Source organism: Perognathus longimembris, chromosome 22 (genome assembly GCF_023159225.1).
Source record: "Perognathus longimembris pacificus isolate PPM17 chromosome 22, ASM2315922v1, whole genome shotgun sequence".
NCBI classification, from domain to species: Eukaryota; Metazoa; Chordata; class Mammalia; order Rodentia; family Heteromyidae; genus Perognathus; species Perognathus longimembris.
In genome coordinates, this window is record NC_063182.1 from 28,542,017 (window position 1) to 28,614,105 (window position 72,089).

Here is a 72,089-nt window from a genome sequence, read left to right on the forward strand (position 1 = left end):
AAAAGATCTCAGAAATATAAAAATATCTCAAAAGAAAAGGATGGGAATCCATACACTTCTCCCATCAGCCTTCCCTTGTCCCTTCACCTTTCCATTCCCCTCCACTCTTCCCTTCTCCTTCAACGTGTACTTTCTCCCTCATCCCTTACCTTTTCTCTCACCTTATCCTGCATCTCTTACCTTCATCCTCCACTCTGTTGTTCTCCTCGCACCCTTCCTTTCCTCTGTGTGTGTGTGTCTACAGGCCAGTAGAGGCAGGAGCCAAGAGTGGCAGCTCTGAGCAAGCAGCCTCCAGTGAAGGCCTCCAAAGAACCCCATATCCTTAGCAGCCAGATCTATGTTCAGAGACACTCTACTGTACTTCCCTTCTCTAAATAATTTTTTAAAGGATGGGGAAACATCACATACCTAAAACATTTTTCCATTGTCAAATTGATGTACAGAGAGGTTACAGTTTCATAGGTTAGGCCTTGGGTACATTTCTTGTGCAGTTTGTTACCTCCTCCCTCGAGTCCCCCTTCTCCCACCCTCTTTCCCTCTCCCCCATGAGGTGTTCAGTTGGTTTACACCAAATGGTAAGTATTGCTTTTGTAGTCGGTTGTCTTTTTATCCTTTGTCTCTCGATTTTGATATTCCCTTTCACTTCCCTAGTTCTAATATCAGGATATACATTATCCAGTGTATTCAGATGAGATACAGTGATAGTGGGAGTACAAACACAGGAAGGGAATACAAGAGGATCATCAACAATAGAAGCTACGGTTTCACATGGCATATTGAAAGTAATTACAACAGTGATCTAACAGTTCTTTGAACATTGAAATGAACATTGAGTTCATTTCACTTAGCATCATCTTAGGCATTCATAGGGGCATAGCTATTAGGCTGTTGTGATCCATTGTTGTGACTAGCCTAAACCTGGGCTAATTATTGCCTATGAGGGAGACCATAGAGTCCATGTTTCTTTGGGTCTGGCTCACTTCATTTAGTATAACTTTTTCCAAATCCTTCCATTTCCTTACTAATGGGGCAATGTCATTCTTTCTGATAGAGGCATAAAATTCCATTGTGTACCACATTTTCCTGATCCATTCATCTACTGAGGGGCATCTGGGTTGGTTCCAGATTCTAGCTATGACAAATTGTGCTGCAATGAACATTGTTGTGCTGGTGGCTTTAGTGTGTTCTTGTTTGTGGTCTTTTGGGTAGATGCCCAAAAGTGGGGCTGCTGGGTCATAGGGGAGCTCTAAGCCTTCTGAGGAATCTCCATACTGCTTGCCAAAGTGGCTGAACCAGTTTACATTCCCACCAACAATGAAGTAGGGCTCCCTTTTGGCCACATCCCCTACAACATTTATTTTTGTTAGTTTTCTAGATAAAGGACATTCTTACTGGGGTGAGGTGGAATCTCAATGTTGTTTTGATTTGCATTTCTTTTATGGCCAGTTATGTAGAGCACTTTTTCATGTGCCTCTTGGCCATTCTCATTTCCTCAGCAGAGAAGTTTCTTTGTAAGTCTTTAGCCCACTTGTTGAGGGGGCTGTTGGTTCTTTGAGGATTTGTTTTGGTGGAATTTAATTTTTTTTAGTTCTGCATATATTTTAGATGTGAAGCCTTTGCCCATTGTATGGCCAGTAAATATCTTTTCCCAATCTGTGGGCTTTCTGTTTATCTTGTGAGCTCTGTCCTTTGCCCTGCAGAAGATCTGCAGTTTGGTGCAGTCCCATTTGTCCAACCTTTCTTTGACTTGTAGCTTTTCTGGGTCTTTATTAAGGAAGTTTCATCCTGTGCCAAGGAGCCCAAGTGTTTCTCCTACTCTTTCTTGTAGTGTTTTCAGGGTATCTGTTTTTATTTCGAGGTCTTTGATCCGTTTGGAATTTATTTTGGTGCAGGGTGATATATAAGGATCTAGTTTAGTTTGCTGCAGGTGTTGAACCAATTTTTCCAGCACCATTTGTTAAAGAGGCTATCTTTTTTCCATCTTATTTTTTTTTGCTCCTTTATCAAAAATTAAGTAGGCATAGTTTGCAGGTTCATTTCTGGGTCTTCAGTTCTGTTCCATTGGTCCTCAGGCCTGTTCCTGTGCCAATACCAAGCTGTTTTCATTACTATAGCTTTATAATACAGCTTGAAGTTTCATACCTAAATCTTGTAACAATAAAAATGTCTGAAAATAAAAGACAACATAATGAAAATGCAAATTAAAATACTGAAATAATAGAAGGGAAATATTTGATAAAATGTCTTCAAAGAAGACATTTCCAATTATGAGTAAGATTCCAAAGAGAAATCAACAAGGGTAATTGGAAGCTATACAAGTGGCCAGTATTTTGTCTTCTAACTATATACTCTTTATTTCAGTGTGTCTTATGTCCTTTGACATTTTCCCTTGATAATAGAGGATCCTGAAAAACTAATGTAGAAAGAAAAGCTTCTCCTTTTTGCATTCACACGTTTACTTCATTTCCATTGCCAATAGTAATAGTTTGACAAAAGTAACATCACATGGTTAGCTTAAACATTTGCAGCTAGGGCCATCTCTGAATGATAAACAATCTCTCTGCCTGATTACAGTCAACTAAGGTTAGAAATTTCATTGTGTAGCTTTATTTTGCTCTATCCTCCTTCATTCACTTGAAAAATTTCCAGTTTCATACATTTCTTAACTAAATAATACTGCATTTTGTATATTTGCCACATTTTCTTTATTCATTCATCAAGTTACAGGGAATCTAGGCTACATCCATATCTTGGCTATTGTGCCTAGATCCATAGTAAATAAAGGCATTTAAGTGTCTCAACCATACCCGAACTTACACTCCTTTCAACAGAAACCCAAAAGTAATATCACTAGCTCATATCGTGGTTGATTTTGAATGTTTGAGAAATACCCCATACTGTTTTTCATAGTAGTTGCACTACTTTCCTCTACCACCAGAAATACATAAAGGATGATTTGTCTCACTACATCCTCATGAGCATTTGCTGCCATTGTGTTCTCAATGATGGAAAGTCTGACCATAGTGAGATAGAAAATCAGTGTTGATTTGATTTGCCTTTCCTTTATGGCCAGGTGTGTTGAACATGTTTCATTGATCTTTGCAAACAACTTACAAAATTGGTTATTCTGTTCATTTGCCAATCTATTAATTGGATGGCTGAATCTTCTGATGTTTTGTTTTTGCACATCCTGTATATTTTGATTATTAATTACAACTGGCAAAAACTTACCTACATTCTGTAGGTTTTCTCTTCAGTCTACTACTTCTCTTACTGGGAAGAAGCTGTGTAAATTAATGTAATACCATTTGTCAATTCTTACATTTGTTTGCTGACCTCTTGGGAGTTTTTCATTCAAGAATTTACTTCTTATGCCAAAATAATTGAGATTTTTCTATAAGTTTTCAAGCAGGATTTACTTATTTATTTAAATCACTGTAATTCTCAAGTATAAGCCGAATGGTTTTAAAAATTTTCAAGTTTTGAGATTAATCTTTTCTGAAAGTCATTGCATATTTTGCTTTAATTCATTTAATATTCTTTTGTATGAATACAGTAAAATTTATTTTTCCATGCTTGGCCATAAGGTTGCTTCTAGATTTCATTATTAAGAATACGCATGTATGATTTTCTTGTTTGTTTGAAGAGTTGAAGTCGGGGCCTTGCACCTCATAGCCACGCACTGCACTAATTGAGCCATGCCTTCAAATCTTTCATTCTGTACTTGTTTTTATCATTTGTTTGTTTATTTTTCTGTATGGTCCTACTTTGCCTGCTTTGCCCTTGAATTCTGAAGCCTGGGGTCACAGTGCCATGGGAGGCATAGCTGCGATAACTGTTATGTGCCAGCACATTGAAAGCACACCAACCTTTGGCACAAAAAAAATCTTAATTTCCTGGGAAATGTATCCAGGATCCCATATCGCCTAGGCAAGCATTCTACCATTTGAACCATGCCATGCTTCAGCAAACGTTACAATTTCTACATGACGTTCTGTGGATATGTATTTATTTCTTTTGATATTGTTGCTCATTGAAGATAAATGTTTCTTCAATGGAAAGATTTTACTAAAAGAAGAAAAGGGCAAGTTATGTTCTAAGAGAAAATACTGAAAATGTAAGAAAACAGTTCCATGAGAATGAATGCATTGATATTGAGTCTAAAACCAAATCCTCCAATTCCTGCAGGCTGACTACTAATAAGTCAGCTTCTTACTCTTTACTCCCAGTTTTCAGTAAAGTGAAATGCAATTATTTCTGTTCTGGACAAGGCAGGGCATGGAGATGGGAGTTGTTAGAGTGTGAGGGGAACACCAATTAGAAGGCCAGGTGGGAGGACCTGGGGCTCAATAGTAATTCCCCAGTCTTTTATGCCTTAAAAAGTGTATTGTGTCAAGTCTGCTCTAGAGTTTTGTCTCCTTCATATCTTATAAACAATTTTAATGTGCACTGTATATTACACATACTAATATATTTGATTTCTCCTTTATAACTAGTTTTAAACATTAAACCAGTGAATAAAAGCTCATGTTTCATCATTTCTGTATACTTCAGGTGATGAGAAATTTTCTCCATAGGCAATTAAATTTAATCAAAGAATGATATAAACTTTTATTCTACAATCGCACTAAGAAAACCACTAGAAATACATTTTTACTTTCAGTAAATGTATCTGACTTTCCCAGTGACCTGCAATAAATATTCAATCCTGGTGTTTTTTGTGTACATTGTAGGGCTTGAACTCAGGGCCTGAGCATTGTCCCTGAGTTTTTCAGCTCAAGGCTTGAGCTCTATTATTTTGAGCCACAGCTCTACTTCCAGTTTCCTTGTGAATAATTAGAGATAAGAGTCTCACAGATTTTTCTGTCTAGGCTGTCTCCATCTGTGATCCTCGTATTTTAGCTTTCTGAGTAGCTGGATTACAGATGTTAGCCATGGGCACCAGGCAATAAATATTCAATGCTTACTACAATTTTCTTTTCAGTGCTGGGCCCAAACAAGTACCTTGAGTTCAGGCCATTATGTAAAAGTAATTTGCATATGTCAAGCAGATTTACAAATGTCTGCAAACTGAAGCTGTTCAGATATGTCACTTCAAAGCAGAAATTCTATACATTTCTTTAAAGACAGAAGCAGTTCTTCTTTCAAAACTACTCTTTAGTAATACGGTGCTACTGGAAATGATGCGTCATCTCTAATTTGCAAGAGGATTTTTCATATCATTTTGATGTACAAAATAAAATTAGTAGTCTTCACATATACAGGTATTTTGATTCTGTAAATTAAATTCAAGCTGAAATTAATCTTATAAACATTCAACATACCTTTCTTTTATAATATATATTATTTTATTATCAAACTGAATTATAAAGAGGTTACAGTTTCATGGATACATTTCTTGTACTGTTTGTTACCTCGTCCCTAATTCCCCCCTCCCTCTTTCCCTTGCCCCTCCCCCCCATGAGTTGTTCAGTTCATTTTCACCAAACGGTTTGTAAGTATTGCTTTTGTAGTTGTTTGTCTTTTTTTACCCTGTGTCTCTCGATTTTGGTATTCCCTTCCAATTTCCAGGTTCTAATACCAGTATACCTGGTTTCCCATATACTCAGATAAGATACAGAGATAGTGTAGGTACAACCACAGGAAGGTGATACAGGAATATCATCAATAATAGAGGCTACAGTTACATATGGCAGGTTGAAAGTATTTACAACTGTGATATAACAATCATTTCCATAACAGGGAGTGCATTTCACTTAGCATTATCTTATGTGTTCATAAGGGTATAGCTATTGGGCTCCTGTGATCCTCTGCTATGACTTGCCTAAACCTGTGCTAATTATCCCTATATGGGAGACCATAGAGTCCATGTGTCTTTGGGTCTGGCTCACTTCACTTGGTATAATTTTTCCAAGTCCTTCCATTTCCTTACGAATGGGCCAATGTCATTCTTTCTGATGGAGGCATAGGATTCCATTGTGTATATGTACCACATTTTCCTGATCCATTCGTCTATTGAGGGGCATCTGGGTTGGTTCCAGATTCTAGCTATGACAAATTGTGCTGCGATTAACATTGTTGTGCTGGTGGCTTTACTGTGATTTTGTTTGTGGTCTTTTGGATAGATACCCAAAAATGGGGCTGCTGTGTCATAGGAGCTATGTTTAGCCTTCTGAGGAATCTCCATACCGCTTGCCAGAGTGGCTGAACCAGTTTACATTCTCACCAACAATGAAGTAGGGTTCCCTTTGGCTATATCCCCTACAACAGTTATTATTGTTAGTTTTCTTGATATATGACATTCTTACTGGGGTGAGATGGAATCTCAATGTTGTTTTGATTTGCATTTCTTTTATGGCCAGTGATGTAGAGCACTTTTTCATATGTCTCTTGGCCATTCTCATTTCCTCATCACAGAAGTCTCTTTGTAAGTCTTTAGCCCACTTGATGAGGGGGCTATTGGTTCTTTGTGGTTTTGTTTTGGATGAAGGTAATTTTTTTAGTTCTGCATATATTTTAGATATGAGGCCTTTGTCTGTTATATGGCCGGTAAAGATCTTCTCCCAAACTGTGGGCTTTCTGCTTAACTTACGAGCTATGTCCATTGCCCTACAGAAGCTCTGCAGTTTGATGCAGTCCCATTTGTCCACCCTTTCTTTGATTTGTAGCTTTTCTGGGTCTTTGTTGAGGAAGTTCTGTCCAGTGCCAAGGAGCCCAAGTGTTTCTCCTACTCTGTCTTTTGTGTTTTCAGGGTGTCTGTTTTGATTTCGAGATCTTTGATCCATTTGGAATTGATTTTGGTGCAGGGTGATATATAAGGATCTAATTTTTGTTTGTTGCATCTGTTGAACCAGTTTTGTCAGCACCATTTGTTAAAGAGGCTATCTTTCTTCCAGACTATGGTTTTAGCTCCTTTATCAAAGATTAAGTAGGCATAGTCCTGTGGGCTCATTTCTGGTTCTTTAATTCTGTTCCATTGGTCTTCAGGCCTGTTCTGGTGCAAATACCAAGCTGTTTTTATTACTATAGCTTTATAATACAGCTTGAAGTTGGGTATTGTAATTCCTCCAGCACTGTTCTTTCTGCTTAGGATTGATTTTGCTATTCTAGGTCTTTTATTGTTCCATACAAATTTCTGAATTGCTTCCTGTATTTCATTAAAAAATGGTGTTGGGATATTAATGGGTATTGCATTGAATTTGTAGATAGCCTTTGGCAATATTGCCATTTTGATTATATTAATCCTCCCAATCCAGGAGCATGGGAGGTTTTTCCATTTCCTTAGTTCTGACTTAAATTCGTTTTTCAAGCTCTTAAAGTTCTCATTGCAGAGGTCTTTCACTTCTTTGGTTAAGGTTATTCCTAGGTATTTTATGTTTTGGGGAGCTATTGCAAAAGGAGTTGCTTTCCTGATTTTAGCCTCAGTCTTCGGGTCATTAGCATAGAGAAAGGCCATTGATTTTGAGGGCTTATTTGATATCCTGCAACTTTGCCAAAGTTTTGGATCAGCTCTATTAGTTATGGGGTAGAGTCTATGGAGTTCTTTAGGTACAGGATCATGTCATCTGCAAAGAGAGAAAGTTTAACTTCATCTTTTCCTATTTGGATCCCCTTTATATTTTCTTCTTGCCTAATTGCTCTGGCTAGGAATTCTAGTACAATGTTGAAGAGCAGGGGAGAGAGTGGACATCCCTGCCTTGTTCCTGATTTTAAAGGGAATGGCTTTAATTTTTCACCATTTAGAGTTATGCTTGCTGTTGGTTTGTCATAAACTGCCTTGATTATATTCAGGAATATTCCCTAAAATCCCAGTTTTTCCAGGGCTATTAGCATAAATGGGTGCTGGATTTTATCATATGCTTTCTCCGCATCGAGTGATATAACCATGTGGTTCTTTACCTTGCTCCAGTTGATGTCATGGATTACATTAGTTGACTTGCATATATTGACACAACTTTGCATCTCTGTGATGAATCCACTTTGATCGTGATGTATGATTTTTTTTGATAACCTGTTGAAGTCGATTAGCCAGAATTTTGTTGAGAATTTTTGAGTCAATATTCATCAGGGAAATCGGTCTATAGTCCTCTTTCCGTGATGAGTCCCTGCCTGGTTTGGGGATGAGGGTTACAGTGGCTTCATAGAATGTGTCTGGTAGTGAATGTTCTCTTTCAATTTCATTGAAGTGTTTGAGAAATATTGGTGTGAGTTCTGTTTTGAAGGTCTTGTAGAATTCTGCTGTGAATCCGTCTGGACCTGGGCTTTTCTTGGCTGGGAGATCACTTATTGCCTTTTCTTTTTCAATACTGGATATGGGTCTGTTTAGAAGGTTTAAGTCTTCATGGTTGACTTTGGGGATACGAATTTTTTCTAGAAAACATCCATTTCTTCCAAGTTGTCGAATTTGTTGGCATAAAGGTTTGCAAAATAGTCCCTTATTATGGTCTGAATTTTCGTTGTTACTGTGGTGATTTTACCTGTTTCATCTCTTATCTTATTTATTTGAGCGTGCTGCCTTCGTTTTTTGGTCAGGTTTGCTGGGGGTCTGTCTATCTTGCTTATTTTTCTCAAAGTACCAACTCTTTGTTTTGTTGATTCTTTTGATGGATTTTTTGCCTCTAATTGATTTAATTCTGATTTGATTTTAATTATTTGCTCCATTTATTGACTTGGGGTTTGGCTTGTTGTTCTCTTTCAAGGAAATTAAGGTGCTTCCTTAAATTATTGAGTTGCTGTTTCTCCAGTTTGTTGGTGTATGTGCTCAGAGATATAAATTTTCCTCTGAGTACTGCCTTTGCTGTGTCCCAAAGGAGCTGGTACTATGTGTCCTCATCTTTGATGAATTTCATAAACATTTGAATTTCCAATTTAATTTCTTCAATGACCCACTCATGGTTTAGCAGTGTGTTGTTCAGTCTCCATGAATTGTAGGATTTTCTGTGGTGGCTGTTTGAGTTGAGCTCTAATTTTATTCCATTGTCGTCTGAGAGAATGCAGGAAATGGTTTTGATACTTCTGAATTTGTATAGATTTTCTTTGTGCCCTAAGATGTGATCTATTTTGGAGAATGTTCCATGTGCTGCGGAGAAGAATGTGTATTCTGTTGTTGCAGGGTGGAATATTCTGTAGATGTCGATTAAGTCTAGTTGGTCTATGCAATTGTTTAGTTCTGTGGTTTCTTTGTTCAGTTTTTGGCGTGTTGATCTGTCTAGAGGTGATAGTGGAGTGTTAAAGTCCCCAACTATCAATGTGTTTGAGTCTATGAGTGGTTTTAGAGACAGTTGTGTTTGTTTGATGAAGTTGGGTGCTCCTGTATTTGGTGTGTAGATATTTAGGATAGTTTATCTTCCTGTAGGAGAGATTCCTTTATTAGTATGTAGTAACCTTCTTTGTCTCTTCTTACCTTTTTTAATTTGAAGTCAATTTTGTCTGATACTAGGATTGCAACTCTGGCCTGCTAATGGGGGCCATTTGCTTGATAGATTTGATTCCAGCCTTTCACTTTTAGAAGATGTTTACGTTTGCTGGATAGGTGTGTCTCTTGGAGGCAGCAGAAAGATAGATCTTGATTTTTGATTCAACTTATGAGCCTATGTCGTTTGATTGGAGAATTAAGCAATAATTATAAGACAATATGCTGTAATCCAACTGTACATCTCAGGATAGGGTGGAGAGGGAATGAGTGGGGGAGGGGAATAAAATAAAGGAGGAGGTAAAAAAGTTTGATAAGAAATGTACCCACTGCCTTACAAATGTAACTGTAACCCCTCTGTACATTACCTTGACAAGAAAAAAGGAAAGAAAATGTAACTAGGTAAAACATAATAACCTATATCTTTTCACTGGATGCTTTGAAGATTTCTGATTTGGAATCAGATAATATATAACTCTGCAAATGAGTCTGTTAGGCCAAAAATATGTTCTTCCTTGTATTTATCTTGCATTCTGCTCTTTGGCTATAAAATGGTAAGTCAAAGGTTATCTTCTGGGGTTGGGAATATGGCCTAGTGGTAGAGTGCTTGCCTCACATACATGAAGCCCTGAGTTTGATTCCTCAGCACCACATATACAGAAAAGGCCAGAGGTGGTGCTGTGGCTAAAGTTGTAGAGTGCTAACCTTGAGCAAAAAATAAGGCCAAGACGGTGCTCAGGTTTTGAGTTTATGCCCCAGGACTGGGGGAAAAAAAGTTATCTTCTATGTCTTCAAAAATGTTCTATTATATCTAAAATATATGCAGAATTAAAAAATTACCTTCCTCCAAAACAAAACTGCTAAGAACCAATAGCCCCTTCATCAAGTGGGCTAAAGGCTTAAAAAGTGACTTCTCTGATGAGGAAATGAGAATGGCCAAGAGACATATGAAAAAGTGCTCTACATCACTGGCCATAAAAGAAATACAAATCAAAACAACATTGAGATTCCACCTCAGCCCAGTAAGAATGTACTATATCAAGAACACTAACAACAACTATTGTTGGAGGGAATGTGGCCAAAATGGAACTCTACTTCATTGCTGGTGGGAATGTAAACTGGTTCAGCCACTCTGGCAAGCAGTATGGAGATTCCTCAGAAGGCTAAACATAAAGCTCCCCTATGACCCAGCAGCGCCACTTTTGGACATCTACCCAAAAGACCACAAACAAGAACACACTAAAGCCACCACCAGCACAACAATGTTCATCACAGCACAATTTGGCAAAGTTAAAATATGGAACCAGCCCAGATGTCCCTTAGAGGATGAATGGATCAGGGAAATGTGGTACATATACACAATGGAATTTTATGCCTCTATCAGAACGAATGACATTGCCCCATTCGTAAGGAAATGGAAGAACTTGGAAAAAAGTATACTAAGTGAAGTGATCCAGACCCAAAGAAACATGGACTCTATGGTTTCCCTCATAGGGAATAATTAGCACAGGTTTAGGCTAGTCACAACAGAGGATCACAAGAGCCTAATAGCTATGCCCTTATGAATGCATAAAATAATGAACTCCATGTTATGGAAATGAGTGTCAGATCTCTGTTGTAATTACTTTCAACATGCCATGTGAAACCGTAGCTTCTATTGTTGATGATCCTCTTGTATCCCCTTCCTGTGGTGTACCCACAGTATCACTGTATCTTATGTGTGTACATTGGAAACTGTATATACTGGTATTAGAACTAGGAAAGTGAAAGGGGATAGCAAAATCGAGAGACAAAGGATAAAAAGACAAACGATTACAAAAACAATACTTGCAAAACTGGTGTAAACCAACTGAAAAACTCATGGGCAGAAGGGGAAAGGGGGGGCTGGGGATATAGCCTAGTGGCAAGAGTGCCTGCCTCGGATACACGAGGCCCTAGGTTCAATTCCCCAGCACCACATATACAGAAAACGGCCAGAAGCGGCGCTGTGGCTCAAGTGGCAGAGTGCTAGCCTTGAGCGGGGAAGAAGCCAGGGACAGTGCTCAGGCCCTGAGTCCAAGGCCCAGGACTGGCCAAAAAAAAAAAAAAAAAAGAAGGGGAAAGGGGGAGGGGGGAGGGGGGAATGAGGGAGGAGGTAACCAACAGTCCAAGAAATGTACCCAAGTCTTAACGTATGAAACTCTAACCTCTCTGTATATCGCTGTGACAATAAATAAGAAAAAAATTAAGAAAGTGAAAAGAAAAAAAATTTTCTATTATCCCATTATACTCTAATGAATTTGGTGCTGAAATAAAAATGCCGTTAACTAGGGTACAATCATTCTATACTTTAAGTAGTAGAATCTTTATATTTCTCTGTTCTTTGAGTAATATAGTTCCTGTAAATTTGTTTTGCAAATGTCCTACTTCCAGTAAATTGATGAAAGTCAATCTGTCTCCTCTAAGGACCCATGATTATACTGCCCAGTACTCTGTCTCTGACTCTTGGTTCTCTTGCTACTGTCTTCAGGCACTGGGATTGCAGGTAAACTTGCCTGGCCACGTATTTTTTCTCTGAATGTTCTGATCCACAGATCCCTCCCATCCAAATGCACAACCCTCTGATCTTAGCCTCCTTAGCAGACTGGGATATCCTGACAGAACTCCAGATCTCCGCCCTGTATCTGGCAAGTTGGTCTTCAGGTGTCCAGGGTAAATTTGGGGTTCCTTTATACATATAAGATCTGTAGCCAATATTGATGGTCATTTTCATTTTATACATTTTATTGTTATTATAAAAGTGATGTACAGAGGTCATTTTCTTTTATAGGCAATTTTATCCTGATTCCACCCATATGTCTACTCATTTATGCTATGCATACTCCCATATCATTTTTTTTCTCTTGCCCTTTAGTTCTCTGTTCTGTGGTCCAATTCTGTTACAACATGTTTTTGATGTGCTTTCCAAGCTTCCTGAATTTGTGATCACTTCATAATCTTTTTTCTAGAATATTGAACTGTTTCCGATTGAATTTCAGTCATTGAATGTGGAAGTGTTCTTCCTCAAAATTTTGATTCACCAGGTGTATTTATAAATGATCATTGGTTGAGCCTTGTCATGAATAGGAAAGCAAGATTTTGGTCTCTGAGAATACTTACTAAGCTTTGTCCTAAAATACACTGACATTTAAAAAATGTCAATCAATAGCAAGTTTTCTTTCTTTCCATACTAATATAAACATAATTTTGTTGATGTCTCAACTTAAATAATAATTTCCAGATATCTAAACATGTAAGCATTTGTGTGACATACCTCTTAACAAGCAGGTCCATGTCATTAGCTAGAGCTTTTGGATAAGTCATTGTTTCACTGGCTGAAAGAGAATCATCCCTACTCACAAATGCCTTCTCCTTATGCCTACTCCTCATCACTTTTTACTTTCTAGCTCTAGACAGGAAGATTTGACCTTAGCCTGGAGAAAGAATACCGTGAGCTCTATATTCCGCTGACTAGGAAAGGATGCGATCTAAAACTGTAATACAGCATGGGCAAGTTCAGGTTCAGCCTGACCAATGCTACTTAGGTAAGAGATATGTAAGGAAACTATGTTTACTATGTCTCTGCTGATTTTTTTTAAATGATAAGTGACTTTTTATTTGCACTTGTGATTCCTTGATACAAATTGCTACCAACAAATATGCAAAGATATGTCAGATTAAGCATTTGATCAAAAGCACTTTGATTTAAGCATAAAACAGATTCAAATGGTACAAGCTCGTATTTTTTAAATTTATTTTATTTTTTAGTTATTGGTTATCTAGTATTATCCTAGCAAAACAATAAGATAATAAGCTACAATCGTAGCTTGGAAACATTTAATTAGGAGAACGCTGTAAGAGCAATTCACAATCTACTTCTGCTGGTAGACTGCCAGAATTCAATATGCAGTACTATTGTGTTGAATTGTGTTTAATCACATGGGCTTTAGCCTTGTGAATCAGCTCGTATCTTGATTTTCTGTTCATAAATCAGTTGGCACAAAATATTAACACTAATAGAAAAATTCAGAAATCATCAATTCCAGTGTTTGAAGATGTATGTGCCTTTTTTTCTCAACCTATATTTAAAATAGATGCATGTGCTCAAAGTTGACCTTTCCATATTGCAGAATCCAGACACACTATTTTCTCCACTTTTTGATGGATCTGAATACATCTTCATGTCATAATGCTTTAGAAATTGTATTTTATAAAGAACACACACATGCAAATATATATCTTCATATCATATATATCTCACATATCTTTTAAAATATGTCATATATCTTCATATGTAATTTTTATACAAATCTTATATATATACACAACATACAGAAGAGCCTGTCCAGTCTTGCAACAGCGCGCAAGTGCAGTCAGCAGGCTGACGTCTGACGTGTCCGAGCGTCTGACGTCACCGCGTGCGCCCCACCTCCACACAGTAGCAACCGAAGGCGTCCGTAGCAGCAGTGGCTGCTGAGATGTACGAACTTCCGGTTCCCCCAGCAGCTGCCTGCCCAGCCGCCGCTGCCGTCGCCGCTGCCGCCGGCCGTCGGGGGCCGGAGGCCCGCAGCCGCCTGTGCTTCCCCCGGCGCACCCATGCCACCCCTGGGAGCCAGGGCGTGCGGCCCGGAGGCTCCGGCGTGCTGAGAGGGCAGTCCGCGGACGATGAGGGCCCCGCGCGGCGGCCGCGGTCTCGGCTGTCTCCGGGCCTCGGTGCTGCTGCTCCTGCTGCCGGCGCTGAGCGGGCCCCGGGCGCTGCTGTGGCCGGCGGCCGACGCCGCGCCGGGCCCCGGGCCTCCGGACCCTGCTCCTCCTCGGACCCTGCCGCCCCTGTCTCCGGGCCCCACCGCCGCTCCACCCCCGGGCCGTGCCCCGGCGGAAGCCACCGGAGAGCCTCGGGGCTCGGTGGGTAGCAATGGCAGCAGCCCCGGGGCGGGGCCTGAACCGGCGGACGGTGGGGGAGGCCAGGCGGGGGAAGGCTCGGTGGGAAGCGGCCCGGCGGTGAGCCCCAACCCCGGCGACAAACCCATGACCCAGCGGGCCCTGACCGTGTTGATGGTGGTGAGCGGCGCGGTGCTGGTGTACTTCGTGGTCAGGACAGTCAGGTGAGACCTCGCCTCGTCGTGCACCCCACGGCCTGACCTGGGCTGGTGGCCTGTGACCTCCTTAGCCTGGTGGGCTCCCGTGACCAGCTTCATCCTCCAGCCTCGGAGGCCCTTACCCACGGGGCGCGGGGACTTTAACTGCTTTAATCGTATGTTACTTAGGGCAGTGTAAACTTAACAAGTTGTTCCTGTGTAAGTCATCATCCCCGCCTGAGGCCTGCTGAGCTTTTCCGGAAGGATACTTCCCCCTCAAAGTGGAAATCATCTCATATTTCGTTGAAGTTTGATAGCACCATCTTGCCACACTTCTCCCTTGGTATAATCGTGTGTGTGCAAGTGTGCAACTGACTTGGCAAGTTTTTGCCCATTTGGAATACAGATATTTTAAGGACGGGATTTACAATTTTCTTAGTGTTTAAATTATCTTTAAAAGTTGTACAAAGGATTTAACATTTAGCAAAGCAGTTTATAAATGCAGCCCTAACGTTTTTGTTGTTCAGTAATACTGGCGCAGAAGGGCCTTTTGTAGATCTTTTAGTTTTATAAAATTTAGAATTCAATCAATACTGGCGCAGAAGGGCCTTTTGTAGATCTTTTAGTTTTATAAAATTTAGAATTCAATCTCTTTCTTGCTGGCAGTGTTTCTTGGTGGTGTTAGTCTGCAACTCAGTAATCAGGATGCACCTAACTAGTAGAGGACTATCTCTCTGAGGAGTTGACATGTCGAACCAAGACCTCATCAGAAGGACCAGCTGAATGGAGAGTTCAGAAAAAACTTATCTTGCTGTTTCCTCCTTCATAAAATAAGAATTGGAGGTTTCCGGGGCTGTACTGGTTTACTCATCATAACTACGTATTTTTCCTGTAATTACCTTCTCTACAGTTAATAGGTACTTTATTATTTTTTTAAGATTTTTAAAAATTATCTTTAAGTAGTTATACAAGGAGTTGCTATTCAACAAAGCACTTTATGAACACAGTGCATCTTGATCAATGTCATCACTCCTTTTAACATTCTCCCCTATCCTTCCTACCTCAACTCTTCAGGTTTAATAGGTGTTTTAATTTCATTGCTTAAAGCAAAGTTTTCCTTTTGAAATATTTTGGAATGGGAAACCAACATCACTTGGCTTAAGTGTGTGATTAAAAAGCACAGTGTACACTTGTATTTTTTGTGAATGTGGTCCAGAAAACTTTGAGGATTTGGTATCCCTGAAACATTCCTCAAAATAGTACAATTCCATGACATTTCAGCTTTCACATTGAAACTAACAAGGAAACTAACAAGGAAAATACATCTTCTCAAGTTTGAGTGTAGTAGCAAAAAAACCCAAAAAACATAATCGCTGTTTTTTAAATTACTCCTTCTTTCTCCAAGTTTATAGGTATATGAAGCTGAGTTTTCTTCCTGTCCTTCAACCAAATTAAAAAAAAAGCATCGTCATGGTTGAATGTAGCCCTTTTCCATTGTATTCTATGTATTAGTTGAGGCCAAGTATTAAACAAATTTAGCAAACACCTAAATGAGTGCCATTTTCATAAATTTCCTCATTTTTATTAAAGCTTACTAATGTGTTATTATTTTAAATCAATCAGAATTTGAAACTTTTCTTAAATTAAGTTGATAAATTTATTAAATATATTAATTTGATGTATATAACTCATATACATAAAAGTTTTTTGGGAGCCCTGGATAATTTTTAAGAATGTAAAAGAGTCCCTGGTAACAGTAATATTACTGAGCTAGATATTATTCATTAATCCAAGCCCATTTTCTGTTGCATTGGAAATTAGAATATGTTCTAAACATGTTAAAGGCCAAATTGTCACCAAAGTGAAATGCTCTTCTTTATTTTATTATTTTTGGTGATACTGAGGTTTGAACTCAGGGTCTTTTGTTTGTTAGGCTTTTGCTTTACTGCTTGTGTCACACCTCCAACTCTACTTTTTGCTAATTATTTTGGTGATGAAGTCTAGGAAATTCTTTTGCTGGGATGACTTGTAACTATGTTCTTCAGATCTCAGCCTCCTGAATAATTAGGGTTGCAGTCATGGACCACCTGTACCCTTCCGACACTTTCTTCTTGATATTCAGAAAGATAAGTTGAGACAGAATATTTTTCTCATTGTATAAGTAGTGCTGTCGTTTTAATTCTTATGAAGAGCCAGAATAATGTTATATTTCATAAACATAATTTTTGGATAGGAATACTATTTTCTTGATATGCCTCTTGTTTTCCATTTTGGTTTGGTTTGATTTATAATATTATATAAAAATATGTCATGCCATTGATTATTCCGCCAACTGCGCTGCAAGTCTTGGGAGAAGTCAGCCTTTTCAAGAAGATTCTGTTGTATGACTCAGTATCGTGTATGAGAACTGCCAAAATCGCAGCTATGAGTAATACAAACTATTCTTTAGCCAGGATCTAGCACGTTCATGCAGTCCAAGTTCTACATTTAGTTGGCTACCTAATGTCCAAATCTCGTTTGATGCTGAAAATATCTGGGCAACTTTCAGAATCCATACTTTCTGCTGTCAGATTGTGCTCATGTTCATTTGGTGGATGCTTATTTTGGCCTCCACTTCCAAAATAATGTGTGATGTGGAACACTAGTAGTTTGTCGCAAAGGGGGAGGAATGGGTAAATCTATTATTTCCCTAACTGATAAGAGTGGCATTAAGAATATTTTACTTGTAAAATTGTATCAAACTCCATGACACTTCCAAATTGGTTTGTTAATCTAATTCAGTTTATAATGAACTTAAGTTTCTTCATATAACTTCCACTTCAAGTCTAGAAATATTAAAAAGAATGATCAAGTTTTTTCCATAAAAATTGAAAAATATATGCAAAGAATGTAGCAGGGACAGAGTAGGCTTCTCTATGTGAAGAGAGTTGTTTGTTTCACTCATTATCTGTGCTGGATGTCATATATGAGTTTAGTGAGTACTATTGAATAAGTGCTGCATAATGAGTGAGCATTCCTGGTTAATTCCTTTTACTGCTGAAAGTAGGTGGTAGCAGTTAGAAATTTAAGGATAATTACTACTTACAGATAGAATAAAGAACTGTGAAGATCTCAATTAATATTTAGACCTCTTTCAACTTCTTTCTTCTCTGTGGGATATTCATCCTAAATTAAAATGTAGAAACCAGAAGAAAACAAAACACAACTGTACTTTGTTACAAGGCTGCTACTAATTTCTAGAATAAGTTAGTGAATTATTGCCCTTTTATTTTAGTATACCACACATTGCTTTTTTTTTTTTTTAACTTAGTGTGGTGTATCAGTAGGAAGTCAGTGCGTAGATTCCAGCCTTTGCACACCTTTTACTTCTGTAATCCTTAGCACGTCATCGTCATTTAACTCTCCATTTTCCTAACTCCTACTATGAAATGGGATAAAAGGCTATTTGATATGGTAGCGATGAGTATGAAATTTAGCACTTAGAGCCTTCATTCAGGCAATAGGTATTTATTCAGCTGCCCAACACTGAGAACTGGCAATATAAAGTGAGTAAAATAAACACTTCAGCCTGGAGGCACTTAGAAACGGGAAGAGCAGCCCTCCATTAGTCACAGAGATGATAAAACATGTAAGAACAGCTGAACAAAGGCTCTCCAAGTCAGACTCCTCCCCCCTTCTCCGTTCACCCCTTCTCCTTTCTCTTGCCTGCAGTGGAGTTATGTCTTTAGTATCAGTTTTTCACTTTTACAGATGAGTGACAGTATGTGGTATTTATCTTCCTTGGTCTGGCTTATTTCTTTTAATATCATGTGCTTAAAAATGCATTGAATAGGAAGAAGTTCTAGTGTATTGCAGCATACAGGGTGGATTTGGGGTACAATTTATGAGGTAAATGCATCATAAATTTAAAATTTGTTTAATATTAAACCTCCACACAGTCCAGAGACTGTTTGGCAGGGGAACTCATGGGAAATGGCAGGGCCGTTGGGGGCCAGTTATGATTAAATTACTTTGTTTTCATATAAGAAAATAGAAAAGTGAAACCCATTAAAACTGTTTTGAAGTAGGGAGATACGGTAGAGGACAGATAATAAACACATATGCAAACTTCTTAGGAGACTTACACACAAAAGTAAGACAAGCCTAGTGTTGATGATCATGATGCCTGTGCTGAGCGAAAGTAACTCAGCGTGCTCCCTCAGTCTTTTGCATGCCCTCCCTCACCTCACCTATTTCCTTCACTTGCTATGTAGTCAGAGTATGGTACTGTACGGCAACCACTGGTAATCGGATCCCACATATCTCTTTCGTAACTCTTTCTAGAGCCAAACACTAATGAATCATCTATGTTGGGTTTGCAGATATCTCTCTCTGATAACTGAAGAATACATTTGGAAATTCATTTTTCCTACAGAGGGCATATGATTTCGGCACTACCTGTGAAATGAATGACATCAATAGAAATAAATATATTCAGTTTGGTTAAAAAATAGGAATACTTTGTATTTTTACCCACTACCATTAATTTAGTAAACACATGCAATTTAATATAGCATATAGATTCCTTATTTTTATTTTGGGCAGTACTGATATTTCAACTCAGAGCCTTAGGGTTGCTAGGAAGACACTCTACCACATTAGCCATGCCCTCAGTTCCTTTTTTCTTTGGCTATTTTTACGCCCAGGTTGGCCTGGAGTGTATGCTTTCCACATCGCAAATGGGATAGCAGTGTGTGCCACCACACTCAGATGGAATCTTTTGAAGTTTTGCTTAGAAGGCCTTGAAATGCAGTCTTCCTTATTTATTCCCCAAGTAGCTAGGATTACATCCAGATGCACTGAGCCCAACTTAATAAATACGTTGAGCCCTTCATCTGACAGTACTAGGTCATATGGTAAGGATTAGCAGGGTAGTCATTTATGAGACTTTTCTTCTACTTGTTTATATGTCCTTGCAAAGTGGTGTTTTCTTCCTGAGCACAAATCATGATGTGCTGCCATTTACTCTGCCAGGCAATATATATTGAATATATTATATAGCGAGAGCCCTGGACTGGATAACAGATTCTCAAGTAATTATTAGCATTCTTTGTTGAGATGAAATCTACCTTCCTATGCACCCACTGAAAATATTGTAGTGTTAAGATATGTATGTGGTCTATAGCCAAAATGTAAAGATAATAACTATTGGTCATACCAGTGGTATGGCAGACAAGCTGGTCAGAGATCAATTTGGAGTAACATTTTCTAGAAAAGAAAGAGAGAAACTTAATAACAGATGTTAATTCACTTACCAGTTTTTGTACAAGATGGAGGAAGGACAGTGTTTGCCCTGTAAACAAAGTAGGTTTGATTAGATTGAGGAAATTCATCCTACATTAACCAGAATTGTCTTCCTTTTTCTTTATATGTCTTTCTTTTTGTTGTAATATTAAAAAGGATTATATTACTGCATGCCACAGGATAAGTATGTGGAAAAATCCTAACTTAAGGAAATATACTAGGAGAATTTGGGAGTTCAGAAAGTCAGACTAAAGCCGAACAACAGTGCTGGGGGAAACAGCAGGAACAAAGGACACTTAGGAGACAATACGCCCTTACATTCAATGTTTCTTTACGGAAACATTCCAGAATGTGTTTCTGCAATAGTTATTTTCAGATTTCTTCATTCCTCTTCTCAGGAGTAAAGTTCTAGTAAGGAAAGGATTTTTGCTTACCTATTAGTAAGAATAAACATATCTCATGAGATAGGAGAGACAGTACCAATTAAGGAATATAGGGTGCTAGCAGGAAAGGAGATTGTATCACCCAAACAGAAGGTTTTCACCTCCCAGTCCTCTCCTTTCTTTAGTCATTACAGCTACCAGGTATACGTTATTTATATATCTCATGATAATGTACAATTCTTAATCTAGCAACTAAAATTCTAATCTTTGGGGTTAGATCAAAGAGTTTCCTGCAGTTTGACTAGTTTAGATTATTGACTGTCCTCCTACTACAAGTGGAAGTAAGTTAAATAATGAAGGAACCTTGAAGTCTTCTTAAAGCTTAGCCCCAGTAGTTTATAAAGTCATTGATCAATTCTTCATTCCCAGGTGTCCTTAACTCTTGTAAGAATCTCCTAGGAAGACTACGGTGGCATTTGTAGCTGATGATCATTTCACCTTGTTTGGTGTTGCTACAGAGATTGAAGTCAGGGCCTTAAACTCAGGCACAGCTTTCTAGCTCCGTGGTTAATGCTCTACCACTTGATGGGGGCTGGGGATATGGCCTAGTGGCAAGAGTGCTTGCCTCATATACATGAGGCCCTGGGTTCAATTCCCCAGCACCACATATACAGAAAACGGCCTGGTGGTGCTGTGGCTCAAGTGGCACAGTGCTAGCCTTGAGCAAGAAGAGGCCAGGGACAGTGCTCAGGCCCTGAGTCCAAGCCCCAGGACTGGCCAAAAAAAAAGAAAGTCTACCACTTGAGCCATGACATTTTGCTCTTTAATTAGATGGACTCTTGAAAGCCTTTCTGCCTGGGCTGGTTTTGTACCATAATTCCTCCAGGTTCAACCACCTGAGTAGCTAGGATAGGATTGATTATAGGGAGAAGCTACAAGTTCCAGCTTTCTTCTTCTTTTTTTTTTTTTTTTTTTGAGGGGCATGGAAGTCTGACATGAAAGTTGAATTCAGGTTGTTCCTGTGCTGTTCCTGTGCATTTTTGCTCAAGGCTAGTTCTCTATCACTTTGAGCCACAGTGCCACTTTCGTTTTCTGGTGGCTAATTGGCATGGACTTTTCTGCCTGGGCTGGCTTTGAACCATGATTCTCAGATTTGTCTCCTGAATAATTAGGATTATAGGAGTGAGCCACTAGTGACCAGCCAAAGCATTATTATTCTTAAACTGTTTGCTTTTTTTTTTTTTTTGCCAGTCCTGGGGCTTGCACTCAGGGCCTGAGCACTGTCCCTGGCTTCTTTGCTCAAGGCTATCACTCTACCACTTGAGCCACAGTGCCACTTCTGACTTTTTCTATATATGTGGTGCTGAGGAATCAAACCCATGCATGCTAGGCAAGCACTCTACGACTAGGCCACATTCCCAGCCCCCTTTTTGCTTCTTTTTACTTCTTTTCCATTATTGTATTCTGGCCTCATTTCAGTGTACCCAAATGGAAAATTGGAGGTGTAGTTTTATCACATCCTCACATGAAACTTACTGGTCATTTCTAAGGTTTAGCTCATGTTTTCTAGAGACAGAAATAATAGAATTTACATAAAGTGCTTTAACCCAGTTTTTGGTACATATTGCCTATTCAGTGTATTTGTGATAATAGTTATTGTTTTTGTTCCCTTTTCTTTTATTATATCAACATAATCAGGGCTCTTCAGAGTGCTTCTAATACAATATTTCTACTGTGATAAGGTTCTGAATATTTAAGCAATATTTGGTTTGTGTATATTTCTGAAAGATAGAAGTACGAGATTCTAATTTGTTGGAAGTATGAAGGTCCAGACAGTGTTTCCCAATCATTTTCATACTGGGATGGTTATAGAAGTTGTTATCCATATGAGGTTCATGAATGAGACAATATCTCATGATATAATCTATCTTCTACACAACCTAGTAACTTCAACGACTAAGGGAAACTTTCAAGTCAGTACCCACTTGCATGTGTAACATGTTTGTTAGGTAGCTTTTGTAGAATAGCGATGAATTTGATCTATAAAAAAGTAAAACTATATATGTGAGCCACCTGTATGCAAATCAGTTCATCATACACTTGAGAGCCTTAACTTTCTGGAAGTGTGCTGAATATTGGGACTCCAAAGTTAATGAAGAATCAGGCATATCCTCAAGGAGCTTGCCATCCGGTAAAGGAGTATTGAACTTAGAGGAATTTGGCAGCAAAAAATTATGCTAGTTGGAGGAAACTGCTCTGAGAGTTCACTCCTATGTCAAGACCCTTTGAAAATCCACTTGATATCATATCAAAAATGATTTGTATAAAACATCAAAATCTTTGCCTTTTATCAACATGAGATCTGCAAGTTTGGCCTGTTTTCAGTTGACCTTTACACTGTGTGTGTGTGTGTGTGTGTGTGTGTGTGTGTGTGTACTATAGAAGGAAATTTTGAAGGTATAGGAATAGAACCTGAAATGACATAAATAAATAATCTAAATAAAGTTCATGCAGTAACAATACCATACTCAGGGTGAGAAAGAGATTCTGCATTGAAATTCGCCATTTTTGTACTTTGGTTTTCATGGCTGCACTTTCTATGGTCTCTTGAGCTGGTATTGCCAGTATGAGTCACTATACCTGGCCTCAAAGCATTATTTTACCCCTGGGTGAACTCTTATTGCACTGTTTTCACAATAGCCACATTGTGGAAATAGCCCAGATGCCCTACAACTGATATTACAAATGGAGCAAGAAAATGTAGTGGAGTTTTATTCACCAATCAGGAAGAATAATATGTCATTTGCAGTATGAACTGTGTGTGTGTGTGTGTGTGTGTGTGTGTGTGTGTTTATAATCCCAGAAGCTAAACTGTTTATTGTTCAGTGTAGTAGGTGCATGTGGCTATTTCAAAGCCTTAAATTTAAATAAAAACTAAAAACTGACCCACTAATGCACTAACCATATTTTCAGGGCTCAGTGATTATCACATTATGGGAATAATAATAATAATGAAGAAGAATTCTATCATTGCAGAAAGTTCTCTTAGGTGGTACAGTTCCAGAATTTCTCTTGGAATAAGGTTTATCCTTATGAAATTTCAGCTATTGGTGTTCATTACCTTCCAGAACACCTTGCCCTTTGTGTAGTAACTTACACTTCACTGCACAGTTGTACTACACAATTGTCAGAGCTTGGTAAGGGGCCAGTAAATACACAGAAGCTTGTGATGCCAAGCCTGGAAATGACAGTGACTTTTGTTCCTGTTTTGTTGCCTTGACCCAAATGCAATCCTAGCTATGGGGAAGTCTGGAAAGTGTGTGTGTGTGTGTGTGTGTGTGTGTGTGTGTGTGTGTGTGTGTTTGTGTGTAGTTAGTAGTGGGAGGGTGGTCAGATTTGGTGAGCACTAGTAATGTCTGTTGTACAAAGTTATATTAAAGGTCATACTCTGGAAAAATGTCCAAGCTTCTTTGGAACCTAGTTTAAAATTTACTTTTGGCATCCATCTATATTATGTTTTGGGTTCTTAATATAATTTGGGTTCTTAATATGATTGACTCAATTTAAGATGAATTTTTATTGTATGGAAGAGTAAAACAAGTTCTGATTGTGACTGAAAAAATACACAAATAATATTTTTGTAATTACCTTGACTTACATTATTTTTCATAGTTTGCTGTAAATTATATAGATACCCATTAATTCTCATTACAAAACTGTCTGAACTCAAAAAGTGAGGATGGCGTAGTGAAACTCACTAAAAGTTGTTGAATAATAAGGAGTGGAAGGTAGTGAAATTAAGCATTCAAAGTGATTTAAAATACCACATGTACATGAAAGTTACCACAATGAAACCTTTTTGATCAATTAATGCACACTAAGAAAGTGAATTACAGAACTGGGCACTTGTGTAATCCTAGCTACTCAAGCAGCTGAGAACTGGAGGATCAAGCCTATTCTATCCCCAGTTAACCGGTAAAACACCAGGCTAGAGAGATGGCTCATGTGGTAGAGTACCAGCAGTCAGTGAGCAAGAAAGGCAAGTGAGAGTGTAAGGCCCTGAGTTCAGGCTATGTTATCAGGAAAAAAATCAACAAAACAAACAAAAAACATGGCTAGCTGGGAATATGGCCTAGTGGTATAGTGCTCATCTTGTATACATGAAGCCATGGGTTCGAGTCCTCAGCACCACATATATAGAAAATGCCGGAAGTGGAGCTGTGTTTCAAGTAGCAGAGTGCTAGATTTGAGCAAAAAGAAGGCAGGGACAGTGCTCAGGCCCTGAGTCCACGCCCCAGGACTGGCAACAAAAACAAAAACAAATAAAACATGGCTATTATGACTACTAAAAGGAAGGAGCATGAAAGAAGGTGAAGAAGGTCAGAATACTTTATATACAAATGTGAAAATGGAATAATGATGCTTGTTGAGATTGGTTTCAGAAGGGAGGAAGGGATTGAGGGTGATTGAGGAGGTGAATCTGATCAGTGCACATATACACATATATTGACATGTCAAATTGAAGGTCTGCCTTGTTCAATCAATTTATTCTAATAAAAATAAAGCAATGTTGCCATAGAAATCAGCAAATTTTGTTTTTTAAATTGCTTTTATCTTCTTCTAACGTTCTTCCTACATATACTTCTACTCCATAGCTTATGGTTTCTGAAAAAATTAGCATCTTTACTTACAGCATCTTAATAATTTTTTTTAATCTCAATTGCTCATTCAAGCTGCTTCATTTTCATGTTTGCATATATGTATGTGTGTATTTTCTCCTGTATTGAGTTCCTAAAACATATATTCTGACTATATTGTTGTAAGCTAGGGCTCACCATAGGTCAAAATTAAACCTAGAGATTGACACTCCTGGTACTAGAGAAGGTCTAAAGCTCATATTACTTGCATATGAGAGTGAGCAGTTTGTATTCTACAAAACATGATTATTGCTTGTGGCTAACAATAGTTGATAGGCAGAGCAAATTTTCTTTGGAAGGACTAGAAACAATGGACAGGATAGGTGAAATGTTACCATGTCATGTCATTTGCATTACTGTAAAGATACATATTTTTTTCTTTTTTTTTAACATATTTCTTTCTTGTAGTGGTGAGATTACAATATGTAAGGTAGGTAAAAGTAGCACTCTGCTGTTTGGCCATACCACCATGGCATTCTAGGATTCTAAGGGAACCTGTTTTAAAAATTATGTTATTTGCCAAATAACATATGGTGGTATTTGATGATCTAGATGTCAGTGAGACCATTATGATAAGCTGAAGCATGCAAAAACACAAAGAGCTATGAAAAGCTAGTGAGAATTTTCTGTGATCCAGTGATTTTTTTTTCAGTTGAAGCTGCTCAGAAATCATATGATTTCCCTATTCAGAGTAATAATCCTGCTAATAGAACCTCCCTTAAAGATTCTTGAAAAGAATATTAGAAGGAAATTTATATGTAAACAATGTGACTCAGTTAGAGTTGTATCTCTAAGTAATAGAACATGACTTGAAATATAATGACAGTGACAACTTTTATGCATGGGACCAGGACCGACCGATTCAGAGCCTTTAGATTATCAGGAATTTTGAATGTTTCATCTTTCTCTCTCTAGAGCAAGCTATTTGAGCTCTAAACAAATGTTCCACACAATCATGTTGTCTTCTGAAAGATGACTTTCTCTTCTATGTTTTATTCTTGTGTTTTCAGCAAGAAAGGACATCAAGGAGAGAGAACTTCTAGAAAACTCACGAGAGACATACCCTAGTACTTTGTCTGAATTATGTAATTTCCTCATGCATATACAGTGAATGACAAAAGGAAATTTGTATTATGATGTTTGGTTTATACCAATTATTATAATCATTATGTACTTCTTAGAGCTAGGCTCTATTGCTGTCTAAATGAAAAGATGATTGTTTTAATCCATAAGGATTGTCACTAAACACAAAGCATATTTTAACTAATCAAATCTAAGACATCGACTAATCAGAGCAACATAGTTTTTACTAGTTAATGCCAGTCGATGCCAAGTTATTAGTTTTTCCAAAAGTAAAAGAAAATGAATGAACGAGAAAATATATTTAACCTGCTAATTATGTATTCTGATACATTGTGAAATCATTATATTGAGGATTACAGGCGTTTTTCTTCCCAAGTAATTTTGTGACCTTAGTTAAAACCACTTTGATTTATTATAAAGACACTGTAACAATGTTTTTAAAACTCAAGCTGTGCAGTCAATTACTTGTATATGAGTCTTAGCTTTAATCATTTTTAGTTCCACATTTACTTTTCTCCAAGCCCATCTTTTGTATATAAAATGAAAGTACTTACTTTATAGGATTGGATTATTGTGAGGATTATAATAGGTAATGCTATAATCTGCTTAGCTCAATGCCTAGAATGCACAATAAATATTAGCTCTTGTTACTGGAATTGTATTGTATCTCAAATTGCAATTTCGCATATTTTAGATTTTACTTTATGTTTTGTAATGCCATCCCATATATTATAAAATGCTGTTATTTCACTTTTATATTTCAGTTTTTATCATTTATAAAACAGATTCTAAATACATATTCTATTCATGTATTTTAGATATTTCAAATATATATATTATATAAATATACCATATATCCATCCCAATCTATGAAGTGGAAGTAATTTATTTGAATACATGAAAACAGAACAGTAAAACTTATTAAAATTGTTTTAAGAACAGAATAGGGGTGGGTAGTGATAGAAGGCTGAATTGGTTAGATTGTGATGTATAAAATGTCACAGTGAAACCCTCCATATACAATTAATATATGATATGTGTGAGTGTAAAATACATGCATATATATATAAAACATAATGTTAAGACATTTAAAATTATTTAAATTGCAAATGAATTATAAGGTAGATCAATCCCACCGGTAAATAAAGTTTTGTATGTAATTTATTGGAATTAATAGTGTTAGGCAGTATATGACTGTGTACACTGTGATGAAATGCTTCACATTGTTCTGTTTCTTTCTTTTTTCCTCTTGTACACAGGTTGAACTCATTTAGGCCTCATTCCTTCTACATAAGCCGTCTGCAACGTGAACCATTTTTGCTTTAGTTTTCAGATTAAGTCTTCTATTTTTGCTATGCTAGATGCTAACTTGTGTACATTTTATTGAACAGTAGCACTAGGATATTTTATTGGGGAGACCTTGTATTTAATGATAACCTTGGTCAAACTTGTTATGGTGACAAACTTGGCAGCTGTCAGAGTAATAGTCAGGACCCAAGAACAAGTATGAAAGGGAAGCTACTGGAATTGAAGAGCATAGTGATATAAGAACTTCAACATGAAATAACATGCATTTCAGCAGTTCCTGAGATTATTATCACTTCCGGACAGTGGAATACTTTTTATACCAAGATTCGAGGGATTCCACACTTATTTATCTAGCACAAGAAGGTGAAACATCTCTAACATTGGAAATGGTTCCATGTGGAATGCAGAAAATTTAAAAGAAAGAAGAGTTGCCTGGTGTTGCAAAGGATATATTTTAATTATTTACAGTAAAAGATAATTATGTTACAATATGGTAAATTTACATACCCCAAGGAGAAACATACAACTCTTTAGCACAAGATGAAATCAATATTAATAATAATTTGAATGGGGTGTGACAGTCATCTGAGTTATACTTAGAACATCTTAAACGTCCTAAAGTGAATATGTTTCTAATATACTTAAATATTTTATTACTTTTCTTGTGCTTAGCAAGAGGAGGTTGCTTACCTCCTGAGGTCCATAATAAGCTCTAAAAACAGCTAGTTCCCTTAGGTTTTGCTGTACTGTGTTTTATATGATGTTATATGCACTTCTCTTACCCTGTACTCATGATCTGCATATACAATATGCATATTTATTTTTACAGATATAAGTACAAAGTATATTATCTATGTTTCAGTTATTTAACAACTATTTATTAGCTATCTATGCTATGGCAGAAAATGTGTGCTTAGAATATAGCTCAGAGTACAGCTCTGAATAGCTGCTGCTCCTGTATTTATGAAACTAAAAGTCCAGAGATGAGCAGTTAGTTAAGTCAGTGTGTGATGTGAAGTTGTGATGAGTACTTTGAAAGATGGTACACTGCACAAATCACATAGGATTTGTGATCTAGCTAGGTAGGTCATGGAAGGTTTCTCTATAGAAAGTGATACTCTTGTCCTGAAAACTAAAAGGTAAACAAGCATTATCACAAACATATTGTGAATGTGAGAAATGTAATGCAAATGGTGGAGAAAGGATGATCACCATATGGGACTGAGAGAAGGTTATGATTGCAGTTAAGAGAGTGAAATAGAAAGTGGAATCAATAATGAACAGCAAAGGGAAACTGGAGATAGTAGTGTGAGACAGACATCCTGTTCTAATCCAGTAGATCATATTACAGATTCATTACCTCATGCTTAGGAATGGACATCTGTTGAAACTGAGCAGATGAAGACAATGTTTCTAGGTTACCAGAGATGATGGAAGAAGGCAATTCAAGCCAGGTTCTATGGCTCAGACATGTATTCCTAATTATGAAGATCAAGGTTCCAAGACAACCCAGTCAGAAAAGTCTACAACTGTCCAGTGTCTCAAGAAATCATTAGTATTGTGAATGTGGCAGCTGAATAGATACATTAGTCGGACCTACTTCAAGAAGAATATGCTGAAAGTATGGATGCTGACACTTTCCAGGTGTCAGCCTTGTCTCCCTCAAAGGTTTCTTGCCAGAACTATAATCCAGAGCCCTGTTTCCCACCAATGACTGAGTGCAGCAGAGCCTGATCATCGTGCCCACATACTCCTTTACCTATTGGCATGACATTGCCTCGTCTGGAATGTGCTGCTGGGCGACATCCATTCCTCTGCCTTCCCCACACTAAGACCTCCTTGCCTTCTCCAGTTATTTCCATCATTCACTAGGCTCTCCCTAATACCTTTCATTCTGGATTAATGTGTGAGAGCTGCTGTAACAACATTCCACAAATTTGGAGGGGCTTAGCAACAGGAGATTTTTGTCTTATAGTTTTGAAGGTTTGCAGTCCGTACTTAGGTACTCGTTTAATTCTGAGAAATGAGAGGAGAAGGCCTCTTTAAGGCTTTTCTCCTTGGTTTATAGATGAATGTCTTCCTGTTAGTGTGATAGTCTGCCAGTATTTATAATGTGTCTTCAAATTTTATCTTTTTTTTAATAAGACCACTTACCATAATGGAATATAGTCCACTTACCCTAATTGAATATTGATGGTAGTTTAACTTGGTTAGCTTTGTGAAGACCCTCCCTTTAAATAATATCACATTCTACAATTCTGTGAGTAAAGACCTCAACCTAACAACTTACAAAAGACTCATAACTCATTCTAATCCTTACTAATACTCATATTTTAATATATTCTGTTTCTTGAAGTGGTAGATTGGAATATGAGAGTCAGGGATGAAATGACAGATGTCAAATTAGCCAAAGAATTTTTGCTGTAATGTTTCCATTTTGTCTGAATTTGAAAATTATAGAATTAACATGGTTCATTACCTATTTGTTTATGATACAATGACAAAGTTTCAGTTTTATTTTGTATCAGTGGGCGTATATATAAATATATGTATAGTTATTTAATCACCTTTATTGCTTTATTGTTATTTCTAACTAGGTGTGTGTGTGTGTCTGTGTGTGTGTGTGTGTGTAATTTACACATTTCACCACTCTGGCTTTTGTGCCCTATAGAATAAATTAAGCAATTATATACTATTACATACTTAACACCGTCACTATACATGTTCTTTTAAAACAAAAGGATAAGAGAAATATGAGTTAAATAAAATTTATCGTGCTACAGAAAATAAAATCTATTGGTATTCTCTCACGGTGTAGTAAAAAGGAGTTTTATTTTGTTGTGCTTACTTTATGTGACACCAGGCATTTTACATAAAATTTTATCAAGCATACCTCAGTAGTTTTATTTTGAAACCATAACTTGTACATGTCTTTGGAACAGAAATAGTTCTTTCTAATCTAAGTATAATGCAGCATTAAGGAATCTACATTTGTATTATGACAGCTGCTGAAATATCTATATGACAGCATAGAAAAGATCTGATCAGGTTTGTACCCCTGAGCATGCTAGGTTTCCATACTCAGGCTTCCATACTTAACTCTATACAGAAACTTCCTATATTCAGTGGGAGCCAACGGGATGACATCTGATAGGAAAGTGCACAATCAAAATTAAGTGTTTATAATCATTACACAAATAGCCAAATTTGGGTATCATGAACAAATATCTATTTGTAAATAAATACATAAATAAACCAGGAAAAAAACCTCACTGTTAAAATGCCATGGATTTTAAAGCCTTCTTTCTTTTTCAAATAATGTATTCTGTATGTTTGCAAATAATGTATCCTGGGTCTTGAAGCATAAAATTAGGTGTTTCACTTTATAGTTTATTTTAGATATATTTTATATTTACTCTGCTAATAGTTCATTATATCAACATAATCATTTTAAAGCTTTCTGACTAGTTTTAAACTTTCTTGATAGAAATTACCACAAATCATATGCTTGGTTTTGTTTGATATTTTTCTGTTTTTTTACTTTTTAAATTTATTGTGAAGGTGATTAATGGGTTTACAGTTACATGAGTAGGAAAATCAGTGCATTTCTTTTTAAACACTACTACCCCTTCAGTCATTTTCTCCCACTTACCATTCGCCTCTCCACTCCCAGCAGCATGTAAAGTTCATTTCCAGCATAGTATCTGGTGAGTATCATTGTGTATTAGATCATCCTTTGTCTTGTTGTCTCTGTGATTCTCCTTCCCTTCCACAGATCAGATAAGCTTATATACAAGACAAAAGATACAGAAAACTAAAGCAGAAAGAAAAAAATAGAAATAACTGCATACAGGATATAACAAGAACCTCTTATTTCCAATTCTTGGAGTTCATTTTGCTGGACAAGTAATTTTCATGTCCATGTAGCCATCACAGATTAGATTTTTTGGTCTGTGGAAAGACATTTTTGGAGAAATATATAAACTTTGAATTCTATTTAATGCTACAAAGGCTTTTAAAATTTGTTTTATTCGTATTTAGGTTAGTACATATAATATTATAATTTGAATTGCATCCCTGATTTATTTAATGTTTTATGATATTCTGCCTTTGTATTTGTAATGGAGTCTTATTTGAAAGACATTTCTGTTTGGAAGATAGTGTTAACATCTGTAATTAAATAAAACTAGAATGTAAAGTATTTAGAGAATATACATATTGATAACATTTGCTGGAACAAAAATAAAATAGCAAACCAGTGAAGATAAATCATTATTCACAATGAGGGCAAATAGTCTCATTAAGGCAGGTTAATTTAACTATTTACTGGAAGGTTAAGAATCACTGAAGGTTAGATATCAACCGTGGGAATAAAGAACATTAGTTGAAATTAACTAAAAAATCTTTAAGTTCTATGTGCTTGAGATTTTCTAATGTATTGTTTCAATGGCAACATCATGGTATTAGTGTATGGATGATTTGTTGGATATGACCTGAAAGATCTAGTTTATTTCCAAAACCACTTTTACATAACTGAAGTATTCTTTATTGACTAAAAGTGCCGGAATTTTGGGGATGCCATATATCTTGGAAAATTAAGCAAAGGACTTGAGAAGAGCCGCATAAGTGTCAGTAACCATAACATATGCTTCCACAAGGTTTCCTTGCCTCTTGTGCAGTCACTTTTTTTAAATCATGGAAAGCACAAGAAGCATCACTCACTCCTCAATAATAAAGGAGTCTATTAATTATTAAGTCATGTTGTACTAAAAGGCCAAAAAGAACTAATTTCTTTGTGTTTTTAAAATTTTTTTTCTAATGATAGAACTTTGGCCCTTTTCTGTTCTCAGTTTTTCTGTTAATTACTTTAATAAATCTAAGTTGAACTTGGTAAACAGAGTAAATCCTATCTGTGAATATGTTTTTGTGACGTTCGAAAGCTAAAGGTATATTTAACCTATTTTAAAGGACTATAAGCAAAATAATACAAAACAAAACAACAAAAAAAACTTAAGAGAAATACTTGCTGAAGAGCATATAGGGCCACAAAACCTAAATTATGTCATACTTTATAAAGAATACAGTTTAGATCTCTAATCTCCATGTTCTGTGAATTGGGGAAAGTGTATACATAAATGCATTCATGCAGGTGTATATATATATATATATATTTGTTAAACTAACCATTTAATTTTTCATTATAAAAATAGCACCTTATACTTCATGCTACCTTGCTTTTGCTATTTACAACCATTATTGACTGAATGATTCCATTTTTGACAATACTATGCTAAAATCACTGTTTATTATACCATCACTTTTGATTAGCTATATAAATAGCAGTGATTGCTGGAAGCTATCATGTCTTTTATCCAGTGTTAGTAATATTTTGCAAGATTTGATTACTCCTCAGAGGCCAGTAGAGAGCTTGATGCCACTTTGTTGCCTATTTATGTGTATATGAAGCACACTTCATCTTCCATTGGTTCACTCTCCTTTTGATCTGTATCACTGATTCTGAAGTCTGAGTACTTATCAACCTTATTGAATCAAGCAGAGTGAAGCAGAATTTAAATTAACTGAGTTTCATTTGTCATCACGTACTGAAATATGTTTATGTTCTGTTTTGTTTTTACACTCCCATGCTCACTTTTTTCTGGTTGTGGAATTGAGGTTGTTGCATGGGAGTTGACTTGGGCATTTGCTGCAGTTCTATATTTTAGATCATTGAGGTGAGAATCATGAGCTTAGTGATGGTTAGTTTCTGTCCCTGAGAACTCTGATTTAGTTATCGCCTGAGTATGGACATACCCAAATTATTCTGATGTATACTCAAGGCTGTTATGCATTTAATACACATGCATGCATGTGTGCAAATATGCAAATGTGTGTACACACACACACACATAGTCACAAAACCTAAATTATATGATACACACACATACACAGAACTCCTAAGTGGAATACTTTGTTTTATATATCATCAGAAGGCATGAAAGATGGGACAAAGACCAGCTTCAGTAAAGATATTTTACCTGATATAAGGATTAAAGAATTATTTCTTAGTATAATCAATTAACAGAAGAAAAAGAGTATGACAGAAGGAGAAATGTTATTATCATACAAACATGTAGGCCTTGTCTCATGAAATATAAGTAATCCTTGATGATAAATTGATTACCTGGAATGGAACCATTTTTCAGAAACACAATAGTAATGTTTAATAATTACATATTAACTGTATATTGTCTGTTCTATTGTATATTGTTACATTTAAATAATCATATTTTTTAAATTCTTTACTAGGATGAGAAGAAGAAATCGAAAGACAAGGAGATACGGGGTTTTGGATACTAACCTAGAAAACATGGAGTTGACACCATTAGAACAAGATGATGAGGATGATGACAACACGTTGTTTGATGCCAATCATCCTAGAAGGTAATGAAATACTTAGTCAGTGACTTCCACATATCAGGAAGGAAGTCCTTGCCAGAAACTTGCACTATCATTTAAGATTGTACTTAACCACTGTTATTTGGTTCTGTTTAATGAACCTTGCCAATAGAACCTTGCCACATCGCTTTGTTGAAATAAACATAAGAAATAATAGATTAAATCCAGCCTAAATAAATTATTTATTATACATTCTCTATGCCATTTTTTCCCCTCTCATCCCCAAAGTATGTCTGTCTATGTGGGGAAGAAGTGGTTGTTAAGCTTGATTCTAGAATTTTTTTTCCATTTGAATTATTTGATTTATAAACAATGCTTCTTAGCAGAATTGTGGGGTTAATAGTTACTCGTCTGATGGTATCATACTGTCTATACTCAGACACTAAAGGTTGAGACCTTTCAAAAAATGTTTTGATAAAATCATGAGGCTATAGAATTTGTTTCAGTATATATAGACTGAAGAAAAAAGACAACCAAGATTACACTCAGTAAGAAAAGCTAGAGTGGCATTTTTTGGATGAAGAAAAAATAGAATATTGAATCAGATACAAATGCAGATACTACAGACATTTTGGGATTAAAAAGCAACAAAAATTGTGCTATTAAATTATATTCACATACATACTTACATAAACGGATAATATATCATTTCCCATATATAAGATTATAATGTCAGGATAAAGGGAGCTATTATGAATGCTGGCAATTCATTTGTCCAATAAAATACAGTAATCAAATGTTAGTCATATAACTACTAAAGTAGGGGTTGGACAAACAAAAATAACTATATCTGCTTATACCTCTATCTCTGTATTGATTTCTCTGTTTTTCTTTCTTCCTCCTTTCTTCTAATTTTCTCTTGTCTGTCCATCTGTCTGTCTTTCCTTCCTTCCTTTCTTCCTTTTTCCCTTCTTTTCTTCCTTTCCCCCTTCCTTCCTTTGTAATTTATTTCCGTTCTCATTCTTTTTCTCCTTCTCTCTCTCTTTTCTTTTCTTTTCTTTTGGTGATAATGGGGTTTAAACTCGGGGCTTTTCAGTTTCTATTTAAGCACTCTAGCTTTGAAGAGTACCTCTATCCCTTTTTTCACTGGTTATTTTTAGCATAGAATCTTGCTTCTCTTCTAGGCATGTACATGGATGATGATCTGCCTATTTTAGGCTTCCTGTAGTTGCTAGGATAACAGGCATGTGTCCTTGCATCCAACTTCCCTCAGTTGAGATAGTTTCTTACAGACTTCTGTCTGGGATATCCTCCAATTTCAGCCTTCGTCATAGTGTAAGATGATAGGCACACATCATTGTACCTAGCTATGGCCTGAGGAATCTTCAGCAGTATATTAAAAGGTTGATAACAGAGTGAGAATTTTCCTGTCATGCAAGGATATTTCATCATATGAATAAGTCAACCCATGTGACCACACTATACTATAAAAAAGAAGAAAAACATGAATATGGTCATCTCAGTAAACACAGAAAACAATATTTGGCAGAGTTCAACATCTATACATCATGAATTTTTTTTAACACTCAACAAATTTGGTTTAACAAGAAAAGTGTAACATGAGTTTAAAAGGCCATGAGTGTGAAAAGCCTACTAATGTCAAAACTAGGAACAAACTAAGGAATCTGTTGCAAGGTAAGTATGCTCACCTTGCTGCTTCTATTCAGTCTAGCACTGTAATGTTTAACTGACAGAAACATTAAAAATGAAGGAGTAAAATGATTTCTGTTTTCAATAATATGGTGATTTATGTAGTAAAGTCTATTAGTATTAATAAAACAAGTCTAAATAATTGCAAGATGTAAAAGCCAACATATAGAGATGAATCATTAAACTACCCTAAAATAAATTAAGAAAACAATTCTAATCCTGATAGCAACAGAAAGATATGAAATATTAATAAACTAAGCCAAATAAGGGAAATAAATATGTACTGTAAATGATAAAAGGCTGATGATTAACAACACAGATAAGTGAAAAGTCAAATTTGTTCATGAATTAGAATTACTTTATCAAAGTACCCACTAACTGTGTAAAGCAATCTAGACTCATATTAATTCCTTCCAATATCCCAGTGACATTCTGTTTTGAAGTAGGAAAACAACCCTAAACTACAGTCAGCCAGGAAGTACTTTAAATAGCCAAAGCTTAAAGGTATGCCTGCTTTCATAGGTTCATTGCAGTCTTATTCACCATAGTGAAGATATATAAGTAATTTAAGTGTCCATTAATGATTGGATAAAGACTATGTGTAAATATAATGAATGGGAATGTGTAAAGGAGTTGAACATTTTTATGTACTTATTCAAGGTTTTTTGCAATTTAGCCTTATAAAAAGAAAAAGCAATCCTGAAATTTGTGTGAATGTGAAGGACTTTATGCCAAATGAAATAATCAAGATGTAGAAAGACAAATGCAGCTTAGTCCTACTAATATATGAAATCTAAAGTAATCAAGCTCATAGGAGTTTACCTGAAACTATCAAGAGAAAGAAATACAATTAAGTTCATTGTTTAGTGATGAAAGGATGAGAGTGAGACATTGATAGTTCATTTTTAAAAATTTCTTTACCTCCTCCATTTTTCTCCCCCTTCCCCCTCCCCATATCCCTTCCCTCCACCATGAGTTGTACAGTTGGTTTACACTATATAGTTTTGTAAGCATTGCTCTTGCACTGGTTTGTCCTTTTATCCTTTGTCTCTCGATTTTCATATTCCTTTTCCCTTCCCTAGTTCCAATACATGTATATACAATATCCAGGTTATTAAAGTCAAATATCAGGGGTAAAACCATGGGAAAGAAATACAAAAGAAAAAGGCCCGCTTTGACATGGCATGTTGAAAATAACAACAACGGGCTGGGGATATCCTAGTGGCAAGAGTGCCTGCCTCGGATACACGAGGCCCTAGGTTCGATTCCCCAGCACCACATATACAGAAAACGGCCAGAAGCGGCGCTGTGGCTTGAGCGGGAAGAAGCCAGGGACAGTGCTCAGGCCCTGAGTCCAAGGCCCAGGACTGGCCAAAAAAAAAAAAAAAAAAAAGAAAATAACAACAACGATATGCCACTTGTTTCCATAACTTGGAGTTCATTTCTCTTAGCAACATCCTATATGTTCATATGGGCATAGCTATTGAGCTATTGTGCTCTTCTGCTATGTCTATCCTAGAGATGTACTGATTATTCCCAATGAGGGAAACCATAGAGTCTGTATTTCTTTGGGTCTGGCTCGCTTCACTTAGTGTGATTTTTTTTTTTTCCAAATCCTTCCATTTCCTTATGAATGGGACAATGTCATTCTTTCTGATAGAGGCACAAAATTCCATTATGTATATATACCACATTTTCTTGATCCACTCATCTACTGAGGGCCATCTGGGTTGGTTCCAGTGGAATAGAACTGAAGACCCAGAAATGAACCCGCAAACCTATGGCTAGTCTTTAATAAAGGAGCTAAAAAAAAATTAAGATGGAAGGACAGCCTCTTCAACAAATGGTGCAGGCCAAACTGGTTCAATACCTGTAACAAACTAAAACTAGATCCTGCACCAAAATCAATTCCAAATGGATCAAAGGCCTTGAGGGAAAATCAGATACCCTGAAAACAAGACAAGAAGGAATAGGAGAAACACTTGTGTTCCTTGGCACACGATGAAACTTTCTTAATAAAGGCCCAGAAACAAAACAAATTAAAGAAAGGTTGGACAAATGGGATTACATCAAACTGCAGAACTTCTTCCAGGCTAAGGAAATAGCTTGCAAGATAAATAGAAGGCCCACAGATTGGGATTAGATCTTTACCGGCCATTCAACAAAGGCCTCATGTCTGAAATATAAGTAGAATTCAAAAAATGAAAGTTCTCTAAAACAAATCCTCAAAGAACCAATTGGTCTCTCAGCAAATGGGCTAAACACCTAAAAAGAGACTTCTCTGAAGAGGAAATGAAAATGGCCAGGAGACACATGAACAAGTGTTTTACATCACTGGCCATAAAAGAAATGCACATCAAAACAACACTGAGATTCCACCTCACCCTAAGAATGTATTCCATCTCATCCCAATAAGAATGTCCATTATCAGGGAAACTAATAACAAATGCTGGAGGGGATGTGGCCAAAAGGGAACCCTACTTCGTTGTTGGTGGGAATGTAAAGTGGTTCAGCCACTCTGGCAAGCTATAGTAGGGAGGTTCCTCAGAAGACATAGAGCTCCCCTATGACCCAGCAGCTCCTATGACCCACTTTTGGGCATCTACCCAAATGATTACAAGCAAAATCACACTAAAGCCTCCAGCACAACTATGTTTATGGCAGGACAATTTGTCATTGCTAAAATATGGAACCAGCCCAGATGCCCTTCAGCAGAGGAGTGGATCAAGAAAATGTGGTATATACACAATGGAATTCTATGCCTCTATCAGAAAGAACGACATTGCCCCATTCATAAGGAAATGGAAGGACTTGGAAAAAATCATATACCAAGTGAAGTGAGCCAGACCGAAAGAAACATGGACATTATGATAGCTCATTTTTATTTTCACTTTTTCTTTTAAAATTTTTTTGATGTTTTCCTCTTTGAAAGAACTAGGTGTTCACACATTTAAAAACATTTGTGGAAATAACTTTAAACTTGTAGAATAGAATTAGAATAAAAATATTACACAGTCTTATGCTTTTAACCTAGATTCTGTTGTTCTTAATATTTTAATTATTTTTTCTTACTATATTTGTCTTTTTAATATGGATTTAGACCAGTTCATCTTGCTTATTTTATATTTCATGTGGTATTATGAAAGGCATTGCCAGCTGAAATACCATGTAGATCATGCTGTCTCATAAGGTTATATTTACGGAGAGAATCCTTTACTAGCACTTGAATTTATTGTATACTTAGTCAAGTGTTTTTCCCCCTAGTTTCTCTGCATGTCCCTGTCTTGTCCTCTCTCCAAGGGATAGAGAGTTTAAGATCATAAAATTAGTTTCTCATTTTTTTTTATTTTTAATATTTGTTTATCAAGATTCTTCTGATTTTATTTTATTTTATTTTTTGCCAGTCCTGGGGCTTGGACTCAGGGCCTGAGCACTGTCCCTGGCTTCTTTTTGCTCAAGACTAGCACTCTGCCACTTGAGCCACAGCGCCACTTCTGGCCGTTTTCTGTATATGTGGTACTGGGGAATTGAACCCAGGGCCTCATGTATAGGAGACAAGCACTCTTGCCACTAGGCCATATCCCCAGCCCGATGATTTTTTAACTTCAATATCTCCTGAAGGTTTACTAGAAATCATTGCTATTCTTGTCAACTGTCCCTCTGCCTGTCTAGTATCAGTATAGTCACATGACTTCCTTGCTTCCAAAGGCATACCCTTAATGGTTGTCCTGATTATTCTGGTGGAAATGTGATCCCAGATGTCATCACTCAGAAGGACATCCTCTGTATAGTTCCCACAGCATTGTTCATTAATAGAAGCTATGGCTGAAGATGTACTTGACATTTTAACATTATTCAGATGCAGTATTTCCTTCCTGTTTATTACTTTCCTTTTTTAATGTTTTCCCAAAGTAGTTTTTTCTTCCTCTATTTCTTATTTACTTCCATCCACATTCCATTGCCTCTTGAAAGCAAGCCTGCTAATGGCTACATTCATCTCTTTAAAGACATAGAAAAAACTAAAAGATAAGTTGTGGCTTTTTTTGTGCTGTCGTAGTAGTATTGTACATTACTGCTTTCAATTGTCAAAATTGCTACGGATATCCTACAGTGGAAAGAGTGGTTTTTACCATCACTTTTACACCAGAGACGCTGGCACTGTGGTTAAGTATGTCTATGTTGCTATACTGATTATATTAGCCACATACTTTGTTAACCAGAGCAGATTAAAGCCAGGCGTCTTAGGAAGTTAGGAAACAAAATTTACTGTAGTTTGGAATTTATCATCATAGCAAGAAGGTTCCTTTGCTGACCCTGATCTTGTCTGTTTTCTTCATTTTTTATTTTTTAACGTTATTGTAAAGGTGATGAACAGAGGGGTTACAGTTTAAGTAAGTCAGGTGATGGCTATATTTCCTTTTGAACAGTGCCCCCCCCCCGCCCTCATTCTTTCCCAGTTTTTCCCCCTCCCGATATCCCTCCTTACCAAGTTGTGTGGTTCATTTCCAATATAGTGTCTAATGGGTTTCGCTGGTTCAGCATTTGTTCTACTATTTCTCTGCTTCCCCTTCCCCTCCCTAAATCAGATAAACTTATATACAAAACAAAGGGTACAGAGATTGGAACAAAAAGGAAGGAAGGGAGAAGGGAAGGGGAATGGAAAGAGGAGAAGGAAAGCAGAAAGAGGAGGAGGAGGAAGTACAAATATTGCAATAAAAAATTTCTTACTCCCATTTCTTGGAGTTCATTTTTTTTTTTTTCTCAAATTTTTATTGTCAAACTGATGTACAGAGAGGTTACAGTATCATACGTTGGGCATTGGATACATTTCTTGTACTGTTTGTTACCTTGTCCCTCATGCCCCCCTCCCTCCCCCCTTTCCCTCCCCCCCCCCAGTGTTCAGTTCACTTACACCAGACAGTTTTGCAAGTATTGCTTTTGTCGTTATTTCTCTTTTTTTACCCTGTGTCTCTCAAATTTGGTATTCCCTTTCAATTTCCTACTTCCAATACCAGTAAACACGGTTTCCAATATACTCAGATAAGATTACAGAGATAGTGTAGGTACAACCATAGGAAGGTGATACAAGAGCATCATCAATAATAGAAACTACACATACACCTAGGACGTTGAAAGTAGTTACAACTGTGATATATCAATTGTTTCCATAACATGGAGTTCATTTCACTTAGCATCATCTTATGTGTTCCTAAGGGTATAGCTATTGGGCCTTGTGAACCTCTGCTATGGCTTGCCTAAACCTGTACTAATTATTCCCAATAAGGGAGGCCATAGAGTCCATGTTTCTTTGGGTCTGGCTCACTTCACTTAGTATAACTTTTTCCAAGTCCTTCCATTTCCTTACAAATGGAACAATGTCATTCTTTCTGATAGAGGCATAAAATTCCATTGTGTATATGTACCACATTTTCCTGATCCATTCATCTATGGAGGGGCATCTGGGTTGGTTCCAGATTCTCGCTATGACAAATTGTGCTGCGATGAACATTGTTGTGCTGGTGGCATTACTGTGATTTTGTTTGTGGGCTTTTGGATAGATACCCAACAGTGGGGCTGCTGGGTCATAGGGGAGTTCTATATTGAGCCTTCTGAGGAATCTCCATACTGCTTGCCAGAGTGGCTGAACCAGTTTACATTCCCACCAACAATGAAGTAGGGTTCCCTTTTGGCCACATCCCCTCCAACAATTGTTATTATTAGTTTTCTTGATATATGACATTCTTGCTGGGGTGAGATGGAATCTCAATGTTGTTTTGATTTGCATTTCCTTTATGGCCAGTGATGTAGAGCATTTTTTCATATGTCTATTGGCCATTCTCATTTCCTCATCAGAGAAGTTTCTTTGTAAGTCTTTAGCCCACTTGTTGAGGGGGCTATTGGTTCTTTGCGGTTTTGTTTTGGAAGAAGGTAATTTTTTTAGTTCTGCATGTATTTTAGAGATGAGGCCTTTGTCTGTTGAATGTCCGGTAAAGATCTTCTCCCAGTCTGTGGGCTTTCTGTTTATCTTGAGAGCTATGTCCTTTGCCATGCAAAAGCTCTGCAGTTTAATGCAGTCCCATTTGTCCAACTTTTCTTTGATTTGTAGCCTTTCAGGGTCTTTGTTAAGGAAGTTCTGTCCTGTGCCAAGGAGCCCGAGTGTTTCTCCTACTCCTTCCTTTAGTGTTTTCAGGGTGCCTGTTTTGATTTCAAGGTCTTTAATCCATTTGGAGTTTATTTTGGTGCAGGGTGATATATAAGGATCTAGTTTTAGTTTGTTGCATGTGTTGAGCCAGTTTTGCCAGCACCACTTGTTAAAGAGGCTATCTTTCTTCCATACTATTGTTTTAGCTCCTTTATCAAAGATTAAGTAGGCGTAGTTCTGTGGGTTTAATTCTGGGTCTTCAATTCTGTTCCATTGGTCTTCAGGCCTGTTCCGGTGCCAATACCAAGCTGTTTTTATTACTATAGCTTTATAATACAGCTTGAAGTTGGGTATTGTAATTCCTCCAGCACTGTTCTTTCTGCTTAGGAGTGTTTTTGCTATTCTAGGTCTTTTATTGTTCCATATGAATTTCTGGAATGCTTCCTCTATTTCATTAAAGAATGGTGTTGGGATATTAATGGGTATTGCATTGAATTTGTAGATAGCCTTTGGCAATATTGCCATTTTGATTATATTAATCCTCCCAATCCAGGAGCATGGGAGGTTTTTCCATTTCCTTAGTTCTGACTTAATTTCGTTTTTCAAGGTTTTAAAGTTCTCCTCAAAGAGGTCTTTCACTTCTTTGGTTAAGTTTATTCCTAGGTATTTTATGTTTTTGGGGGCTATTGCAAAAGGAGTTGCTTTCCTGATTTCAGCCTCGGTCTTCGGGTTGTTAGCATAGAGAAAGGCCGTTGATTTTTGAAGGTTTATTTTATAACCTGCAACTTTGCCAAAGTTTTGGATCAGCTCTAGTAGCTTGGGGGTAGAGTCTATGGGATTCTTTAGGTATAGGATCATGTCATCTGCGAAGAGAGAAAGTTTAACTTCATCTTTTCCTATTTGGATCCCCTTTATATTCTCTTCTTGCCTAATTGCTCTGGCTAGGAATTCTAGTACTATGTTGAAGAGCAGGGGAGAGAGTGGACATCCCTGCCTTGTTCCTGATTTTAAAGGGAATGGCTTTAGTTTTTCACCATTTAGAGTTATGCTTGCTGTTGGTTTGTCATAAACTGCCTTGATTATATTCAGGAATGTTCCCTGGAATCCCAGTTTTTCCAGGGCTTTTAGCATAAATGGGTGCTGGATTTTATCGAACGCTTTTTCCGCATCCAGCGATAAAACCATGTGGTTCTTTACCTTGCTCCGGTTGATGTGGTGGATTATATTAATTGACTTGCGTATATTAAACCAGCTTTGCATCCCTGGGATGAATCCAGTTTGATCGTGGTGTATGATTTTTTTGATGACCTGTTGAAGTCGATTGGCCAGAATTTTGTTGAGAATTTTTGCATCTATGTTCATCAGGGAGATTGGTCTGTAGTCCTCTTTCCGTGATGAGTCTCTGCCTGGTTTTGGGATGAGGGTTATACTGGCTTCATAAAATGAGTCTGGTAGTGAACGTTCTCTTTCAATTTCATTGAAGAGTTTGAGAAATATTGGAGTGAGTTCTGTTTTGAAGGCCTTGTAGAATTCTGCGGTGAATCCGTCTGGACCTGGGCTTTTCTTGGATGGGAGATCATTTATTGCTGTTTCTATTTCAATACTGGATATGGGTCTGTTTAGAAGGTTTAAGTCTTCATAGTTGAGTTTGGGGGTATCAATTTTTTCTAGGAAATCATCCATTTCTTCCAAGTTCTCGAATTTGTTGGCATAAAGGTTTGCAAAATAGTCCCTTATTATTTTCTGAATTTCGGTTATTTCTGTGGTGATGCTACCTGTTTCATCTCTTATCTTGTTTATTTGAGTGTGCTGCCTTCGTTCTTTGGTCAGGTTTGCCAGGGGTCTGTCTATCTTGTTGATTTTTTCAAAGAACCAACTCTTTGTTTTGTTGATTCTTTCGATGGTTTTTTTAGTCTCTAATTGATTTAATTCTGATTTGATTCTAATTATTTGCTTCCGTCTATTGACTTGGGGTTTGGCTTGCTGTTCTCTCTCCAGAAAATTAAGGTGCTTTCTTAAATTACTGAGTTGCTGTTTCTCCAGTTTGTTGATGTATGTACTCAGAGATATAAATTTTCCTCTGAGTACTGCCTTTGCTGTGTCCCAAAGGAGCTGGTACTTTGTGTCCTCAACTTGGTTGAAGTCCATAAACATTTGAATTTCTGTTTTAATTTCTTCAATGATCCACTGATGGTTCAGCAGTGTGTTCTTTAGTCTCCATGAATTGTGGGATTTTCTGTGGTGGCTGAGTGAGTTGAGCTCTAATTTTATTCCATTGTGGTCTGAAAGAATGCAGGGAATGATTTTGATACTTCTGAATTTGTACAGATTTTCTTTGTGCCCTAAGATGTGATCTATTTTGGAGAATGTTCCGTGTGCTGCCGAAAAGAATGTGTATTCTGTCCTTGCTGGGTGGAATATTCTGTAGATGTCGATTAAGTCTAGTTGGTCTATGCAATTGTTTAGTTCTGTGGTTTCTTTGTTCAGTTTTTGGCGTGTTGATCTGTCCAGTGGTGATAGTGGAGTGTTAAAGTCCCCCACTATCATTGTGTTTGGGTCTATGAATGTTTTTAGAGCCAATAGTGTTTGTTTGATGAAGTTGGGTGCTCCTGCATTTGGTGTGTAGATATTTAGGATGGTTATTTCTTCCTGTTGGAGAGATCCTTTTACTAGTATGTAGTAACCTTCTTTGTCTCTTCTTACCTTTTTTAATTTGAAGTCAATTTTGTCTGATACTAGGATTGCAACTCCAGCCTGCTTATGGGGGCCATTTGCTTGACAGATTTGTTTCCAGCCTTTCACTTTTAGAAGATGTTTACTTTTGCTGGATAGATGTGTCTCTTGGAGGCAGCAGAAAGATGGATCTTGATTTTTGATCCAAGTTATGAGCCTATGTCGTTTGATTGGAGAATTAAGTCCATTAATGTTGACAGTTAGGATTGAGAGGTGATCGTTTGTTCTTTTCATTATCACTATCTTGTTTAAAGGTGTGTCTTCCCATTTCTTGATCTAGTGTTTACTAATTAGGGTTCATTTCTCTGTCTGTGTTGGGATCTTGATTATTTTCCCTGTAGAGTACATCTTTAAGGATTTTGTGTAAAGCTGGTTTGGTGGAGATATATTGTTTCAGTTTTTCCTTATTGTGGAAGACTTTTATTTGACCTTCGGCTATGAAGGAGAGTTTGGCGGGGTACAGAATTCTTGGTTGGTAGTTATTTTTATTTAGAGTTTGGTATACTTCATTCCAGGCTCTCCTTGCTTTCATGGTCTCTGCTGAGAAGTCTGGGGTAATTCTGATTGCTTTTCCTTTATATGTGATTGTTTTCTTTGCCCTAACAGCTTTGAGTATTTTTTCCTTGCACTCTGCTGAAGCTGTTTTGATCACAATGTGTCGGTGGGAAGTCCTATTCTGGTCAGGTCGATTTGGGGTTCTAAATGCTTCTTGTACCTGTATAGGCCTTTCCTTCTGGATGTTTGGGAAGTTCTCCGCTAGTATTCTGTTAAATAGGTTGCCTATCCCATTAACCTCTTTCTCCAAGTTTTCCTCAATACCTATTATCCTTAAATTGGGCTTCCTGATTGTGTCTTGAATCTCCTGTAGCGATCTGTTTTGTTGCTTGGACTGGATTTGTATTGATTTTTGATCTTTCTCCATAGAGTCTAAGGAATCTTCAGCTCCTGAGATTCGATCCTCTGCTTCAGTTAGTCGGGACTGTAGGCTAGCAACTTGATTTCGAATCTCTTTTCCTTCTGACTGGTCTTTCCTGATGATTTCCATGTCATTTCTTAGGTCCTGTATGGACTTCTTTACTTCATTAACTTCATTACTTTGGTTTTGAGTGTTGTCTCTCAAATCTTTAAGTTGGGTAGCTATCTTTTCATTTGACTCTTGAAGCTCACTTATCTTTCTATTTGTGGATGCCATGAAATTCTCCATTAATTTTTGCTTTGCCTCCTCACGCTCTAACATAATTGACTGAAGAGATTCAAACTTTTCATTTATCATGTTTATCAGTAAACTTTGTAGAGCATTTTGGGGGTTTTCTTCTATGTTTTTGATTGACTGCTCTGCTTCCTGCTTGTTTTGAGTGGGGGATAAGACTTCATTATTTGCCATCTTTCTTGTGTTTCTTCTGCCCATTTGAATTGGGAATGCCAGTCTACCAGCACCTGTGAGCACTGTTTAAGACCCAAAGCAGCCCTTACCAAGCACTGTTGTGTAAATCTTACAATTTCACAATTATATACAGATACCTTGTATACCTGTCTATAAAGTTAGATTTGGTGTTCCTAAAGAATACAATTTCAATATAACATCCGATCCTGGGCCCTGTATTCAGTAGTTACTTATTTACTGTTACAACCCTATATGCAATTCTTGTTTTTATATTAAGTTCTTTTAGGACTGGTTTTCTCTATGAACCCCTTTGATTCACTCGTATTAAGCTGGGATACCCTCTATCCAATAACCAGGAGTCAATGGAACCTGGAGGTCCAGGCAGTAAGTCAGGCGGGTAAGTTGGAGGTAGTAAAGAGAATAGAGTAAAGTGTATTGGGGGGGGTGATTTTGGTTTAGTTTCAGTGACGTGGAAATGTGGAGAAGAGTAGAATCAGTAGAAAGAACATTGATAAAATGACAGACACTGGAGAGTTAGCAGAAAAGGGTGTAGGTGTTATTTATAGGAAAGTAATTTTTAAAGGAAGAGGACGCATCGAGAGAAATGAAGTAAAAATACTGGAAGACAGAAACACAAAACAGAGAAAAATTATTTAAAAAGGAAGCATAAGTAGATAAAAAGGAAAATAACAGAAAAAGAACAACCCAAACAAATAAACAAACACAAAAAAAACTTGATAAAACAAACCAATAAAAATGGAAAACAAACAAAAAACAAACAAACCAAAAAAAAAAAATATAACCAGCCAATGATGTTTCAGGTGTGAAAAAATTAAAAAGAAAATTTAAAAGAAAAGTTTATAAAAAAAAAAAAATGTTTGAAAAGAAAAAGAAACCAGTCTCTGATTTCCCTGCAATGGACTGCAGTCTATTTTCCTGATTGGCTGGTTTGACTTGATTTCAGTTGGCAAGGGGTGGTTCTGTTCTGACCTTCTCCCCTGTTGGTGCAATCGTGGGTCTCTGAGATTCCCACAGCCTGCAGGCAGGCCTTGGGCGTCCTCTGTTGATTGGGACGTGAGCAGTCTCAGGAACTGTGGCTCCTCTGTCTGCTGTGGGGCTGCTGCCTTTGATGCCTGGTCTTGACTACGCTGTGACCACAGCAGGGTGGGGCGCCTCTGGGCTGTTTTGCTCCGCTGAGCGTTGCTTGCCTGAGGGAGGCGGCCTCTGTGGCATAGGTAGCTATGGAATACAGCTCCGTTTTGGGCTGGGAATTAGCTTCCTCTGTGATGGGACCGTTTAGCTGTCCCTGGAACTGTTTGTTCCTCCGTCTGTTGTTTCCGTGCCCCTGGTAGCTGCTCGCAGCTTTTGCTTTAAGTTTAGAAGTTCCGGCGGGCAGGGCGGGGCATCTCTGGCTAAGCCCCGGACTCGCCTCCCGCCAGGGCAGGGGGGCAGGGGGCGTTCTTCTGGGCTGGGCTGGTTCTCACTGATTCCGCCCCTCCTGCCCTTTTCAAAGATGGCTTTTTTGACCTCACTTTCCCCAGGCCCGCTTCAGTTCCAGTCTGGTCTGACCCTATGCCAGTGTCAAAGATGGCGCTTTGCTCTGGCGGTGGGGACAGGGATGCCTTCCAGAAGCTGGACTGTGGGCACAAGTGATGATAAATTTTGGGGGTACTCACGCTGTCTCTGCGATGTGAGGTCCTCCGTGCTCGGCTGCCGTCTGGAGTATTTAACACTTTAGCTGTGCGGAGTGCGGGGGGGGGGGCTGTGCCCGGCACTGTGCCGGAGCCGGCGCTGGCGCGGCGCGGCGGTGGGACGCCGCTCGGAGCTGAATTATGTGTTTTCAGACCAGCAAAGTCGATTTTTCCTTCCTGTTCAGAATCCCTGTACTGTTAGAAATTACTTTGGCTGTCTTTCTCGGAGAAAGAGTTTCTATGAGGTGAGAAAGCTATGATATCGGAGGGAGCGCTGCAAGGGCTCAGCCACTCCTCCGCCGTCTTCTCTCCCACAATCTTGGAGTTCATTTTGATAAGCATCATTTCATATGATCCTATGCACATAGTTATTGATCCCTGTGATCCTTTTCTAAGATTTTCCTCCTTTGATTGATCTGTGAGGATCTTTAGAACTTCCATTTAATTAGCCATGTCTAGGTGTAATTTTTTTCTCTTTTACTGTCCATTGAGGTTACTTGTAGATTTATAAACATATTCTAAATATTACAAACAAGGGAAACCATGCAACCTTTGTTTCTTTGGGTCCACCTCACTTATATGAATTTTTCCAAGTCTTTTTTCCATTTCCTTATGAATGGGGCAATGCCATTCTTATTGTTGGAAACAATTCCATTTTGTTTACCCAGAAACCTTCTTTTAGAATTGTTTCACATTTTTCATTTTTTTCATTCTATCTGCTAGAATTAGATCATGAGAGCATTGCAAACCTAACCTAAGAAGGAAGTGGGTAGGATGACATTTATCAGTGTTATCATTTGGAGCAAATGCATACTGACTAATGTTAAAATATAGAGATTAGTATAAGCAGAAAATGTGTAGGCATATGAAGTAAATTTCTTGAGCCACATGAATAGTATAATTTCTCTAGAAAGTGCCATGGCTATCTTAATTAGGTTTATATTTAGTTACTGACACATTTTGTACAAAGAAATCACAAAACTCCAAGATAAATATCATGTTTCTTTAAGTGCTCTATGGCGTTTCTAGCTGCTTTGGACAGAAAACTTCATGATGACTCGGAGGCAGAAAAAGCTGGCTAAAGTTATTTTATTATTCTCAAAGAAAAATGCTGGAGAAAACCATAACTAGTCTTAAAAAATTAAAGGTTTAAAACAGCTTTATAACAAATAAAACAAATGTCTGTGCTATTATGTTTGACTTCCATTAAAACAGTGAAAGTATTATTTATGATGGTGTATACTAGAAGACTTTTTTGAATTACAGTAATAGCTTCTAAAAGGTAATATGTCTGTCATTTAAATGCTACTCTAGTAATTCTCTTAAGTATGTAATTTCAAAGCTCAAAATGTTCTTTTGGGCTGTTTTTACTCTGTGTTATTGAATTTAATATCATATTGTATGTGTTTATTGCATTTTGTGTCCAGGGTTACTTGGCCATAAAACATTTTCTGGCTATAAGCGTCAGCACATCAGAACCAGCCACAGATGTAATTATTTAGGAATAAACCCAGATGATTGTTTTCCTCAAACATTATCTATCTGAAAGTAGTTCTGATTTCTAAAACACTAAATTATTTCATATTATCAGAATGAACACGAAAATTGTTCAAAGTAATTCATAAAATATAGGAATGTGTTAAAATGCTAATGTTCATTTTAAAAAGAAAATTTTATACTATAATGTCTAGTGGTATGATATTTGCAGGATAAATTGATACTTTACTCATAGGCACCATAACATGTTTGTCTTTACTTAAACAGGTAACAAAAGAAAAGACTTATGTAGAGTTTTGTTGTTGTTGTCGTTAATAGTTTTGTTTCATTCATCTGTGGACAGTAGGCCATAGGAAAGAATTCTCTCTTCTCCACTTACACCTAAACATCACAGTATGCAGATTTTATAATAACTTGCTTACCAAATATTCAGGGGCTTGGGTTTAATCCTCACAGAAATAAGCAAGAGGGAAAACAACAACAGAAAAAGCCAAAGTGTCATGCATTAACACATCTGTAGTGATGGGCAGATGGTTAGTTCAGATGCCTTTAATGACAAAGTCTGCAACTGCAATGATCTGAAATCAGACCTTGTGTCTGTCCTGTCCTGGCTGTGTGGCCATCATACCTATGTTCAGTTCTTTCTTGGGAAGTCAACATTTCCCAAAACTGTTCCCACTGAAACGACTTTTTGAACTTACCAAACAGAAAATTAAGTAAGAAATAAAAAGATAAACAAATATCAGTTGAGAATAGCAACTTAGACTTACTGAGGAAGTGATAATGGAGTTGCATGAATTCATTTTGAAAAGAATTCTTTTTTTTAATACTTATTTATTGTTAAAGTGGTGTACAGAGAGGTTACAGTTGCATACATAGGTCTTGGGTACATTTCTTATACTGTTTGTTGCTTCCTCCATCATTCCTCCCTTCCACCCTCCCCTTTTTGCCTCTCTCCCCATGAGTTGTTCAGTTGTTTTACACCAAATGGTTTGCAAGTATTGCTTTTGGAGTTGTTTGTCTTTTTATCCTTTGTCTCTTGATTTTAATATTCCCTTTCACTTCCCTAGTTCTAATATCAGTGTATACAGTATCCAGTGTACTCAGATGAGATACAGTGATAGCGCAGGGACAACCACAGGAAGGGAAGGATACAAGAGGATCATCAACAATAGAAGCTACGGTTTCACATGGCATGTTGAAAGTAATTACAACAGTGATATAACAGTTGTTTCCATAACATGGAGTTCATTTCACTTAGCATCATTTTATGCGATCATAGGGGTATAGCTATTAGTCTCTTGTGATCCTCTGCTGTGACTAGCCTAAACCTGGGCTAATTATTTCCTATGAGGGAAAGCATAGAGTCCATGTTTCTTTGGGTCTGGCTCACTTCACTTAGTATAATTTTTTCCACGTTCTTCCATTTCCTTATGAATGGGGCAATGTCATTCTTTCTGATAGAGGCATAAAATTCCATTGTGTATATGTACCACATTTTCCTGATCCATTACAAATGCATCAAAGACCTCGAAATAACAGATACTCTGAAAACACTAAAAGAAGGAGTAGGAGAAACACTTCGGCTCCTTGGCACAGAACAAAACTTCCTTAATAAAGACCCAGAAATGCTACAAATCAAAGAAAGGTTGGAGAAATGGGACTGCACCAAACTGCAGAGCTTCTGCATGGCAAAGGACATAGCTCGCAAGATAAACAGAAAGCCCACAGATTGGGAAAAGATCTTTACCGGCCGTACAATGGACAAAGGCCTCATATCTAAAATATATGCAGAACTAAAAAAATTGAATTCCTCCAAAACAAAACCGCAAAGAACCAACAGCCCCCTCAACAAGTGGGTTAAAGACTTAAAAAGGGACTTCTCTGATGAGGAAATGAAATGGCCAAGAAACATATGAAATGTGCTCTATGTCACTGGCCATAAAAGAAATGCAAATTAAAACAACATTGAGATTCCACCTCACCCCAGTAAGAATGTCTTTTATCAAGAAAACTAACAATAACAAATGTTGGAGGGGATATGGCCATTGTTGGTGGGAATGTAAACTGGTTCAGCCACTCTGGCAAGCTGTATGGAGATTCCTCAGAAGGCTAAACATGGAGCTCCCCTATGACCCAGCAACCCCACTTTTGGGCATCTATCCACAAGACGACACACCAGCACAACAATGTTCATCGCAGCACAACTTGTCATAGTTAAAATATGGAACCAACTCAGGTGCCCCTCAGTAGACGAATGGATCAGGAAAATGTGGTACATATACACAATGGAATTTTATGCCTATCAAAATGATTCTTAGTGTTGCATTTTTCAAGTGAACTTAAATATATTTTTAAATAGTTAATCTTATTCTCAAACTACATCCAAATTTCAATATCTTATGCTAATTATTTAGAGATATTTAATAGATAGCTGTCTATCAGGTGACTAAACAGCAACAGGAGGGCTGGGGATATGGCCTAGTGGCAAGAGTGCTTGCCTCTTATACATGAGGCCCTGGGTTCAATTCCCCAGCACCACATATACAGAAAACGGCCAGAAGTGGCACTGTGGTTCAAGTGGCAGAGTGCTAGCCTTGAGCAAAAAGAAGCCAGGGACAGTGCTCAGGCCCTGAGTCCAAGCCCCAGGTCTGGCCCCCCCCCCCCCAAAAAAAAAAAAAAACAGCAACAGGAAAACAAGCTTTTCTGAGTTGTGAATATTTATAATGCAAGATTAGAAATTTACTAAAATTTACAAAAGTTAGGCTATTCTTTGCTTTGACTTAATAATTGTAAATGTGATCTCTTATTAAAAGCCTGCATTTGATTTAAGGAATAGTAAAGGAAGTTGCATAATTAGAATTAAGGTTTGTAAAAATGTGTGGTTTAAAATACATTTTAGTATTGCCATAAATTATCCAGTAAGAGAAAAATGAGCAAGCGTTTACCCCTTTTGCATTTATTGAAGCCTTTCTGTTTTTATTAATAATTTTTGTTACCATCCTTCAAATACACACGTTTTTGTTATTCAGTATATTTTCGGGCTTACACATTTAGTTAATCCTCCTTTCTGAAGCCTTAGAAATAGAATCATTTGGAAAACTATGTGTATTAAAGTTGTAGAAACATCTTGCATCTAAGTAAATTAAAGTCATTAATAATATATACAAGTCTGAGTATTGTGGCTATAATATGGTTTTCAATGATCTGTAGCAGTTAATTTTCCCCTGGAAATTAGAATTAAAATTTAAAAGATAATGTCAGAAAATTTTAAAGTAATCATGGGTCTAATCATGTATTTATATTTGTTTCAAAAAGGTTATTTATATATGTGTATCTTTTCTCTTACAGATAAGATGTGCCTTTTGATGAAAAGATTTCAGCTTTCTACTATGAAGGGCAGAGTTTCTACATTTAAGGAATAAGAAGCCACTATGTCAAGGGGGGAGGGAGTATTTAATTTGTATACATTATGACAATTTTTAATTTGTAACTGCTGCAGTACATATTGTATTACTTTGTTTCATATTTGTGTGTACAGAAGTGCTCTGTAATGAGCTCATTATATTCTTGGAGTAAACTATACTGTAATAGCTTATTTGTTTGACAATTATATTAAAATGGTGACTTGTTTTTTGCTTACCATATTATTGTAAACTGTTTTATTCTTTAAGTATTAATCAATTAGTATTAGTTATTTTTTCTTTGTTGTATTTTTAAAACTATAAACCTATAAGTGGTGTGTAAAAATAATTAAAATTTTCCTTTGTTGAACTATATTTCCCATTTTTGTGGGGAAAAGAAGCCAAATTTATTGTGCTTTTCGGGGATTTTTAAAATATTAATAAATGTCTGCTATTGTATGCAAAACAATAAATGTGATGTAAAATTATTTTTAAGTTTTATGGCTATGATACATTTAAATCTGAACACTTCAGAATTACAATTAAAAGACATATTTTTTATGATTTCTAAAAAATCTGTCAAAAATGTGTTTTTCATTCTAGCAACTTCCACATTAAAAATGTGATACACATTACAGAGTGAGATTTAGTGTGTTTTTGATTAGCTGTGTCAGAAACACAAGGAGTGCAATGTCATTTTGTTTATGTAGTATGCGACAGAAGCAGTAACAACAGCAGCACATTCTGCTTCGGTCATGTTAGGCAAGTAAAGGTTAAGACTTCGAAGTCTTATGCACATACGCACTTCGTTATCTCTGAAGTTATTGATTTAACTCTACTGATTTCAATTTTTAATTCTAAAATTAGAAAAATTATAGGAAAAACATGGCACAACAGTTCCATTGCTTATTGATGCAAGGGAAGTAATTTTAGTGTGTTTTAGTGGATGGGCTAGGACATATAAAAATGATTTCCAGTCACTCTGGGTTACAGTGAGGGTGTACATTCCACACATTCTGTAGCAGTTTATGGCTTCTGATTCTGCTCCTTAAAGAAGCCCGTGCTTCAAACACTGTCTCAGCAGAAACCACCCACACATGAAGAACTGGACATTGCCTCATGGATTTCTGCCTCAGACTGATATATTTCAATTTTACGTGCATTTTATTGACCAAAATCCCCTAAATCCACTTCAGAATTCAACAAGGCAAGAATAGAGAATCCTCTATCTAGGACAGAATTTATACTTTTTGTCTCCTTAAAATGCCAAACATCAGTAGAATATTTCCCTACACACTTAAGGCCGTAAGTTCAATCCTCAGCAAAATTGAACGGCAGATTTCATGCCAATTGGCTTTACGGGATGAATCAGTTCATCCTTATAGTGGTACCCACCAGTGTTAGCAGAAGTCAATGTGGGAGGCATCTCTTTCTCTAAAGCGATGAAACCTGTTCCACTTTTATTAGGAGTAAATTTACTTTTTTCTGTTACTTGTTAATTTCCAAGAGAAGGCAAAACTCCTAAAATATAAGTGACCATATTTTCAAGTGGTTTCAGAACATCATGACTTCAGCTAGTTCCAGAAAAGTTTTGAGACTCCATCTCAAACAACAAAAGCTGCGTATGGTGCTACACCTTTGTCATGCCAGTAATGGCAAGATCAAAACTCAAACCAGTACAGGCATAAGTATGAGAACTTCCCACTCAATAAACAACTAGCGATTCCCAAAGCCCTTAATTTAATCCCCAATACTGTCAAAAATAACAACAATATTTTTTATTTTCATTTTTTTATTTTGAACTGATTCCAATAACTAATGCTGGAAATTCATTTAATTATTTCTAAACTCACTTTTGTATCAAAACTAACTGCAAATTTTAGGAAAGTTACCAAAGGCAAAAACTTAGAGATAAGGAAAATGATTATTATAGTTTCTTTTTCTGTGAATCTATATTTTAGCTTCTTTTTCTGTCAGTCTATATTATACAGAAGAAAGGTTTCATGCCCATCATTCATTTAGGTGATGTACCCCCTCTGTTATTCTTTCCACTTTTTCCTCGTTTTGTAAGATTTTTAAAAGTTGATTTTATTCTGACATTGATTATAGTAATTCTTTCAGCAGCTCCTTTCCCTGTTGACCCCCACTGGTTAGTCCTTAAATAGAACCCCTTTTATTTTCATGTCAAATTTTTCTTGTTATTGTGCCGGTCCAGGGACTTGAGCTCAGAGCCAGGGTGCTGTCCTTGTACTGTTTTGTTCAAGGCTCGTGCTCTGCCACTTGAACCACAGCTCTGCATGTGTGTGTGTGTGTGTGTGTGTGTGTGTGTGTGTGTGTGTGTGTGTGTCGAATTGGAGACAAGAATCTCAGATTTTTCCGATTTTCCTGTCCAGGCTGGCTTTCTGCCATAATACTCAGATCTCAGCCTCCTGAGTAGGAGTCACTGGTGCCTGGCTCCTTCATGTCAATTATTCTTAATATATAAATTCCACAGATGAGTAAATTCATGTGATTCCTCCACGCAACATGATGATCTCAACTTTGATTATCCTTCAAGTAGGGCTGTGAATGTGGCACATTTCATTTTTCGTCATGGCTAAATAATACTAGTGTGTGTGCACGCACATTTCCCCTGCCCACATGTATACAGTTAATGTACCAACTTTTCTTTATTCATCTGTTGGTGGGTACTGACTGATAATGCCCCACAAATAGATAGATAGATAGATAGATAGATAGATAGATAGATAGATAGATAGATAGATAGATAGATAGATCTATCATATGGTCCAAGTTCCTTTTATGGAGAAAGTTTCTAAAATGTTTTGAGCAGTAGCAGCAACTTCTTGAGAAATACTTTCTCAGAAGCACAATTCTGCTTTTCTCACTTTTTCTGAAAAAAAAAAAGGAATAGAATTCCAGTTAAGCTGGTCTTTTTCTAATCTTGTCAGGCCTTGAGCACTAGGATTTGCTCTTAGCCACATTGTTTTGTGTATTTTTCTCATTGAACACATTTTTTTGTTCATGCAGAACCTTCATCCTTTCCTGCATTTGGACATACTCTAGTTGTTTTTTTTAAATTATTGTTTCTTATACTTAGATAAATGTGGACTGCCAGTCAGTGCCTTCCGCTGGAGGAACTGAACCAGGAAGGACAGAGAGGACCCAACATGAAAGCTTGTAACGTCCCCCACGCAGGGAGCCATTGAACAACTTATGAACCCTTTAAGGAGGAGCCCTTGACAAAAGAGAATTGTAATGAATGTGAAACAAGACCTCCTATAATGTCATCTCAAATGTTTGTAAAACTAGCTTGTCACATTCTGTTATTCAATCACCCTGAGATTAATGGGCAGTGGAGAGAAGAAAGTTAGAGCCTCATTTATCACATAATGACAGAAGCAATGAATTGCTAGGTCCTAATTTGCACACATGAGATATTTACTCTCTGGCCATCAGTCTCCGTATATGCAAAAAAGGCTAATCCTCTCCAACACACTTCTACTTATAATCCATGAGGACACTGGTTTGAAGACTAGGGCATACAAAGTTCCAGCAAATTTGTCTACTTTTCTTTCTCTTGTAGTCCCCTCCTGTGGCTGTACCCTCTCTACCACTGTACTACATCCGAGTACCCTGGATATTGTCTATAGAGGTAATAGAACTGGGGAAGGGAGAGGGAATACCAAAATCAAGAGACAAAGAACAAAAAGAGAAACCATTCCAAAAGCAACGCTTAAAGACCATTTGGTGTAAACCAACTAACTGCACAACTCTTGTTGGAGAGGGGAATGGGGAGGGGTGGGGGAAATGAGGGAGGAGGTAACAAGTAGAACGAGAAATGTACTCACTGCCTTTCATATGAATCTGTAACCCCTCTGTATCTTACAGTAAAGGAAAAAAAAAGATGAGGGGAGAAGTTTTTCAAACACGAATTTGCTTAAACGGGAGAAACATTAAAGAGGCAATCTTCTTAGTATTACACCACGGTAAAAGTATTTGAAATCCACCAAAATTCTTACAGGAGGTGAATGGCAGTTATAGCAAGTCTTTTTATTATTACATGTTTGCAAATTACAGTTGTAGAAATTTATGGGATACAAAATATTAGAAATTTTAACATAATACAGATTTATTAAATCAAACCTTGAAACTATCCATCATCTGTAATATTGGGCATGTATGAGATGGAAACACGTGAACTCTACTCTTCTAGTGATATTAAAATGTGCAAGACTCAGTTATTAGCTGCTCTCACCACACCGCTTTCTGAGCACCTGTCACTACTTCCTTGAAACCTCACTCTGAGGGGCCTACAGTGTCAGGTGCAAGCTACTAAAACTGAGCTCTAAGACTCCTTTTGCTTTCACTTATGGATAGCCAAGGTCTGCTGCTGAAGAACTGTCTGAGCTTACTAACATATATTTTGAGTCTCTAGTGTTACCTTTGTGTGTACGTGTCTCTGTGTGATCTGTTTCTGTTTGTTATTTCAGCCTGGTAGTTTACCCCATTATGTAAATCCTACCCTCCGAATTACCACTCCCCCACTGCCAAAGAGTCTCCTGTGCTGGGGATTAGTGTTGATGCTGCAGAATCACAGCCAGAAGGTTCTCGAAAGCTTTCTAAGGTATTGGGAAAGTCTAGGAAACACTTCTTAATATCTACAGAAACTATCCCCCATGTGGTCATCTATAAATATTTCTGAGACATCCACAAAGTGTTCTCCAACTGCACTATTGAAATGAACTTTACCCTAAAGTTGTATGTTACTGGAAACATGGAAGTTGGGTTTTACCCTAAGGCCATTTCTTATTTTGAGAAAACTTTTGCTCCCTGGAAAGAAAGAGGATGATCAAGTATTCTATTTTGAACATATCAAGCATTACATTCTTATCCACTATTCCCTAAAATATTATGGACTTAAAAAATGTATTCTATCTGTACTTTCTTCTATGGATCTGAGATCGATTGACATGTTTAACATTCTACCTAGAAATCTTCCTAATGTGTTTACATTCCCACCAACAATGTAATAGGGTTCCCTTTGGGCCAAATCTTTGTCAGCATTTGTTATAGATACTTTTCCTGATAATGGACATTCTTACTGGGGTGAAGTGGACTCTCATTGTTGTTTTGATTTGCATTTCATTGATAGCCAGATATATTGAACATTTCTTTATGTGTCTATTAGATATTTTTTTCTTCCTCTGAGAAGTCTCTCCTTAGGTCTTCATCCCATTTATTGATTGGGTTGTTGTCTTTTTGAGGGTTTACATTTTAGGATTTTTTGCCTGGAAGACTTAGGGTTTCTTCCACTCTTTCTGTAATATTTTCCAAGTATCTAGTATTACATTGAGGTTTTTGATCCATTCAGAGTCAACTCTGATACAAGGTGATATATAGCTATCTAGCTTCAGTTTTCTGCATGTAGACAGGTAATTTTGCCAGCACCATTTATTGAAAAGCCTACTTTTCTTCCAACCTTTGTTTTGGCTCTGTTATCAAATATTAGGTGGCCATATGTTTGTGGGCTTATTTCTGGGTCTTCTGCTCAATTCCATTGGTCCACGGGCCTGTTCTTGTGCCAGTGCCAAGCTGTTTTTATTACTGTGGCTTTATAAAACTCTTGAAGTTGGGTATTGATACTCCTCCAGTGCTGTTCTTCCTTCTAAGATTTGTTTTTTGTTTTTTTTTTTTTTGCTATTCCGGGTCTTTTATTATTCCATATGAATTTTTTTATTGATTTCTGTTTCTTTGAAAAAAAGTTGTTGGGATTTTGCAGTATGAAAGTTCCTTAAAAGGCTAAACATAGAGATTCCCTATGACCCAGAAATTCAACTCCTAGGCATTTGTCCAATAGGCCAAAAACCAGGCCAAACTAAAAACACCAGCACAACCATGTTTATTGCAGCATTGTTTACCATAGCGAAGATATAGAATCAACATAGCCAAGCTATGGAATCAACCTAGATGTCCCTCAGTAGACTAATGGATCTAGAAATATATATACATATATACATATATACGTATATACATATATATGTATGTATGTATATATGTATGTGTATATATACATACATACATGTATATACATACATATATATGTATATATGTATGTATATATGTATATACGTATATATGTATATATGTATTTATATTTCTAATCATTTATCAGAAAGAATGATAGTGTGCCATTTGTAAGGAAATGGAAAGACTTGCAAAATATTGTATTAAGTGAAATAATCTAGAACCATATATATATCCTATATATATCCTATATATCCATATATATATATATCCTATATATAGGATATGATTTCCTATATGATTTTCCTCATTTGTGGTAACTAGAATGGACTTATAAATCTACAAGTAAACACACTGAATGACCAAAACAAATTAAGGAAAAGACAGGGGACATGATAAGTTATATAGGACCCTAGTCATTAACATACAGAGTCTAAGCATAGGAGTATTGGGCAAAGGCTCAATATCTATGGACAGATGATCATATAAAATCATATTCTATGAAATGAACCCAAAAAGGGGAACAAGAATCACTCTTTAGTTGCCGTTGTTGCTATTTCATTTTCTTTTCTTTTGTATTGTTTGTTACTTTGTATTTGAGAGGGCAAAGGAAGGTACATAAAAGGTAGAACAAGGGTGAATACAATAGTGATACTTGCCAGGCACTATGTAGGAATTGAACTGGATATCTCATGGGTGGGGACAGGAGAAAAAGATTGGGAGAGAGCGATGAAAGGGGGAAAATAGTTGTAACAAGTATGAGAAGAAATGTCCTCATTACCTTAAACATGTAAGTGTAACCTCTCTGTACATTACCTTGACAAATAAAAAAAAGAATTCTAGTGATTGCATCTGATTCATGTAACTGTAAGCCCTCTGCATATCAAATATGCAGGAACAATTTAAAAAATAACAACAATAATAACATGCTATCTTTTGGGACGAAAAGAAATCTTCCTACCCTGGTATATAATTTAATGAAACAATTTTCTATTTTTTAAATCTGGATCCTGTGATAACTAAATACTTTTTTCTATTGAAAATTTTCAGATTATGTACACTCAGAACATGTTAAATGTATGTTCTATATTATTATTAAATAAGTTAAATTAATCACAGAGGTACTCCTACATTAAAAAATAGTTTGTGTCTTGACACATGAAGGAACTTGTATGTGAAAAAAATGGAGGGACCAATTTTGGAGTTTATATATCACATCAGGAAATTAAGGGAAAGGCACACACTGTTGAGAAATGTAAGTTCTACATTGAATTATTGCCAACTACAGAACAAGGAATAACTTTAATAAGTAAGAAGGAAATGGGTATTTGGTGTAAATCTCGCAGTTACTTCATTATAGTTCATGTACTGGATACTTACAACTTGGCAGCCTTTACAAACTCTATTGAAATAATATTTTTAATACAGACATCCAAAATTATTCTCTAATGAGACTGTCTAATATAAAGTTCATGCTGTTATGATGATATAATGAATTATCTTGTTAATAGGAAAACATGTAACTCTTGGTTTTCTGATATCTTGTTACACCTAAAAGATAAATTTGTACAATACTGGAAAAGAAATACATTAGCCATTAGGAGAATACACCTATTTACGTGAAAATTTAAAAATGCAAATCATTGATTTATGCCAAGCATACATGGCAGTTCTACATACATGTTCAAGAAAGACCAGGACTCCTAATCCAGTTTCTGGGTCCCAGCCACTGCCCCCTGAGATGTTGCGCACACCTCACATTTCAGGCTCATGTAGAGGTTTCAGAAACTATTGCCTGTGGCGATGCGATGAGGGAGCTTTGGAATTGTGGTAAATGGGATCGTTTAGCGCTGATATTTACACCAGTTTTCACTCTAAAGTAGCATTTTGATCACAGTTTCATTTTGTCAGTATATTAGTAGTTGATTTGTACAGCAATAGCTTAGACTAATTTGTTCCATTCTATCACACATTCCTTGACATTGGAAAGCAGTCTGGGAGCTGTAGGTTTTAGTTTTATAGAGTATTAACAACAACAAAAAAAGTGAGCAAGTTAAACTAGATAAAAGAATGTGCATTGGATAAAAGGTTATTTACTCTGCTACTTCTGCTTCCATTGTGTTTTTTTCTCCCTGATGAGAAGTAAGAGTGACAAACACATAATAGGTATATCACACCAACATTGTGCATATGACACTAGCATTATGTCTTTCCTAATTAAGTACATAATCGAAGCCTTGATTTCTATGATGGTTAATCTTGATTTTCTACTTGGTTGTATGAAGAAACTCCTAGGAGATTAGCAAAGCAAACCTTTAGATATGTCTCAGTGGAGGTGTTTGAGACAATTAGGTCAGTTGGGCTTGACCTAAATAATTAATCCTTGGATGGTTTTATAGTAGGAGATGGTACAAGGATGAAAGAATATCTTGGTTGAAGGATGTAGGTCCTTGCCTGAAGCCATAGGTGAATGCATTACCTTTGTCTTCGTCCTAGATACACTTTACTTCCTAGTTGCCAAGATGAGAGCTGCTTTACTCCACCACACCTTCCTGATCATGACAGAGTGATGCTGAAACTGTGATTCCAAGGAAATATTTCCTCCTCTACAGTGTTTCACACCAAAATCTTGATTAATATAGTATCCTTACTAAAAAAACTGGTGTTTTAATAATAAAATATATCCTTAATATGATGACAATATTACAGTATGAAAATGGTTATCAGCACAGAATCTGCATTAAGTGAATTTTCACTGTGATAATTATTCATATACACTTTTCCACTTTGAAGAAACCTCCCAATTTCTGTTCTTCTCAGTTTGAAAATTCTATATTTAAATTAAAAGAGACTTCATAATAAGAGACTTAGAATGAGTGATAGTTTGCCTAAATATAAATAGTTCTGTGTATTAGAATATTGGAAATGTTGAATGAAAATTTAAAACCTAAAAACAAAGTGTCTCAAGGTACTCAAGAATAGTTAACATCTCAAAGTGTTAGGGGAGAACCATAAGGATTCATTAAAAAAAAAGAATCCCCTCACATTCTTTTTGGAGCAAAGTCAATGCAAGTGTTATTTAGTACTTAATCAGTTGGCACACAGAATTTTTTTTGTTGCAATCCTGCTATGTACTAGTTAGTGTATACATAAAAGTGAATAGATGGACAATATCTCCACATGCATAAAGTTTATATTCTCACAAAGTCTACAGATGAAAACTAGCACACAGATTGCAGTAAAATAATTACTGGCTATCACGACTACTTTAAATGAAATACCTAGTTGTTATGTTAGCAATCATTAGAAAGTGCTTTACCTAATATTCAAGACATGCAAAAGTGGTATGTAGAAAATGACACCTTTTGGAATGAGAGAATATAGATGTGAAAAATCAGTGGGCAATCACTCCCAGTGGAAAGAATTTCTTTGAGTTTTTATTTCAAAGATTACTAGATAGGAGCATAGTGATGAACTACTACAGAAATTTAGGTGGCTGGAGCATAGTGAGGAGAACCCTGTGAAATATTAGAAAGGCAACAAGGGCCAAATAACTCATAACTGTAAAGTCCTGGCAAGATGTTTAGATTCCTTTTTAATTGAAATAAAAATGAGGATATATGGAAAGGTTTACAGTAGGCAGTGATATAATCTAGTAATCTAGTTTGTATTTGAAGATCTTCCTGGTTGTTATATAGAAGATACAGAAGATGGAAAAATCATTTAGCTGATTTTGGAAATAAATGGCAGGACTACACAAGTAAAGTTGTGGATGAGATGAGTGAATGATACCTGGTATAATTTTGACAAACAAGCAACCAAATATACTTATGGAAGATGGGAACCAAAATGCCACAGAAGATTTTTACTTCAGTAATCAGATCATTTGTAGTAGTGTTTGATAACCGCGACAGGAAATGTTATCTAAGGGCTAAGTTTGAGACACTGTCTAGAATTTCAGTCTTTCCTTTATTTGTCTTAAAGGTATTTCTTTGAAATTACAGCCAAGTGAGGATATCAAATGTACAGGTGTGAAGAAATCAGTTACTCCGAGGTCAGACATAGCAATTAAATAAAATTGGTATTTAAATTTGTGGTTATTGGCTAGAGATGCTTGACATATACATTATTAACTTAAAGATTATAATACTCCTGGTTAAAAAGTGAAACACCTAAGGAGATTATTTATATTTGGAAAACAAAAAGTTAAAATGACTACATGAGGAACTTCAGTGGCTAGAGACTGAAAAAAATCATGTGTTTGCTTCATATTGCAAAATACAGATAAAAGTGTATATATGTCAGGATGCAGTTTTGATACAATGGAAATGAGTTGAGTCACCTGCCATTCAGGGAAAGTGCATAGATTTTAAATAATAAAGAGTTGTGTGTTAAGCTTGAACAATTTTCTGGTTTTTTTATTGTAAAGGTGATGTACAGAGGGGTTATATTTACATACATCAGGACTTCAAGAAAACAATTTTTTTCATATATGCATCTATAGAAATGGGATTCAAGAAAGAATAAAATCCTTTACTATTCAAGAAGTATGGGCTTCTATAATTCAAGCAAGTGGTTTGGTATTTTATAGAAACAAAATGTGTCTTTAAGGTATTATAAGAGGGAATTAGGACCTGGGTGCTGACTTTGCTGGGATTGAAAAATTACGAATGGGAAAGTCTGAAATTTTGATGTGGTTTTGATGAGCTCTTCAGTAGAACAGAGTTAAGAAAATGATAGAAGTATATAAAATACAAGAGGATAAATGAAATGTAATTTCAGCTAGTAGAAAAGAAAAATTACCTCAGACATATGGGATTGCTGAGTAGTATACACTACCTGTTCAGAGTTATTGATCATAATTTGAAAGGGAAGCCAGGAATACAGTTATGTGTTAAATATTAGCTGGAATGCTTTCAGAAGCATAAGACATATTAAAAAAAAGTTTTATGGAAGCATTAAAAGGGTTTTATTGTCTCAAGTAATACAAATATGATATTCTCAGTAAGTTTGTAGTTCACCACAGCATAGTTTCATGCAGGTTTGAGCGTTGCCCTAGATCTCCAGTTACAGAAGGATGTGCCATTTTGTCTTTGTGTGAAGGCATTATTTTGAAAAGCCTCTTAGAAAACTTTCTGTCGGTGACCAGCACTGCCCTTTTTTGATGTCTTTCTTTCCAGCAGGAAGACTGGAAAAGAATGGCTTAGTGAAACTAGGACTTAATTTGATGGTTGAGACATCTTTGGATAAATCATCAAGTCACGATGAATATCTGTGAGGCAGTAGCATAACAGAACAGATATAAATAAACACCAACAACAAAAATCAAAAGCACACAGAGCTCTCTTTTTAATGGCATTTGGAATATCTGGTAATGTAAGCAATAAATTATGGTGGATAAATGAAATACAGCTTTTGCCAAGTGAGTCTTTAATGAAAGAACAGAAAACAGGCATTTGATGAAAATTACTAGCAATGAAATGCAAGGAGGTCAGTGAGAGAATGTGAATGTGGATCATAATAGACATTTAGAGCAGTGGAAATATTGGTGAGATCATTAGATTGAAATCAAACTATGGTGCAAGTCATGGGTACTACAAGAATCACTTTTCTTTTTTACTGGAAAACTGAAGTATCTTAAATTGAGATCCTGATAAAAGTCATAATAAAAATAGAGGTAACAGATAATCATATCTTTGGTTTGCATTTCTCTAGTAACTGGGGACTTTGAGCTGGTTTCATACAACTGTTGGCCCTTTTTCTTTTAAGAGAACTATCGCAAATGTTTGTCCAATTTTTAATTGGGTTGTTAGCTTTCCTACTCTCATTAAAAAACAGATGGAAAATGTTGCTAAAAAGGTGAAAAAATCTACCCCTTTATAATACACAATCAGCGGAAATGTGTAGTTATATGTGTTCTGTGAAAAACAGTATAGAAGCTTAGCAACAACTAAAGTCGAACTGCTAAATCACCCACTAATCTTTGAGTACTTAGATAATGATCAGGATCTTGAAGAGATATTAGAACTTATTTGTGCATTGTAGAAATATTTATAATAGCCAAAAAAAGGAAAGAGCAAGTGTGTGTGTGTGTGTGTGTGTGTGTGTGTGTGTGTGTGTAATATTCGATACATAGTAGGAATTTTATTCTATATGGTGGAATAGTATTCAACTTTATTTTTATTTTTTAATTAATTTATTTATTGTCAAAGTGATGTACAGAGGGGTTACAGTTTCATACATAAGGCAATGCAAAAGAAAATTTTACAATATGTGGTAAATTGGATGGAGACTGGAAATGTGGTGTAAAGTGAAATAAGCAATCAAGTACTACAAGGAAAAAAATCTAAAATAGTCTGTGATTTCACTCTCATAAAGTATTTCAAATAATCAAAATTACAAAATAACAGAATAGACATGGTCAGGACAAGATGAACGTGGAGATTTACTACTCAATGGAAATAATTTTTCAGTTACCTAAATAAATACATTTTCAAAGATCTGTTATAACAAACTTTACCATTATATAACAAAAATTAATTACTTAATTAATGTTATTTATTGATCTATGCAAAGTATAAATCTCATCTTAAGCACTGTTACCATAATAAATAAACACAATATTTTATGTTAATGGACTTTACATGTTAATTCTAGATAATCTTTCTAGCAAGGATCAAATGTAGTTTTAAAAAGTAGGTCTTTAGTGCATTTATTGAGGGGGCCGTTGATTCTTTGAGGATTTGTTTTGGAGGAATTTAATTTTTTGAGTTCTATGTGTATTCTGGATATGAGGTCTTTGTCTGTTGTATGGCTGGTAACGATCTTCTCCCAGTCTGTGGGCTTTCTGTTAATCTTGGAGGCTATGTCCTTTGCATGCAGAAGGTCTGTATTTTGACGCAATCCCATTTGTCCAAACTTTCTTTAATTTGTTGTGTTTTGGGGCCTGTGAATGGCCAAGAGACACATGAAAAAGTGCTCTACCTCACTAGCCATAAAGGAAATGCAAATCAAAATGACACTGAAATTCCACCTTACCCTAATAAGAATGTCCATAGCAATAACAAATGCTGGAGAAGATGTGGCCAGAAGGCTACATTGTTGGTGGGAGTGTAAACTTGTTCAGCCTTTCTGGAAAGCAACATGGAAATTCCTCAGAAGGCTAAACATAGAGCTCTCTGATGACCCAGCAGCCTCACTTTTGGACATCTACCCTAAAATTACAAACAAGACCACACGACAGGCACCAGCACAACTATGTTTATGGCAGCACAATTTTTTATTGCTAAAATATGGAACCAACCCAGACGCCCCTCAGTAGATGAGTGGATCAAGAAGATGTGGTACATATACACAATGGAATTGTATGCTTCCATCAGAAAGAATGACACTTCCCCTCATAAGGAAATGGAAGGACTTGGAGAAAATCATACTAAATGAAGTAAGCCAGACCCAAAGAAACATGGACTCTATGTTTCCTATCCTAGGGAATAATTAGTACATGTCTAGGATAGTCCTAGCAGAAGATTACAATAGCTCAAGTGATATGACAGTATGAACACATAAGATGATTGTAAGTGAAATGAACGGATGCTGTAAAAATAAGTGGCATATCACTGTTGTACTTACTTTCAACACATGTGAAAACGTGCCCTCCTTTTTTTTTTGTTTTGTTGTTCTTTTTCTGTATTCCCTTCATGTGTTTTTACCCCTGATAGCACTGTAACTGATTTTAACACCCTAGATATTGTATATTCATGTGTTGGAATTAGGAAAGGGAAAGGGAACACCAAAAGACAAGAGACAAAGGATAAAAAAAAAAAACAATGCAAGAGAAATACTTACAAATCTTTATGGGTAGGGGGAAGAGGAAGGAGATAGCGAGAAAAGGAGGGAGAATGTAACAAGTTGGATAAGAAATGTACTCATTGTATTACAGATAAAACTGTCACCCCTCTGTAATTCACTTTGACAAGAAAAATTTTTAAAAAGTAGGTCAGGTACTGGTGGCTCACACCTGTAATCCTAGGAGGCTGAGAACCAAGAAGCATGGTGCAAAGCCAGTCCTGACAGGAAAGTCCATGAGAATATTACCTCCAATTATCCACCAGAAAACCAGAATGGCACTGTACCTCAAAGTGGTAGAGCCTTGAGCAAAAAGCTCAGGGACAGTGCCCAGATCCTAAGTTTAAGCCCCTGGATGCACCAAAACAAACAAACAAACAACAAAAAAACAACAACAACATGAAAGTGAATCTTGTGACTCAGCAATTCATTATTGTCTGTAGATTAAAATCTTAGACAAGAGGCAATTATTATTTGTGATAGTTATGGAAATGAAGTTTCTTAAGATTTCAAAGGCATGCTAGGTAATAATAATATTAATGAAATAGTTATGCCAAGGGGGAATATAATAAAGACTCAAAGGATATATTATGTAAACGGTAGGCAAATGTTAAACTTATGAGGACAGAAATTTTAAAATATATAAAGAACTCAGCATGGAATTAAATCATCTGCTCAGAAGATTGCCAATAATCTTTAAAACTGAATGCTGTTAACCGTGTGTGTATGTGTGTATGTGTGTGTGTGTGTGTGTGTATGTGTGTGTGAAGCTATGGCTTGAACTCGGTACTTGTACTATCTCTTAGCGTCTTTGCTCAAGGCTGTCCCTCTACTACTTGAGTCACAGCTCCATTTCAGGCTCTTTGCTGGTTAATTTTATGAGTCAGCCACTTTCTGCTTGGGCTGGCTTCAAACTGTGATCCTTAGTTCTCAGCCTCCTGAGTAGTTAGAATTCCAGGTGTAAGCCTAAGGAGCCTGGCTACTTTAATAAGTTGTTTTCTTTAATGCGATCTATAACTCAGATTTCTGTCCCTTTATTTATTTTGTCTCTGTACTTTCACCACGTGCTTTAGGGGCTTATCAGTTCCCATGAAGGGTGAAGGCGTACATGTGTTTGCTAAAGCCAAATGCAAAGCTGCCAGGTTTGTTGTTCCAGTCAGATTCTAACACAGCTGTGTCTCACCATCGAAACTGGCTGAGTAATGTGGTGTAGGTTTTGGTTTCCATGGTTAGCAGTCTTTGTTATCTACAAAAATATCTACTGGCTGAGCATCAGGGTTCATAAATACAGCTTACCCTTTTCTCAGCTGAAAAGCTCAAAAGTTATTCTTTCCTTCACAACACAGGGATAAGTCAGGCTTACTGAATGGTCCAGCTCCTGGGTGCATCCTAAGCCAAGTTACAGCAATTATGCAACAATTTTACTTAGAAAAACAATCTATATCTACTCCCACTCTTCTAGGACTGAAACAGGAAAAGATTAAATAAATAGCTCAGTAAAATTAAATCAAGGATCTAAGTCTTCTACAACCCTGGACTTTGTAATGAGTAGTTTCTGTATTGTATTAGAAAAGAAATTATTTATAATAAATAAAAGGTGTATTTTAAGTCAGGTTCACACCTTTAATCCTAACTATTCAGGAATCTGAGATCTGAGAATTATGATTCATAGCCAGCCCTGGCTGAAAGTCCATGAGAGTCTTATCTCCAATAAACTATTCAGAAAATGCCAGAAGTAGCAGTATGGCTCAAGTGTTCCTGTGCTAGTCTTGAGTACAAAAAGGCTCAGGGACAGTGCCCAGGCCCTAAGTTCAAGCCCTCAGGACTGGCTGCCCCCGAAAAAAAATCTATCTCACAATGAATTCAGAGCTCATTCTTTCTTGATACTTCCCTCCATTGCTCTCATTTGAATCTGTTTTGTTTTGCTTCTGTAAAGAATATAAATTTGTATTGGCAAATTATCTATTTTTAAATCAACTTGTTTCTCATTTATGTATGCTTCATTGAGTTTTTAATAGGACCACCGATGTTAGTACATTCAGACATTTCATATTTAGCTTGTTGATCCATCAGAACAGTAGTGGAAACAGTAGACAAGGAACATTGCTGTCCATCTTCACACACGAGACAAAGCAATTATCACAATGATACATACATACATACATAAATGGACAAGTATTGGGGAAGTCTTGCCAGGAAATGAAGTCCTAACAGGCTTAACAGAAACAGGAGTTGACTCTATAGCTTCATCCTTGCATTTGGACAACGACTTAGGTGGTTTCTCCTTGGTTCTCATAACCAGGCTAGTTATATCAATTACACATAGACAACTTTTGCTCATTTGTAAGAGAAACAATCTGTGCACGCATTATAGAGGAAAAGATACAGCAGAACAGCTTGGATCCTGGAAGAGCCATGTGCTAATTGAAGACAAAGATTTTGTCATATCATGCTCTAAGTATTTTCAGATGACCTGTTTCAGAGCTGTGGATCCCTGGGCTGAACCCTTCAAAGCACTAGACACGAGGACAAGGGAAATATTGTGAACAAGAGAAATGACAATATGAGACAAATTCCTAGCTGAAGTCCACTAATTTCAATTATTTACTTTCTGCATTACTGTAAAAGCACTGGAATTTTAGCTTGACCCTGGCTTTGGTACCCAAATTTTCCAAAGCCCTGACCTTGGCTGCTTCCTTCCACCTTCCAAAGTTGGGCTCAGAGGTTGTTCTTATCCATCTAGAAGGTCGGTGGAAAGTGGAAAGAGCATGGGAAGACATGGGAAGAGTTGGGTCCTTTGTGGGTGTGGCATAAATTTCTTTTTCTTAGTCTGCTAATGGCCATGTCTAAGTCCCTGACTAATCAATTAAGGAATAAAATATGCAATTATTTTTAGTAGCAGTATAAAATATAAGTCCTTTGAATGTTTGAGTTATTTATATAATAATCAGTATTGAAAATTTTAGTATAACAGCTCTCTAGCAACTTTTGTACTCACACATCTAATTATGTAAGTAGTATGCCAAAATATAAACCTGGTAAAACCACTCAGAGCAGTGACTGAGAAGTCAAGTTGACACTCTGTTGTAAAATTTCTAGATCCAGGACAGGTAGTTAGTGAGCACCAAGTGCAGGTCAAAATTAGAGTGGATAAATTATTTGAAAAGAATCAAGGTGGCTACATGAACAAATAATAAATAAAACCAAGAAGAATGAAGCCAAAAATAACACTTAACATGTCCTAATGAAACTATGTCCCCATAAAGGAAAAAGAGAAAAGCGCAAGAGCTCCAAGGAAAAAGACAGATTACTAACAAGAAAATTGAATTCTAGCAGAACCCATCTATCTTTTTAAAAATCCAGAAGACAATAGAACTATCATGTAAAACTGCTAAGAGAATTGATTTCAAACTAGAACTATGTGCTCAGCATGTAATTTACTCAAAAGTACAAATAAATAGGTACATGTTGAGAAGAACAGGCAGGCAAATACAATTGCTATGAAATGAGTGATTAATAGGAATATATATAAACAGATGTGAAAAACAGGTGTAGGAGGAGAGAAAAATTATAATTTCAAACAAGGAAATCACAAGTGGAGAATGCACATAAATAAAACACTAAAAATACATCTGGTAAGAACCACCATTTTTACCTGCATATGAGGTAAAATATTTGAGAGTTTGAAATAGTTTGAAAGCATAGCAAATGGGACTTGCTTATGAATTCGAGACAGTTTGCAAAAGGAAAGAAGTTTTCAAATAAAAGGCCAATTGTTTTGTTTAGCCAATGGCAAGCCACAACTTGCATTTTAATGAGATATGTAAGCATGCATTTAAATATGACTGGAAGGTGATGGTCTATGACTTCACTAAATTCAGTTTGATATTTTCATTAGAAACCCTCATTTGGGGGACCTGGCAGGTGCATGCCTGTTGTGCCACCCATTTGAAAGGTGAGAATTGAAAGGGTTGATGTTCAAAGCCAGCCCTACATAAAAAAAACAACAAAAAACTAAGCAGTATGCATGTATACATCAGCTACGAAGAGTCATGGGTAGGAGGTTATGATCAGAGACGCTCTCTGGGCAGAAACCTAAGACTCTCCCATCCAAAAAAATAGCAGAAAAGAAGAAAGGGCTGAGGGCATGACTCAAAATGACAGAGTGCTTGCTTAGCAAGTGTGAGGCCCTGATTTGAAACCCCAGGACTAGTAAAAAGGATGGCGGGAGTGGGGGACAATTGTTACTGATTCTTACAGAGTGAGCAATCAGCAATATAAGTCTGAAAATCAGATGGTCAAAAATGAAAGGGAACGTTAGGAACTGTGAGCCTATTTAAACTTGACATGCAGCATGATTACAAAGGTCAGTCCAATAGGATGGTAGAGAAAGGAGATTTTGAAAGAATTTGGCTTGGAACTCTCCAGCATTGAACATGAAAGTTTAGAGAGAAAATGGAATTTGAAACTATTTAAAAAGATAGGAATATTTTTATGAAAGCATTATTTTGTCTCAAGGACAAAAAGACTTGCAGTAAAGAAAAGCTTAATTAAGGCATTACCACAGTTGGTCATGAACAAGTTACATTGTCTTTGTGTTGCTAGTCAGATCCATCTCTCATATCTCTCATTCCCATCTGACTAACTTAATCTCAGTCTAAAATAAATAAATTTAGTTGTTTCTTCAGTTGTTTTACTCGTGTGTGTCTCTCTCTCTTTTTTTTTTTTTTTTTTTTTTTTGGCCAGTCCTGGGCCTTGGACTCAGGGCCTGAGCACTGTCCCTGGCTTCTTTTTGCTCAAGGCTAGCACTTTGCCACTTGAGCCACAGTGCCACTTCTGGCCGTTTTCTGTATATGTGGTGCTTGGGAATCGAACCCAGGGCCTCATGTATACGAGGCAAGCACTCTTGCCACTAGGCCATATCCCCAGCAAAGTGTGTGTCTCTCTTTAACATCTGTTAAGATATATGTGTTTCACTTAGGCAAGTTTTCACCTCAGCATTACTTTACTCTCAACTCCTATTACAGAGCTTGGACCACAGAGCAGGGTCAATTTACAATGAAGAAATAAATAACTTTCCAGAATGAGAAATGCTAGACTGCAAATTTGCATGCACCCTAAAGACATTCCACAGGGTAAAGAAATTAACTTTTAGGGAAAAATCCATTTAATGTGTTGCTTCAAATGTTCCTCAGTTGTTGTAGAGAAAATAATTTTAAGTACAATTTTGTGGTATCTAAGAAACTGAAATTCTGCTTAGCCACGTCCTACCAATTATGTCCATGCATTTAGAAGACATTGCACCTTATCTAAACAGAAGAAGGAATAATTTTAGAGAAGAAAGTGTCCTCACAACACAATAGGGGCTTACACTTCTGCTCTTTATCTTACATTCTGAAATATGTTGTATAGATTTGAAATTTTTGGAAAAAAAATTCATTTGTCTTCTGAAATACTTCTCATGGGGAAACGTGTCTAAATTCCCAAGGGAGGTTTGAATTCACCAATCACCTCCTGTATTCCTCCAACACTTAAAGTTGCCAGGAATTTGCTTCTCTTTAGCAGGTACTTATGAGAGTCTTTCCCGCTTTTGCACATTCGTCTCTGAAAAGCTATTGGTTGTGAATTACAAGATCTCATGTGGTCTCTCATGAGTCACATGTGGAAACATGTATATTTTATTTTCATAACACGTGACAGAGGAAAATTATATCAAAGTATTGTAATTTGAAATCACTGCTATTTTTAAAAAGGTAATTCTCAGAGGAAACCAATTTCCTAGGAGAAACAGTGAAGTTTAATAAAGATTTGAAAATGTTTTATTTGCAGTTTCCTAAGTGACCATCCAACCACATGAATTATTTAAAGAGTATCATTTTGATTTTACCACTAAATGAACTCTTCACTAGCACACTTCCTTTTGTGTCAGTGCCCTGAATTTATGATCTCTCATCACAGAATATAAGAGGTGTCTTTGTTTTATGATTTTTCCCATGAA

General features: G+C 36.7%; 1 protein-coding gene across 2 annotated transcripts; it reads left to right on the forward strand.

The window, feature by feature from the left end:
* Positions 1 to 13,906: 13,906 nt before the first annotated feature.
* On the forward strand, positions 13,907 to 52,854 carry Fam174a (family with sequence similarity 174 member A). Of its 2 annotated transcripts, XM_048331348.1 has the most exons (3): positions 13,913 to 14,535; positions 33,569 to 33,703; positions 52,167 to 52,854. In XM_048331348.1, exons 1-3 carry the CDS (start codon positions 14,096 to 14,098, stop codon positions 52,168 to 52,170), a joined length of 579 nt encoding a protein of 192 aa, XP_048187305.1. In that variant the 5' UTR covers positions 13,913 to 14,095; the 3' UTR covers positions 52,171 to 52,854. The 2 variants fall into 2 exon arrangements, with proteins under 2 accessions (XP_048187306.1, XP_048187305.1); XM_048331349.1 differs by lacking the exon at positions 52,167 to 52,854 and having other exon boundaries at positions 13,907 to 14,535; positions 33,569 to 33,707.
* Positions 52,855 to 72,089: the final 19,235 nt, after the last annotated feature.

Bases quoted from the DNA above. Each gene is read 5' to 3' on its own strand.
- Fam174a (XM_048331349.1), top strand. From the start codon at position 14,096: ATGAGGGCCCCGCGCGGCGGCCGCGGTCTCGGCTGTCTCCGGGCCTCG. The intron at 14,536-33,568 runs GTGAGACCTCGC...ATTCTTTACTAG, and splicing joins TTCGTGGTCAGGACAGTCAG to GATGAGAAGAAGAAATCGAA.